This window comes from Mobula hypostoma (assembly GCF_963921235.1).
Source record: "Mobula hypostoma chromosome 11 unlocalized genomic scaffold, sMobHyp1.1 SUPER_11_unloc_1, whole genome shotgun sequence".
NCBI classification, from domain to species: Eukaryota; Metazoa; Chordata; class Chondrichthyes; order Myliobatiformes; family Myliobatidae; genus Mobula; species Mobula hypostoma.
The window spans coordinates 559261-631349 of NW_026948140.1; the positions used below are offsets into that span (position 1 = coordinate 559261).

General features: G+C 45.8%; 1 protein-coding gene across 5 annotated transcripts; it reads right to left on the reverse strand.

Annotated features, from left to right (window-relative positions):
* Nucleotides 1-2660: 2660 nt before the first annotated feature.
* On the reverse strand, nucleotides 2661-58989 carry LOC134341263 (zinc finger protein 239-like). Of its 5 annotated transcripts, none has more exons than XM_063039125.1 (2): nucleotides 58517-58989; nucleotides 2661-6420 (listed from the first exon to the last, which is right to left on the reverse strand). In XM_063039125.1, the coding sequence occupies exon 2, from the start codon at nucleotides 5665-5667 to the stop codon at nucleotides 4924-4926; it is 744 nt and encodes a 247-aa protein (XP_062895195.1). In that variant the 5' UTR covers nucleotides 5668-6420; nucleotides 58517-58989; the 3' UTR covers nucleotides 2661-4923. The 5 variants fall into 5 exon arrangements, 4 of the variants coding, with proteins under 4 accessions (XP_062895195.1, XP_062895192.1, XP_062895191.1 ...); XM_063039122.1 differs by lacking the exon at nucleotides 58517-58989 and adding an exon at nucleotides 34144-34310; XM_063039121.1 differs by lacking the exon at nucleotides 58517-58989 and adding an exon at nucleotides 9204-9233.
* Between the last annotated feature and the right edge of the window lie 13100 nt (nucleotides 58990-72089).

Consider the following 72089-nt stretch of genomic DNA (forward strand, 5'->3'; position numbering starts at 1 on the left):
GGAAACCTTCCTGGACACACCTAACAAACTCCATGCCATCTAAACCCCTCGCTCTAGGGAGATGCCAATCAATATTTGGGAAGTTAAAATCTCTCACAACCAACATGCTATTATTATACCTTTCCAGAATCTGTCTCCCTATCTGCTCCTCGATGTCCCTGTTACTCTTGGGTGGTCCTTCCCGTTACAGCAATGCCCTTGAATGGAAAATCTTACAAAAAGGAGTGGATATGGTCCAGTCCATCACGGGTAAAGCCCTCAGCGCCACTGGTCACATCTACATGAAGCATTGCTACAGGAATACAGCAACGATCATCTGGGATGCCTGCCACCCAGGGCATGCTCTTTTCTCACTACTGCCATCAGAAGGTTCAGGAGCCTCAGGACTCACATTACCAGGGCCAGCAACAGTTATTATCCCCCAAACCTCATACTCTTGAGCCAAAGAAGATCCAGAGATGAGGGTAGTGGGAAGGAGGAGATCCAGAGACAAGGATAGGGGCAAGGTGGAGATCCAGAATTGCGAGTAGGGGGAAGGATATCCAGGGTCGAGGGTAGAGGGAGATCCAAAGATGACAGTAGAGGGGAGGGAATGGGGAAGGAGCTCCAGAGACTACGGGAAGGAGGCAACCCACTGGCAGGGGAGGGAGAGCAATAGGAGACCTGGAGAGATGAATGCGTGGGGAAGAGGGTGACCCAGAGATGGGGTAAGGGTGGTGGTAAGCAGAGGAGGTGGAAAGGGGCGACATAGAAATGGGCTGAGGGAGATGGGGCAGGGGTAACCCAGAGACGGGGTGGGGGGTAATTGAGGATATAGAAGGGGGCAAGGTTGACCTGGTGATGGAAGCTGTGAAGCTGAGGGAAGTGGGTGACCTGATTGAATTTTTTGAGGATGTGACTAAACACATTGATAAAGGTAGAGCAGTAGATGTAATGTATATGGATTTCAGCCATGCAAGGCTTATTGAGAAAGTAAGGAAGCATGGTATCCAAGGGGACATTGTTTTGTGGATCCAGAACTGGCTTGCCCACAGAAGGCAAAGAGTGGTTGTAGACAGGTCATATTCTGCATGGAAGTCAGTGACCAGTGGTCTGCCTCAGGATTCTGTTCTGGGACCCCTACTCTTTGTGATTTTTATAAATGACCTGGATGAAGAAGTGGAGGGATGGGTTAGTAAATTTGCTGATGACACAAAGGTTGGAGGTGTTGATGGTAGTGTGGAGGACTGTCAGAGGTTACAGCTGGACATTGATAGGATGCAAAACTGGGTAGAGAAATGGTAGATTGAGTTCAACCCAGTTAAGTGTGAGGCGGTCAAATGGGATGGCAGAATATAGTATTAATAGTAAGACTCTTGGCAGTGTGGAAGATCGGAGGAATCTTGGGGTCCGAGTCCATAAGACAGTCAAAGCTGCTGCCCTGGTCAGACCCAACTTGGAGTACTGTGCTCAGTTCTGATCACCTCACTACAGGAAGGATGTGGAAACCATAGAGTGAACTCCACCTTTCTTCCTTGGAGCGACAGAGGATGAGAGGTCATTTGATAAAGATGTATAAGATGATGAGAGGCATTGATCACGTGGATAGTCAGAGGTTTTTTCCCAGGGCTGAAAAGGCTAGCACGAGAGGGCACAGTTTTAAGGTGCTTGGAAGTGGGTACAGAGGGGGCCGTCAGGGGTAAGTTTTTTACGCAGAGTGGTGAGTATGTGGAATGGGCTGCCAGCCACAGTGGTGGAGGCGGATACAATAGGATCTTTTAAGAGACTCTTGAACAGTTATACGGAGCTCAGAAAAATAGGGGGCTAATTTCTCAGGTAAGGACGTGTTTGGCACACCTTTGTGGGCCGAAGGGCCTGTATTGTGCTGTAGGTTTTCTATGTTAAAGCTGGAGGGGGTGGGGAGAGAAAGTGTGAGACCCAAACTGAGCAGGGGAATGAGTCACCCAATAGATAGGGGAGGGCAGAAGGGAGTGATATAGTGAAGGAGGAAGTGGGTAAAGAGGCGACAGACATTGGGAGAATGGGAGCAGCCCAGAGATGATGGTTGAGGGAGGCATCCCAGAGACATGTTTGAGAAAACTGAGCAACCCAGACAAGGGACAGAGGAGAGGGGTGTGAAACCACCTAGAGACTGTTGAGAGGGGAGACCCAGAGAAGGGGGCAATCGTGAGATGGGGAGAGCAGATGGGGATTAGGGGAGGCGTGGGGAATAGCAAGACCTAGTGTGAATGATGAAGGGTCTCGACCTGTAATGTCAACAATTTATTCTGAAGAAGTGGTGTCAAGATGCATAATTTCAATTCATCAATACCCATAATAATTTGACAATTCTGAGCAGAAGTTTCAGAGAAATTCAGAGACAAGGTTGGACTGTTGCCCTTGTGCACAAGTTAATTAAGTTTGAAGGAAGAATGAGTGTAACTTATCAGAGACTAGTTGATCAGTGACGTCACTTCATCCAGAGAGTGGTGACCATTCAGAAATCATCACAATAGGGAAAGTTGGAGATGAACAGCAAGGATGAATTTAAAGGAAGCTGAGTGAACAGGGATAGAGAAAAGAAGGGACCAGAGGGCAAGAATGGCCACTCTACAGTACAATGAATGTGTGCACAGGCAGCAAGGACAAGGGACACAAGATTTAAAATAGAACTGATTTATTTATGACATGTCTACAGTATTTAACAACAACCCAATTAAAAGCTAATGTCATCAAAACGAACCCCTCCTGTGTCAAGTGACCAGGGTTCAGCTCCAGGTGTGATGATCAGCAGAAATAACTGCATAATCCGACACCAACATTCACTGTTAAATTTTCAACTGGGCTCACCAAATGTGATGTTAAAAAATTCAACATAGAGTTATTTAAACTACCTCCCCTGTGTGAACATTGGTAAACCACTTTGCAGCCTCAGTGTGAAATCACTATTGCCTCACAAGTTGGGATAACTGAATGAATCCTTTTCCAGTCTGAGCAGATAAATGGCCTTTTTAGTGCAAACTAGAAAACTTCATTTTAGACACAAAACAAATGAACAATTCAAGCTGGGATGAGATATGCCTTATTTTCCAAGGCAACAACTGATATATACTGCTGTTATGCACACTTCAAGCAGTTGAGCGTCTGATCTCTAGTGATGATATGTTGGAATATTCTCAGGACCTAGTGTTCACTTCTTCAATAACTTGAAGATAATTTACAAGGTTTAGCTACAGGTTGCTTCATCCAAATCTGACAGGTGGCCGGGTTCTCCTTACTATGACTGGTGTGGTATCTATCTAGAATGCTATTTAATATCTGCAATGGCACATTCAAAGATCAATGGTATTCAAGTGCTCATGATCTGACATTCACAGAACTCATGAGTTGTATTTGATATTGCTGTACACAAATCCTTTGCCTTTTCTGTCCTGTAAAAGTTTTCAAAAGACATCAATGGGTGAAAGGCTATAAATACCACTGGACTGGACATGCCCAGGCATCATCCCTGAAGAAGATGGGAGAGTTTGTCATTGAAACATCGTTATAATTCACAACTGTGCCCAGCTGGAAGCCAGAGAAGAGTTTATTTATCCAACTAATGGTTCCCTATTCTGCTTTCAGATTTTAGAGGACAGTGGTGTAACGCACTGTAATGTTTCACTGCTAAGGCGAATGAAGTGGCTTCTCTGTAATGTTCACTGCTGAGGTAATGGTTTCTCTATAGCAGTAATGTTTGGGTTATGGCTGGAGATAACAGACTGTGGCATGCATGTTAGCCAATCAGGATTTTGTTGCTCTGTCTTGTGAATCTGGAAGTAGATTTTTTGCTGGCTTTTGCTGGGGAAAGATGAGGAGAGAAGACGCCAATGAAGAGACAGGGTGGACTCGGAGCGAGGCTCCGAAGGGCAGCGATGATCCGAGGTCGATGGTGAACGATTGACTTATCAGTGAGCTCCAACTTTGCGCAACAGACTGCTTAATAAGATTGGGCCCTTTTTTCCTTTTATTTCAAAAAAAACTTCAAAAAAAAATTCTTTTCTCTACTAACCATAAAGTCAAAGTAAGAATTATAAAGTTTAATTGCATATTGTGTACTGTTTGTTATTTCAGGGTACTGATTTGTAACAGGGGACACATCTCGCAGCATCCACCCAAACAAGATTTCTTAAGTTTGGCCGGGCCGGGGGCTATCACCCTATTTATTAAGCCGTTACCCGAAGCCAGAGTTACAGTGGTATATTCTAACAAGCCAGTTGTGTGAGACACAGCGCTTTAAAAGCAGTGAGAATGACCTATAACGTTGAAAGGAGCAGGAATAAGGAGATTAACTACCAATGTCCTTCTTTCTCAGCCCAGAAATTTGAGGCACAAAGAAAACATTACACATAACTGCAATCATCTCATCTTGTGAGGCTAAGGAGAAGGAAAAAGGATCAGCCATGATTGAACAGCGAAGCAGACTCAATGGGCTAAATGGCCTAATTCTGCTCCTTTGTCTTATGGTCTTCTTCAGCCTGCAGAAAGTCATGCAAGAAATTCAAGGGAAACCTATTCACCCACAGAGAGGTGACTGTTTGGATCCCATCACACAGGAAGATCAAGCAGTGAACAGCACGGATGGATTCAAAAGGACTGTTTTGGAATAGAAATACTGGTAGGCACCAGCTGGGCTGAGTTGACTTCACTGGGTGTGTTGTAAATTCACTAAGTACCTGAGACATCGTTTAAAATAGAACTGATTTATTTGACACAGATCCTAAATATTAAACTCCTGTGCCACTAAAGGTGAATATCAGCAGAAGAAGCTCCTCCCATGCCCAGGGTCAGAAATGGTTGAGATAAGCAGCAGCAATAATTGCAGAGCTCAACACCAACAGCCACTTTTGAACTTGCCTCTGCTTTCAGCAACCGCAATGGTGAAATATCCAGCGTGCCACTTATTTAAACTTTTTCCCTAGTGTGAGTTCGCCGATGCGTCACAAGGTTGGATGACTGAGTAAACGCTTTCCCACATTCAGAGCATGTGAACGGCCTCTCCCCAGTGTGAACTCGCTGATGTAACTTCAGTTCAGATGACCGAGGAAATCCCTTCCCACAGTCAGAGCAGGTAAATGGCATTTCGCCAGTGTGAACTGACTGGTGTGCCAGTAGCTGAGATGACCGAGTGAATCCCTTCCCACAGTCTGAGCAGGTGAATGGCCTCTCTTCAGTGTGAACCGACTGGTGTGTCTGTAGGTGGGATGACTGAGTGAATCCCTTCCCACATTCAGAGCAGATGTACGGCCTCTTCCCAGTGTGAACGGACTGGTGTGTCTGAAGGTTGCTTAACTGAGTGAATCCCTTCCCACACACAGAACAGGTGAATGGCCTCTCTCCTGTGTGAACTCGCTGGTGTCTCTGTAGGTTTGATGACCGAGCAAATGCCTTTCCACAGTCTGAGCAGGTGAATGGCCTCTCCCCAGTGTGAATTCGCCGGTGTATCATTAAGTGACATAAATGAGTGAATCCCTTCCCACAATCTGAGCAGGTGAACGGCATCTCCCCAGTGTGAACTGACTGGTATGCCATTAGGTCAGATGATCGAAGCAATCCCTTCCCACTGTCTGAGCTGGTGAACAGCCTCTCTCCAGTGAAACTAACTGATGTGCATGTACGTGGGATGACCAAGTGAATCCCTTCCCACATTCAGAGCAGATCTATGGCCTCTTCCCAGTGCGTCAGCCGATCAGATGACTGAGTGCATCTCCTCCCATACATGGAACAGTTAACGCTCTCCCCCATAACAAATCACTGGTGTGTCTATAGGTGGGATGAGCGAGTGAATCTCTTCCCACATACAGAGCAAATGAACAGCCTCTCACTGCTGTGAATTTTCTAATGTATTTTAAGCTTGAATAACAGAACGAATCACTTCCTGCAGTGAGAGCAAGTGAACTTTTTCACAATGGTGTGAACTTGCTGATGTATCTTCAGGCTGGATGACTGCGTAGATGCCCTCCCATGCACAGAACAGGTAAATGGCCTCTACCCATTCTGAACTCACTGGTGCAGGTCAGCATTACTGCACTGAGACCAGGTGAATGACACCTCCCCGCTATCAATTCCTTGGCAATTCATCAAGTCAGACATCAGACATAGTGAATCCCTCACACAATCAATGCAGTTGAAGAACTGATCTCCAGTGAACAAATGCTGGTCTGTTCTCAGCACCTCCGTTCCAATGGAATTCACTGAGTTACAACAGAAAACTTCATTTCAGATACAAAGCATGTTTCCAGCTGGGATGAGATACTTCTTTATCTCCGAGGATCAACAACAGATATAGTGGTATTACAAAGGAGACATCTGGTCACTCCTTAAATATCTGGACAGGGGCAGCAAAATTAACTTCTTGTTGTGTTTGAGATTCCAGTACACGAATTCTTTGCTGTTTCTAACCTGTAAAAAGATTTACAAAAGTCATCAATGGGTGAAGGACAATAGTTCATATGAGGTAATTTTAGTCTCTATGGTAAGCTCTGATTTGACATTATTACAGCAAGGTTCAACCCAAGTTGGAGAAACTTATCTTCTAACTGGACACAGTGCAGGCACCCAGACTGATTTCAAGTTCTCTGTTTTTGTCTGTATCACAATTCTGCCCACCTTCAATAGGCCCGTCCTCGACTATCGTGATGAGGCCATGCTCATGTTGGAGGAACACCTTATATTCCGTCTGGGTAGCCTCAACCCTGATGACATGAAAATTGATTTCTCGAACTTTTGGTAATGGCCCCATTCCCCCACCCTCTCCTTGACCAGTTCCCATCCTTTTTTCACTCTTATCTCCTTGCCTGCCCATCACCTCCCTCTGGTGCTCCTCCCCCTTTTCTTTCTTCATGGCCTTCTATCCCTACTTATCAGACTCCCCCTTCTCCAGTCTGTATCTCTTTCACCAATCAACTTCCCAGCTATTTACTTCATCCCTCCTCCTCCCGGTTTCACCTATCACCTTGTTTTTCTCTCTGCCCTCCCCAACCTTTTAAATCTACTCTCTTTTTTTCCTCCAGTCCTGCCGAAGAGTCTCCGCCCAAAACATCGACTGTACTTTTTTCCACAGATGTTGCCTCTTCTGCTGAGTTCCTCCAGTATTTTGCGTGTGTTACATAAAGGGGGGGGGGCACTAGTTTTTCTCATTGGAGTGTGGCAATTTTGTGATGTGAGAGCTATAGGTCACTTGTTACCCTGGTCAACGGACACAACCAGTTCCCCCACATCACTAGTTTCCTCTGTCTGGCAGAACTGATCCTCGTATGGGTCCCAGCTATGCCCGCCTTTTTGTTGGATACATGGAACAATTCATGTTTCAAGCCTACACCAGCATCGCTTCACAACTCTTCCTACACTGCATTGTCATAGTCATACTTTATTGTTGCTGCTTCTTACACACATGCTCAGCTTGTCAATTTCATTAACTTTGCCTCCAACTTCCACCTTACCCTCAAATTTACTTGGTCCATTTCTGACACCTCTCTCCCCTTTCTCGATTTCTATGTCTCCATCTCTGGGGCCAATTTATCTGATATCTTTTATAAACCCACTGACTCTCAAAAATATCTTAACACCCTGTCACTTGTAAAAATGCCATTCCCTTTTCCAGTTTGTCTATCTCTGGCAGACCTGCTCACTGGATGAGGCTTTTCATTCCGAAACAACTGAAACGTCATCCTACTTCAAAGAAATGGGCTTCCCTTCCTCCATCATCAACACTGCCCTTACCCGCATCTCTTCCTTTCCGTGCACATCTGCCCTCATCCAATCTTCCTGCTGCCACGCCAGGGACCGAGTTTCTTTTGTCCTGACCTACCACTCCACAAGCCTCTGCTTCCAGCACATAAATCGCCATAACCTCTGCCATCTCCAACCGGATCCCACTACAAAGCACATCTTTCCCTTCCACCGATTCCCCACAGCCATCGCACCCTGAGCAAAACCCTTGTCCAATCATCCCTCCCCACTGATCTCCCTTCTGGCACTTATCCTTGCAAGCGGAACACGTGCCACACCTGTCTCTATACCTCCTCCCTTACTATCATTCGGGAGACCAAACAGTTCTTTCAGGTGAAGCGACACTTTACCTGTGAACCTGTTTGGGTCATCTACTGTACCCAGTGCTCCCGATGTGGCACCCTCTTTATCAGTGAGACCTCACATAGACTGAAAGACCACTTCATCAAGCACTGTTACTTTGTCTGCCTCAAAAGGCAGTATTTCCCAGTGGCCACCTATTTCAATTCTACTTCCCATTCTGACATGTCAGTCCACGGCCCTCTCTACTGTCACAATGAGCATACACTTAGGTTGGAAGAACAACACCTTATGTTCCATCTGGATAGCCTCCAAACCGATGGCACGAACATGGATTTCTTTAACTTCCAGAAACAACCCCCTCCTTCATCATTCCCCATTCTTGTTTCCCTCTCATACCTTCTCTTCTTACCTGCCCATCACCTCCCTCTGGTGCTCCCTCCCCTTCCTTTTCTTCCATGATCTCTGTCCTCTCCTATCAGGTATTCCTTTCTCCAGCCCTTCCTCTTTCACCAATCATATTTCCAGTTCTTTACTTCACGACTCCTCCTCTCCCGTTTCACTTTTCACCTGCCACCTTGTACTTCTTCCTCTCCTCCCCCAACTTTTTATTCTGACTCCCCCCCCCCACCTTTCCAGTCCTGATGAAGGTCTCGAACGAAAACATCCACTATTTACTCTTTTCCATAGATGCCGAGCTCCTCCAGCATTTTGTGTGTATTGTTTGACATTTTCATTGACTGGAAGGTAGACTCTTCATTCACGATTAACTCAGAACTGTAATTTTGTTCCGAGTTCTTAATCCTTGGATTTAGATAGCTGGAGCTCGGCAAAGTTTGGCACATCCATTCCCTCCATCTGCGCTTCCAAACAAGCTGTACAGATTGGCGTGCTGGGTAAAGGGACGAAATGTCACCCATGGCCGCCTCAAAACCCAGAAAACTACCATTTATCCGTCATGGACCCAGTGATGCGCATGCGCCGACAAATGACGCCAACACCTTTGCTCATCAGCAGAAAGCTCTCCGAGGGCCGAGTCGGATCGTAGGGCTGAGAGAGAAGGAAAAAAATCGGGACTGTCCCGGTTTTGCGGGGCCATAGTATTGCGGTGCGGACGCAGACGAAACCCTTCCCTTCCCGGAACCCACACCCACCTGCTACCGACCATCCAGAGCCTTTCGTCCACTAAGCGCATGCGCGATTTCCAAAATTATCTCCGACCTTTACGCCTGCGCGTTTGACCGCTGGGTCGTTAACATTGCTGCAGCAGCAGGTTAATGCAATACATAAATAAATATAGAAAAACTGAATTACAATAAATATGTGTGTGTTTGTGTATGTGTTTTAAATACATAAATTAAGAACTAGGGCAACAACAGATTTTTTTTAAATAGGTAGTGTTCATAGGTTCAATGTCCATTTAGAAATCGGATGGCAGAGGGGAAGAAGCTGTTGTTGAATCGCTGAGTGTGTGCCTTCAGGCTTCCAGACATGTCACCCAGCAAAAACTCATTTCAGGGAGGTCTCAACCGGAAACACAAAATACTCTGCAGATGCTGGGGGCAAAGCAACACTCACAACACGCTGGAGGAACTCAGCAGGTCGGGCAGCATCCATCGAAAAGATTGGTCGACGTTTCGGGCTGGAACCCTTCGTCAGGACTGTAGGGGGAAGGGGCAAAGGCCCTATAAAGAAGGTGGAAGGAGGATGGGAAAGAGAAGACTGGCAGGTGCTAGGTGAAAAACCAGTAAGGGGAAAGATAAAGGGGTGGGAGAGGGGAGGCAGGGAGGTGATAGGCAGGAAAGGTGAAGAAAGAATAGGGGAAAACACAATGGGAAGTAGAAGGAGGCAGAACCATGAGGGAGGTGATAGGCAGCTGGGGGAGGGGGCAGAGTGACATAGGGATAGGGGAAGGGAGGGGGAGGGAATTACCAGAAGTTGGAGAATTCTGTGTTCATGCCAAGTGGCTGGAGACTACCTAGACGGTATATGAGGTGTTGCTCCTCCAACCTGAGTTTAGCCTCATCATGGCAGTAGAGGAGGCCATATATGGATATAACTGAATGGGAGTGGGACAGCAGAGTTGAAGTAGGTGGCTACTGGGAGATCCTGTCTGTTGCTGCGGACGCATCTTTCCCTCTCCGCTTTCCACAGGGATCAGTCCCTCTGCGACTCCCTGATCCACACGTCCCTCCCCACGGATCTCCCACCCAGCACTTATCCCTGTAAGCACGAGTGCTACACCTGCCCCTATACCTCCTCTCTTACCACCATTCAGGGCTCCAAACAGTCCTTCCAGGTGATGGCAACACTTCACTTGTGAGTCTGTTGGGGTCATCTATTGCATCCGGTGCTCCCGGTGCGGCCTCCTCTACATCGGTGAAACCTGACGCAGATTGGGGGACCGCTTCGTCGAGCACCTCCGCTCCGTCTGCCACAACAGACAGGATCTCCCAGTAGCCACCCACTTCAACTCTGCTTCCCACTCTCATTCAGATATGTCCATACATGGCCTCCTCTCCCGATGTGGCCTTCCATATATTGGCGAGACTGAACACCTACGCTCTGTCCGCCAGAGTAAGCAGGATCTCCCAGTAGCCACACATTTTAATTCCACGTCCCATTCCCATTCTGATATGTCTATCCATGGCCTTCTCTACTGTAAAGATGAAGCCACACTCAGGTTGGAGGAACACCACCTTATATTCCGTCTGGATAGCCTCCAACCTGATGGCATGAACATTGACTTCTCTAACTTGCGCTAATGCCCCACCTCCCCCTCGTACCCCATCTGTTATTTATTTATATACACACATTCTTTTTCTCTCCCTCCTTTTTCTCCCTCTGTCCCTCTCACTATACCCCTTGCCCATCCTCTGGGCTTTTGCCCCTCTCCCCCTTTTCTTTTTCGCTAGGCCTCCTGTCCCATGATCCTCTCATATCCCTTTTGCCAATCAACTGTCCAGCTCTTAGCTCCATCCCTCCCCCTCCTGTCTTCTCCTATCATTTTGGATCTCCCCCTCCTCCTCCGACTTTCAAATCTCTTATTAGCTCTTCTTTCAGTTAGTCCTGACGAAGGGTCTCGGCCGGAAAAGTCGACTGTACCTCTTCCTAGAGATGCTGCCTGGCCTGCTGCGTTCACCAGCAACTTTTATGTGTGTTGCTTGAAATTCCAGCATCTGCAGATTTCCTCGTGTTTGCGTTTTTAAAAATACGAACTGGTCTGTTTTGGTTTCCTCTTGTGATATTACTGAGGTGTCCCGTGACTCTGGTTGTCAAGCTGTTGCCCGTCTCCCCTATGTATATAATATGGCATTGTTTGCCCTGGATTGCATATACTACATTCTTTTGTTCGCACCTTATCCTCTGGTCTATCTCAGCCCACTTTCTTGTAGCTCTGTTGTATATGCTTTTTGAAATTCTTATGTATATGCATGCCCTGCAGTTTTCCACCTCGCAGTTTGGCATTGCTCGTACTTTGGTACTGACTAGTATGTCTTTTAAGTTTCTACCCCTTTTGAAGGCTGAAACTGTGGTGTATTGTCCCAGTGTCCCCCCTTCTGCTTTTAGTTCTTCAAAGTGTGTTTTGACTGTCCTGTGGATATCCACTGCCATCCCACTGTATCCAGTTATCAAGGGTAGTTTCTGTGTTGTCCTGTGGTGGGGGATTTGTGATACTTTTTAAAAAGTCAGATTTGATGTGTCTGAGTCCAGAGAAGAGGATAAGAGTGGCTTGGTGGAAGTCCTCTGCCCTGGTGCAAATGTGGTGAAACCAGGTCAGCTGTCCTTTGACAATGCCTCTGAAAGTGTGTTTGGGATGGTGGCTCCCTGTGTGTAGGAGGGCGTGTGTGTCTGTGGTTTTAAAGAATACTTTGGTGCCTAGTTTCTGGCTGTCATTTTCTGGTGCTAGTTTAAATACCGTAGTGTCCAGGAAGTCAATTTTCTCCCTATTTGTTGCGGCCTTAACCTTAATCGATGGATGATGGGTGTTTAGGATTTGAATAAACTCCTCTAATTCTACCTCCGAGTGTGTCCACACTCCCCAGATGTCATCCAGGTATGTGTAGAGACACATGGGATCTTTGGGGCACTTTGGATAAACTGTTTCCTCCCACTTTGTCATGTATATATTGGCATAGGCTGGAAAAAACGTCTTTCCCATTGCTGCGCCCTTGACTTGTAAGTAGAATTCATCATTGAATTCAAAGTCATTTTCAGTCAGGCTGAGGTGAAGGCGTTCTATCAAGGCCTCATCTGGTCTCTGTAGCTGAGGGTTGTTCTGTAGGATATCCCTCACTGCTTCTATACCCCTGTCCCTTTCTATATTGGTGTACAGGCTTTCACTGTCCATGGTGAAGAGTATGGCCTCAGGGGACACTGACATGGGTTAGGATTTCATCCTATTTTGCCTTTTAGGATTACATTGTTTAATTGTGACTTTAGTGTTCAACCTGTTGGTTCACTGCTCTGTGGGTATAAAGTGGTAGAAGCTTGCGGTTAATTTATGTTGGGGTTGGGGCCTAACCACAGTAGTCTGTGCTAGTTTTCCCAGCTTCTTGGATTTACTTTGGCTTTTGAGGACCAGGATGATGAGAGACGTGTCACTTCTGGTTAGGATGCGAGTATGCGGGCAGTGGGCAAAATATCCCTCTCGGGTTTGTGGATCTCGTACTGGAGATGCAGTATCACTTCACCCTGCCACTTTGTTTTTGGCCCACGTTGTCATCCTCTCAGTCCCCAGCTTGCCTTTATTAGGATCTTCCTCCTTGTTAACTCCATTCTGGAGTTTAAGTCAAAATGGTGGAGTTATTGCTTATGGATAGTATTTTGGGGTTGGGAGTTTTTTTAGGGACTAAGTGGGGTGATCTGGGATTGTGCAGTGACTGGGAGAGTCTCCAGTTTCACCACTCCTGTGGCTTCCTCAAGGGAATGTGCTGTAAAAACTCAGGTGCTCTCTGTTTAAACCTGGGTTTGTGTATCTCCCCCATCTGGAATGTTCCACCCTACCCCCCCCCACCCATTCTCGGCATTGCTTTACCAAACCTGTTTGTCGAGTTCCGCTGCAGCCCCTGACTGTTGCTAAAATATCGGCCTGCCCTGTTTGTTTAAACTGTTAAAGGTAAATTGTCCGCTAATCTCACTTCTCCTTTTTATTTCCTGACCTTCTCCATTCCTTGAGCCCCGAATTTTTCATTTCTATTCCTTTAATATCTAGCTAGAGTTAAGATTAGAGTTCATCCTATTTCTCCTTTTAGGATTACATTGTTTAATTGTGACTTTAGTGTTCAATCTTTTGGTTCATTGCTGTATGGGTATAAAGTGGTAGAAGCTTGTGGTTAATTTATGATGGGGTTGGGGCCTAACCACAGTAGTCTGTGCTAGTTTTCCTAGCTTCTTGGATTTACTTTGGCTTTTGAAGGACCAGGGTGATGAGAGACGTGTCACTTCTGGTTAAGATGCGAGTATGCGGGCAGTGGTCAAAATATCCCTCTAGTGTTTGTGGATCCCGAATAGTGAGTTAAAAGTTCTTAACAAAAGCATACAAAGCAAAAAAAACAAGTAATTCATATATGTAGCAAACAGAAAGAAATTCTAAATGGTTTAAAATTTCTACAGTCTTCCAACAGATCCCATAAAATATCTTCTAATATGAAAACCATCCAAACCAGTCTATTTCAAAGGTAAAGGTACTTTTTTAATACCAAAACTTTATGTATTTCTCAATTCTTCCGATCTCATCATTCCTTATAATGCGAAACGATCGAATAATTGTAAGTCTTTTTAACTTCAGGCTTCAGGCTCATCCGGGAGAGAATTAATAAAACACAATGCATCCTCAAAGATACGAACCCCAGAATCTTTAGCGAAAAGCCTTGATTTAGCCGGGTAGAGAAGAGAGGGATACATGTGTTTTTGAAAGGCCGCTCGCATTACGGTCGCGAATCCAGAACATTTCTGAACAACTTCACATGGAAAATCTTGAAAGAAACGAATCTCAGAGCCTTGAAATTTACACAGTCTTTGTTTTCTTGCCAGTTTAATAATACGGTCTTTGTCTCGAATACGAAGGAAACGCACAATGACACGTCTGTTTTTACCTTGTCTCAGTGTTCCAACTCTTATGGGCTATTTCGATGTCGGGGAATTGTGAAAATGCCTCAGGAAAAAGAGATTGAAACATTTTAGCAAAATAGTCCAATATGTCGGCAGATTCTGATTTCTCTTTCAATCCAACAACTCAAATATTATTCCGATGAGAACGATCTTCCAAATCAACAATTCGACGTTGTGCTTTTTCCAAACGAGAAGAAATATCAGCCACATTCCACGTTACTTCTTTAAGATCCAAGCTCAAAGAATCAATTTTTTCCTCCAAAGAAAGAAGATTTTCTTTTAGTTGAGTTAATTCAGCGACGACCGAGCTCATTTGAGTCTCTAATCTATTAACCCATGCTGGCTCTTCAGAAGCTTCGTCAGTCTTTTTTAGATTTACCATTACCTGTGTCGGGATTCCTTTTAGTGCATCTCAAGGTAGCTATAGTTGTAATTATCACTTTGAAAGATCCGAGTGAATAAAATTAAAATTTCAAAGGAAAGGGAGAAATTAAAGGCAGACAGAAAGACACTGTGTCTTACATGTCCACAGGCGGAGAGGGAGACAGGTTACCTTTTTTTATCTGTACCTTTTACTTAGGGCTTGCGTCGATTAATATTGACTTATTCCTGGGCTTTGTAGGTTGGGTGGGTTTTTTTCTTTTTTTATTTCTATTTTTTATTCCCATTATGGAATTCCAGAGCATACGCAAATTGTTATCATTGTTGCTTATTAATGCCATTCAAAATTACCTTATCCTGACATGTGTTTAATTGTTTTCTTTAGATATAAAGTTTTATGATGTTAGTTAAACAGTTAAGTGTTTTAAGTTGGAATGTCCGTAGTTGGAATCATTCTATTAAGCGTAAGAAAACATTTAAAATTATTAATCGATTCCAACCTGATATAATCTTTGCACAGGAGACACATGTCAGGTTATGTGCTAACAATCGATTTTTTAAATTTTGGAAGGCCCCTCAGATTCACGCAAATGCTCAAAGTAAAATTAGGGGTATTTCCATTTTTATTGATTCTAATATTCCCTTTAATCAGGAGGATATTATTTCTGATATTAATGCTAGATTATTGATTGTTAAAGGAACAATTTACAATAAGAAAATGGTTTTGGTTAATATATATGGACCAAATGTTGATAATCCTTGATTTTTTAAAGATATTTTCACTGTATTACCTGATTTAAATGAATATATGTTATTATTGGGTGGAGATTTTAATACTTGCTTAAATCCCTTATCAGATAAATCATCATCTAGACATCAACTCCCTAATCATTCTGCATCACTTATTAATTTATTTTTAATTGATTATGGTTTAATTGAAGTCTGGGGACATATGAATCCTACTGATAGAGAATATTCCTTTTTTTCACATGTTCATAATAAATATTCGAGAATTGACTATTTTATATCTGAACCTCGACTTTTACTTAATGTTCAGAAATGTGAATATGATGCATTTGTTATTTCTGATCATGCTCCTTTAAATTTAATATTTGATTTGAAAGAGGTTGTTTCTACAAAACCACCTTGGCGTTTTCCAGAACATTTGTTACAAAGTTCAGATTTTGTTGAGTTGATTGAAACTCAGATAAAAGAGTTTTTTCTCTTTAATAATACAGGAAACATCTCAAAGTTAGTAATTTGGGATACGTTAAAAGCTTCTTTACTGGTCAGATTATTTCTTATTTAGCTAAATTGAAGAAACAGACAAGAATAGAATTACATAAAATTGCTAAACAAATTAAAGAATTAGATAATATCAATGCAATCTTTCCAAATGTTGATTTGTTTAGAAGAAGAGTGGATTTACAATCACAATATTACAATCACGATGTATCGGAAGGATAGGAAGGTAGGCAGAGGGGCAGGCGTGGCTTTATTGGTAAGAAATGATATTAAATCATTAGAAAGAGGTGATATAGGATCGGAAGGTGCAGAATCTTTAATGGGTTGAGCTAAGAAATTGCAGGGGTAAAAGGACCCTGATGGCAGTTATTTATAGGCCTCCAAACAGCTGCAGGGCTGTGGACTACCAATTACAAAAGGAAATAGAAAAGGCTTGTCAGAAGGGCAGTGTGATGATAATTGTGGGGGATTTTAACATGTGAGCGGATTGGGAAAATCAGGTCGGCACTGGATCTCAAGAGAGAGAATTTGTAGAATGTCTGTGAGATGGGTTTTTAGAACAGCTTGTTGTTGAGCCCACTAGGGGATCAGCTGTACTGGATTGGGTATTGTGTAATGAATCGGAGGTGATTAGAGAGATTGAGATGAAGGAACCCTGAGGAGGCAGTGATCATAACATGATTGAGTTCACTATGAAATTAGAAAAGGAGAAGCTGAAATCCGATGTGTCGGTATTTCAGTGGAGTAAAGGAAATTACAGTGGCATGAGAGAGGAACTGGCCAAAGTTGACTGGAAAGGGACACTGGCGGGAAAGATGCAGAGCAGCAGTGGCAGGAGTTTATGCGAGAAGTGAGGAAGGTGCAAGGCAGGTACATTTCAAAAAAGAAGATATTTTCGAATGGAAAAAGGATGCAACTGTGGTTGACAAGAGAAGTCAAAGCCGAAGTTAAAGCAAAGGAGAGGGCATACAAGGAAGCAAAAATTAGTGGGAAGACAGAGGATTGGGAAGTTTTTAAAAGCTTACAAAAGGAAACTAAGAAGGTCATTAAGAGGGAAAAGATTAACTATGAAAGGAAGCTAGCTAATAATATCAAAGAGGATACTAAAAGCTTTTTCAACTATATAAAGAGTAAAAAGCAGGTGAGAGTAGATGTAGGACTGATAGAAAATGATGCTGGAGAAATTGTAATGGGAGATAAGGAGATGGCGGAGGAACTGAACGAGTATTTTGCATCAGTCTTCACTGAGGAAGATATCAGCAGTATACTAGACACTAGGGTGGTAGGGAAGAGAAGTGAGAGCAGTCACAATTACAACAGAGAAAGCACTCAGAAAGCTGAATAGTCTAAAAGGTAGATAAATCTCCTGGACCAGATGGAATGCACCCTCGTGTTCTGAAGGAAGTAGCTGTGGAGATTGCAATGTCATTAGCGATGATCTTTCAAAAGTCGATAGACTGTGGCATGGTTCTGGAGGACTGGAAGATTGCAAATGTCACTCCGCTATTTAAGAAGGGGGCAAGGAAGCAAAAAGGAAATTATAGACCTGTTAGCTTGACATTGGTAGTTGGGAAGTTGTTGGAGTCGATTGTCAAGGATGAGGTTACAGAGTACCTGGAGGCATATGACAAGATAGGCAGAACTCAGCATGGATTCCTTAAACGAAAATCCTGCCTGACAAACCTATTACAATTTTTTGAGGAAATTACAAGTAGGCTAGACAAGGGAGATGCAGTGGATGTTGTATATTTGGATTTTCAGAAGGCCTTTGACGAGGTGCCATACATGAGGCTACTTAACAAGATAAGAGCCCATGGAATTATGGGAAAGTTACATACGTGGATAGGGCGTTGGCTGATTGGCAGGAAACAGAGTGGGAATAAGAACATAGAACATAGAATAGTACAGCACAGTATAGGCCCTTCGGCCCACAATGTTGTGCCGACCCTCAAACCCTGCCTCCCATATAAGCCCCCACCTTAAATTCCTCCATATACCTATCTAGTAGTCTCTTAAACTTCACAAGTGTATCTGCTTCCACCACTGACTCAGGCAGTGCATTCCATGCACCAACCACTCTCTGAGTAAAAAACCTTCCTCTAATATCCCCCTTAAACTTCCCACCCCTTACCTTAAAGCCATGTCCTCTTGTATTGAGCAGTGGTGCCCTGGGGAAGAGGCGCTGGCTATCCACTCTATCTATTCCTCTTATTATCTTGTACACCTCTATCATGTCTCCTCTCATCCTCCTTCTCTCCAAAGAGTAAAGCCCTAGCTCCCTTAATCTCTGATCATAATGCATACTTTCTAAACCAGGCAGCATCCTGGTAAATCTCCTCTGTACCCTTTCCAATGCTTCCACATCCTTCTTATAGTGAGGTGACCAGAACTGGACACAGTACTCCAAGTGCGGCCTAACCAGAGTTTTATAGAGCTGCATCATTACATCGCGACTCTTAAACTCTATCCCTCGACTTATGAAAGCTAACCCCATAAGCTTTCTTAACTACCCTATCCACCTGTGAGGCAACTTTCAGGGATCTGTGGACATGTACCCCGAGGTCCCTCTGCTCCTCCACACTACCAAGTATCCTGCCATTTACTTTGTACTCTGCCTTGGAGTTTGTCCTTCCAAAGTGTACCACCTCAAACTTCTCCGGGTTGAACTCCATCTGCCACTTCTCAGCCCACTTCTGCATCCTATCAGTGTCTCTCTGCAATCTTTGACAATCCTCTACACTATCTACAACACCACCAACCTTTGTGTCGTCTGCAAACTTGCCAACCCACCCTTCTACCCCCACATCCAGGTCGTTAATAAAAATCATGAAAAGTAAAGGTCCCAGAACAGATCCTTGTGGGACACCACCAGTCACAATCCTCCAGTCTGAATGTACTCCCTCCACCACCACCCTCTGCCTTCTGCAGGCAAGCCAATTCTGAATCCACCTGGCCAAACTTCCCTGGATCCCATGCCTTCTGACTTTCTGAATAAGCCTACCGTGTGGAACCTTGTCAAATGCCTTACTAAAATCCATATAGTTCACATCCACTGCACTATCCTCATCTATATGCCTGGTCACCTCCTCAAAGAACTCTATCAGGCTTGTTAGACATGATCTGCCCTTCACAAAGCCATGCTGACTGTCCCTGATCAGACCATGATTCTCTAAATCCCTATAGATCCTATCTCTAAGAATCTTTTCCAACAGCTTTCCCACCACAGACGTAGGGCTCACTGGTCTATAATTACCCAGACTATCCCTACTACCTTTTTTGAACAAGGGGACAACATTCGCCTCCCTCCAATCCTCTGGTACCATTCCCGTGGACAACGAGGACATAAAGATCCTAGCCAGAGGCTCAGCAATCTCTTCTCTCGCCTCGTGGAGCAGCCTGGGGAATATTCCGTCAGGGCCCTGGGACTTATCTGTCCTAATGTATTTTAACAACTCCAACACCTCCTCTCCCTTAATATCAGCATGCTCCAGAACATCAACCTCACTCATATTGTCCTCGCCATCATCAAGTTCCCTCTCATTGGTGAATACTGAACAGAAGTATTCATTGAGGGCCTCGCTCACTTCCACAGCCTCCAGGCACATCTTCTCACCTTTATTGCTAATCAGTCCTACCTTCACTCCTGTCATCCTTTTTTTCTTCACATAATTGAACAATGCCTTGGGGTTTTCCTTTACCCTACTCGCCAAGGCCTTCTCATGCCCCCTTCTTGCTCTTCTCAGCCCCTTCTTAAGCTCCTTTCTTGCTTCCCTATATTCCTCAATAGACCCAGCTGATCCTTGCTTCCTAAACCTCATGTATGCTGCCTTCTTCCTCCTGACTAGATTTTCCACCTCACTTGTCACCCATGGTTCCTTCACCCTACCATTCTTTATCTTCCTCATGGGACAACTTTATCCCTAACATCCTGCAAAAGATTTCTAAACATCGACCACATGTCCATAGTACATTTCCCTGCAAAAACATCATCCCGATTCACACCCGCAAGTTCTAGCCTTATAGCCTCATAATTTGCCTTTCCCCAATTAAAAATTTTCCTGTCCTCTTTGATTCTATCCTTTTCCATGATAATTATAAAGGCCAAGGAGCGGTGGTCACTGTCCCCCAGATGCTCACCCACTGAGAGATCTGTGACCTGACCCGGTTCATTACCTAGTACTAGATCTAGTATGGCATTCCCCCTGATCGGTCTGTCCACATACTGTGACAGGAATCCGTCCTGGACACACTTAACAAATTCTTCCCCATCTAAACCCTTGGAACTAATCAGGTGCCAATCAATATTAGGGAAGTTAAAGTCACCCATGATAACAACCCTGTTATTTTTGCACCTTTCCAAAATCTGCCTCCCAATCTGCTCCTCTGTATCTCTGCTGCTACCAGGGGGCCTATAGAATATCCGCAGTAGAGTAACTGCTCCCTTCCTGTTCCTGACTTCCACCCATATTGACTCAAAAGAGGATCCTGCTACATTACCCACCCTTTCTGTAGCTGTAATAGTATCCCTGACCAGTAATGCCACCCCTCCTCCCCTTTTTCCACCCTCTCTATCCCTTTTAAAGCACTGAAATCCAGGAATATTGAGAATCCATTCCTGCCCTGGTGCCAGCCAAGTCTCTGTAATGGCCACTACATCATAATTCCATGTATGTATCCAAGCTCTCAGTTCATCACCTTTGTTCCTGATGCTTCTTGCATTGAGGTACACACATTTCAGCCCTTCTACCTTACTGTCTTCACACCGTTTATTCTGCTTCTCTTTCCTCAAAGCCTCTCTGTATGTTAGATCTGGCTTTACTCCATGCACTTCTTTCACTGCTCGATCGCTCTGGGTCCCATCCCCCTCGCAAATTAGTTTAAACCCTCCCGAACCATGCTAGCAAACCTACCTGCAAGGATATTGCTCCCCCTCGCGTTCAGGTGCAACCCATCCAATCTGTACAGGTCCATCTTCCCCAGAAGAGATCCCAATGATCTAAAAATCTAAAACCCTGCTCCCTGCACCAACTCCTCAGCCACGCATTCAACTGCCATCTCCTCCAATTCTTACCATCACTGTCACGTAGCACTGGCAGCAATCCTGAGAATGTCAGGGATCCATTAGTAGAATTTATAATTTATTTTTACTGCAGAAAGATAACCTCTCACTAAAGATTAAACAAAATTGGGAGAGAGAACTTAATATGACTTTTGTTAATGAAGGTTGGTTGCAGGTTCTGAAAATGGTTAATTCTTCTTCGATATGTGCCAATCATTGTTTACTTCAGTTTACAAACGTATGTAAAATTGTTAACTGTTATTATTTAACAAAGGAGAGGCTAACCAAAATATTTCCTAATATAGATAATTATTGTGATAGGTGCAAAAATGAAGTAGCTACTTTGTCACGTATGTTCTGGTCATGTCCCTCATTGAAATCTTTTTGGAAATCTTTATTTTCTACAATTTCTAAAGCTCTGAAAATTAATTTACAACCTAATACATTTACTGTTCTATTTGGAATAGTTCTGCGTCATATTCAGGGTATTTAATTTTCAAACCAACATGTAATTGCATTCATTACATTGTTGGCAAGAAGGGCTATTTTATTGAAGTGGAAAGATACCTCTGCTCCTACACTAGTTCAGTGGTTTTCCCAAGTAATATTATGTCTTAGTTTAGAAAAAATTAGAAGTAGAACTTTTGATCCCCGATTTGATTTTGAGAGAAGGTGAGGCTCTTTTGCTAAATATTATCATTTAATTTTAATTAATTTACATGGTTTCCTTACAATTTTATATTATATAAATGTGATTTGGTGGTTCTTGTTTTCTTTTTCTTATATCTATACGATTGTAAGACGTATTGCTCCGGGAGTTGGTTCCTAATGGGTTTTTTTTCTCTCTTTTTTTTCGTTTTGTAGTTAGTGGGTTTTTTTTAGTTAGTTGGCGTTCTCTTTCTTCCTTCTCTTTCTTTTATAAATTTTTTTCCATTAACATATATAAGTTCTTTTCTTCAGCTTTATTAATTATATATATACTAATTTGTTGAACTTCTGTATTTTATAGCTGTAGAAGATTATATATCAATAAAAAAAATTTTTAAATGTAAATGAGACTGGGTGCTGTGTTCTGTGGGTTGTGCAGTGACTGGGAGAGTCTCCAGTTTCGCCTCTCCTGTGGATTCCTCAAGGGAAAGTGCTGTAAAAACTCAGGTGCTCTCTGTTTAGTGACCTTCTCCATTTCTTGAGCCCCTAATTTTTCATTTCTATTCCTTTAATATCTAGTTAGAGATAAGGTTAGATTTCATCCTATTTCTCCTTTTAGGATTACATTGTTTAATTGTGACTTCAGTGTTCAATCTGTTGGTTCACTGCTCTGTGGGTATAAAGTGGTAGAAGCATGGGGTTAATTTATGTTGGGGTTGGGGCCTAACTGCAGTAGTCTGTGCTAGTTTTCCTAGCTTCTTGGATTTACTTTGGCTTTTGAGGACCAGGATGATGAGAGACGTGTCACTTCTGGTTAGGATGCCCCATGTTGTCATCATCTCATTCCCCGACTTGCCTTTATTAGGATCTTCCTCCTCATTCATCGCCATTCTGGAGTTTAAGTTAAAATGGTGGAGTTATTTCTTATGTAAAGTGTTTTGGGGTTGGGTGTCTTTTTCAGGGACTGGGTGCTGTGATCTGGGGGTTGTGCAGTAGCTCATTGAGGGGTGTTAATGGGGGGGAAGGCCCCGGGGTAGAGTTAAGTAGAGTTAGAGTTAAGGCCCGAGGGTGGAGGATTCACGGCAGAGGGAGGTGAGGTGGGGTGGCAACTGGCAAAATGGTGGTGTTATTGCTTATGGATAGTGTTTTGGGGTTGGGTGCTTTGGAAGATCGGAATGGTAGTCCATGCATGGATGGGCGTAACCACAACTGATATTTTGTATCTGTATTTATTCAAGAGATTGACAAAGAGTCCATAGAAGTGAGGCAAAGTGGCATCAACTTCAGGACCACATACAGATTACAAAGGAGGAGGTATTTGCTCTCATGAGGCAAGTCAGGTAAATCCCCAGGGCCTGACAATATGTTCCCTCACACTCTGTAGAACGCAAGTGCATAAATTGCCCGGGCCCTAGCAGAGATATTTAAATCACCCTTAGCAACACATGAGGTACCATAGGATTGGAGAATCGCCTGTGTTGTTCCACTGATTAAGAAAGGCTTTAAACAAACCAGGAAATTATAGACTGGTGAGTCTGTCATCAGTTGTGGGAAAGTTATTGGAAGGCATTCTAAGGGACCAGATATATGAGTATTTGGATAGACATGGACTGATTAAGGAAAGTCAGCATGGGGTCATGTGTGGTATGTCGCATCTAACTAATCTTATAGAATTTTTTCGAGGAAGCTACCAGAAAAGAGGATAAAGGCAAGGCAGTGAATGTTGTCTTCATGGACTTTAGCAAGGCCTTTATATGATCCTACATGGGATATGAAGAAGGTACAGTTGTTTGGCATTCAATATGAGGTAGTAAACAGAGGTCATGGATTAAGGGTGAAAGGTGAAAGGTTGAAGGGGAACATGGGACAATTGCCTCCGAGAATGCCATAGAGAAACAACCGGTCCTCCACCAGCTTTGACCAGTCCTTGGCACTCATTACTGCCTCCCGCCAGAACAAGCCTCTCTCCTCCTCCTGCTCCTAGAGTAGCTCCCAGCCCTGCCGTTTCCACCGCCCTGGGAGAGGAACCCATGCAGCTGGGACGGAACCACCTTTCTCCCATAGAAAGACCCCAGAGATTGAGAGCGGGTGAGTGTCTATATTGCGGCCAGTCCGGCCACTTCCTTGCTACCTCTCCCCTTCAGCCAAAAGGGAAGGCTCACCAGTAGAAAGGGGGACCCTGGTGAGCCAGACAACATTCCCTTCTGTCCCCCGACCCCAGATGCAGCTTCAAGCCATTTTGTGTTACAACCAACAGTCCCTGCCTCTGTTAGCACGAGTGGACTCCGGCACTGAGGGAAACTTTCTGAATGAAAACTTAGCCTTCCAAGCCAGAATTCCTCGTGAGCCATTGAGTACCTCCCTGGAAGCCCGGGCATTGGATGGTAGACTACTGGCCTGAGTCACACACTGCACAGAACCCCTGCCTCTCCTTCTCTCTGGGTAACATCGGGCACCTTGGAAGAGTGAAGGGAGCTGAACATCCATTCATCGTCTGGATGGACCATAAATACCTGGCATACATCCAAACCGCTAAATGCCTTAATTTCTGCCAAGCCAGTTGGGCATTATTTTTTGGCTGTTTCAAATTCACCCACTCCTATCGTCTGGGGTCCAAGAACGGGAAGCCCGATGCTCTCTCCCATCAATACATCTCCAAGGAGGGCCTTCCCAACACCGATACCATCCTTCCACCATCCTGTGTTGTGGCTGCCCTCACCTGGGAGATCGAATTCATAGTCAAAGAGGCCCAATGGACTCAACCTGACCCAAGCAATGGACCTCCCAATCGTCTCTTCATGCCTGACTCTGTCCAGTCTCAGGTTCTCCAATGGGGACACACTTCTCGTTTCGCCTGCCATCCTGGAATCAATCGAACTCTGCCCTTTACGAAGCGACATTTCTGGTGGCCCACCATGGATGCTGACACTTGCTCCTTCATCTCTGCCTGTTCTGTGTGTGCCCGTGGAAAAGCCCCCCACCGACCACCTGCTGGGTTGCTTCGTCCCCGACCTGCCCTTGGCCACCCTTGGTCCCACATTGCTCTGGATTTCGTTACTGGACTACCCCCTTCACATGGTAACACTGCCGTACCCACCATGGTGGACCATTTCTCCAAAGACATGCACTTCATAGCCCTTCCCAAACTCCACACAGCCCATGAAACAGCCGACCTCCTTGTCCATCACGTCTTCCGCCTTCATGGAATTCCATAGAAACCATAGAAACTACAGCACAGAAGCAGGCTCTTTGGCCCTTCTTGGCTGTGCCGAACCATTTTCTGCCTAGTCCCACTGACCTGCACACAGACCATATCCCTCCATTCACCTCCCATCCATGTACCTGTCCAATTTATTCTTAAGTGTTAAAAAAGAACCCGCATTTACCACCTCGTCTGGCATTGTTTCTGACCGAGGCCCCCAATTCATCTCTCAAGTCTGGAGATCCTTCTGTCAAACCCTTGGAGCCTCAGTAAGTCTGTCTTCTGGTTTCCATCCACAGACTAACGGTCAAACGGAACGTGCAAACCAGGATTTGGAAGCAGCACTGCGCTGCATATCTGCCAACAACCCGTCATCCTGGAGCACCCATCTTACTTGGGTGGAGTACAACTCCCTGGTCAGCACCGCCACCAGAATGTCTCCCTTTGAATGCTCCCTCAGTTATCAACCCCCTCTGTTTCCTGCCCATGAAGACGACATTGCTGTGCCTTCAGTTCAGGCCCATAGCTGCCGGTGCCACAAGGTCTGGAAGGATGCACGCGCGGCCCTGTTCCGCTCAGCTAACCGCAACCAGAAGATTGCCGATCGCCATCGAATTCCTGTGCCCAACTATCGGCCTGGTCAGAGGGTTTGGTTCTCTTCAAAAGACATCCCCCTCAAGAATGAACCCAAGAAACTTGCCCCTCGTTACCTCGGACCATTCGAACTTGAGAGCATCATCAACTCCTCGGTGGTTAAACTCAAACTGCCCAGATCCATGCACATTCATCCTACATTCCACGTCTCCCAACTGAAACCTGTGTCTGTCAGCCCTTTGTTCTCTCCTGCTGAACCTCCTCCACCTGCTTGGATCATTGACGACTAGCCAGTTTACACCGTCTGGTGAATACTGGATGTGCGTTGCCAAGGCAGGGGTCTCCAGTACCTGGTCGATTGGGAGGGATACGGTCCTGAGGAGTGCACCTGGATTCCCCGCTCCTTCATTTTGGACCCTTTCCTCATCCGAGATTTCCATCGAGACAATCCGGCCAAGCCTTGTGGTTCTCCTGGAGGCTCCCGTTGAGGGGTATACTGTCACGGTCCTGACTGTTAATTCCCTATTTTCTCCTAATTCCCTTTGATTGTGCCATGGTTCCGACCATTAATTCCCCATTTTCTTCTAATTCCTTTGATGGCGGCACACCTGGTTTTCATCAAGACCTGCAGCATAAGAACCCCGGCCTTGCACCCACTAGTTACCAGATCGTTGGTTTTGCCAGTGTGGTAGTTAACATTTCCCGGCCGCTTAGGATTGTGTGTTCTAGGTTTTGCTTCAGTACTGAGATTTACCTGTGTAACTCCGTCTCTCCGTGCTAAGAAAAGTTTTGTCTGCCGCTTTCCTTTCTGCGCACCGCGTCAAGATAAATTCTGACTGCCTCCGGCTTTCCTACATTCCCTCCTGTTTGCTGTTCAACGCTCACGCTGGCGTCTGCGTCCTAACTCAATCTCCGTGCCTGTGTCCTGCGTTTGGGTTCACCTCATTTGTTGCAACACTGTAATGCTCTGTAAGGTTTCACTGCTAATGTAATTGTTTCTCTGTAGTAGCAGTGTTTGGGTTATAACTAGAGATAATGGGGGCTTTGGAATGTGTTGTTTCTTTCTTGTGTGCCTGAGAGAAGGGATTTGCGGACTTTTGTTGGTGAGACTAATGCGAGGGGGAAAACGTAAGTGGAGAGAGTCGGTAGACTGCTGGACGGAGTGGACTTGGAGCGAGGGTCCATGAGTCAACGACGCTCGGAGGTGGTCAATAGAGAATGGAAGGACGGAACCCTGAGCTCAATGTGCACTTTAGACTGATTCATTGAAATGGGCCCTTTTTCTTTTTGTTTTCTTTACTAACCCTATAGTCAGATTAAGAATTATAAAGCTGAATTGTTTGATTGCATACAGGGTACTGCCTGATATTTTGCGGTTCAGATTTGTAACTGGGCAACACATCATGTAGCATCCGCACAAACGAGATTTCCCAGTTTGGCTGTCTTCCCCTAGACAAATGCGCGTTGGCTGAATCTAAGGATTACACTTCTATATTATGTATTGTATTGAACTGCTGCTGCTAAGTTAACAATTTCATGACACATGCTGATGATAATAAACCTGATTCCGATTCTGATTCATCAGCACTGGGGAAAAAAAGATGAGGAGTCAGAGTAAGGAAGTGGGGGGAGGGGAGGAAGAACACAAGATACCTCTACAGATTTGTTCCTCTAAATCCCTAGGACTATTGGGTGCTCTGTAATTAGCCCCATTAATGTGGTCATACTTTTCTTATTACTCAGTTCCAACCATAATGGCTCACTAGATGAGTTCTCCAGTCTCTCCTGACTGAGAACTGATGTTAAAAACACAAACAACAGGAATTCTGCAGATGCTGGAAATTCAAGCAACACACATAAAAGTTGCTGGTGAATGTAGCAGGCCAGGCAGCATCTCTAGGAAGAGGTGCAGTCGACGCTTCAGGCCGAGACCCTTCGTCAGGACTTACTGAAGGAAGAGTAAGTAAGGGATTTGAAAGTTGGAGGGGGAGGGGGAAGATCCAAAATGATAGGAGAAGACAGGAGGGGGAGGGATGGAGCCAAGAGCTGGATAGGTGATAGGTAAAAGGGATACGAGAGGATCATGGGACCTCTCCTTCTTTAATCCCTCCAAGTCTATCATGTTAAAAACAATGGAGCCCCAGAATATTGAGTGGCCAGTCTTGCCCCTCTGGCAAGCAAGTCTCACTAATGGCTAAAATATCATTATTCTATGTGTGATCCATGCCCTGAGCTCATCTGCCTTTTCTACGATACTTCTTGCATTGACTAATACATAGCCCAGGATATCAGTCACATCATACTCAACCTTTTGGTCCTATATTTTGTATAAGGTCTTAACAACATCTGACTTTGCAGCCACTCCACCATCTGTTCTGGCACCCTGGTTCCCATCCCTCTCCTAATGATCCAAAAATCTTACACCCTCCCTCCTACATCAACTCCTTGGTCACATGTATGTCTACAGGACCAGTGTTTTGTTCCGGATGCCAGATGTGGGATTTCGGGCAGACTACCAGTCTCCCTGATGGCCACATCTGCACCATGCATCGAGATGCAGCTCAGGAACTGTGTTCAGGAACTGGAGCTGCAGCTCAATGACTTTGGCTTGTTAGGGACAGTTAGAGGTGATAGACAGGAGCTGCAGGGAGGTAGTCAACCCCAAAGGTACAGATGACAGATAAATGGGTGACTGCCTGGAGAGGAAAGGGAATTGTCAGATAGTGGACAGCAACCCTGTGGCTGTCCCCCTCAACAATAAGTACTCCATTTGGACTACTGTTGGGGGGGGAGGTGGGGATCTACCTAGGGGGAAGCAACAAAGGCCGTGCCTCTGGCACTGAGTCTATCCCCATGGCTCAGAAGGACAGGAAACTGAAGAGGATGAAAGCAGTAATAGGGGATCCTATAGTTAGGGGGACAGATAGGTGACTCTGTGGATGCGAAAAAGAAACATGGATGGTAGTTTGCCTCCCAGTTGTCAGGGTCCTCAATGTTGCGTCCACAATATCTTGAAAAGGGAGGGTCCGCCGCCAGAAGTTGTGGTACAAATTGGTACCAATAGCATAGGTAGAAAAGGGGAGCAGGTCCTGAAAACAGAATACAGGGAGCTAGAAAGGCATTGAGAAGCAGGACCTCATTGGTAGTAATCTTGGGATTTCTGCCTGTCTCACGTGACAGTGAGGATAAGAATGGAATGAGGTGGCAGATAAATGCATGGATGAAGAATTGGAGCAGGGGGCAGGGATTCAGACCTCCTCTGGAGCAGGTGTGATCTGTACAAAAGTGACAGGTTGCACTTGAAAGTGAGGACCACCACTATTCTTGTGGAATTTACTAGAGCTATTGGAAGTGTACAACCCCCAGATCACAGCACCCAGTCCCTAAAAAACCTCCAACCCCAGAAGCAATAACTCCACCATTTTGCCAGTTGTCACCCCACCTTGCTTCGCCATGAATCCTCCACCCCCATTACTTAGCTCTACCCCCGGGAAATCCCCCCCCATAACACCCCTCAATGACTACTGCCCCACCCCAAGATCACAGCACTCAGTCCCCGAAACCCCCCTCCCGACCCCAAAACACTATCCATAAGCAATGACTCCATCATTTTAACTTAAACTCCAGAATGGAGGTTAACGAGGAGGAAGATTCTAATAAAGCGAAGTCGGGGACTGAGATGATGACAACGTGGGCCAAAAACAATGTGGCAGGGTGAAGTGATACTGCACCAGTACGAGATCCACAAACACAAGAGGGATACTTTGCCCATTGGAGAAGTGAGATTGGCAGACAATTTACCTTTAACAGTTTAAACAAACAAGGCAGGCTGGTATCCCAGCAAAAGTCAGAGGCTGCAGCGGAACTGGTCAAACGGGTTTGGTCAAGCAATGCCGAGAATGGATGGGGTGGGTACAGTGGAACATTCCACGGGGGGGGGGGGGTGGCACAGAAACCTACCTTTAAACAGAGAGCACCTGAGTTTTTACCGCACATTCCCTTGAGGAAGCCACAGGAGAGGCGAAACTGGAGACTCTCCCAGTTACTGCACAACCCACAGATCACAGCACCCAGTCCCTAAAAAAAACCCCAACCCCAAAAACACTATCCATAAGCAATGACTCCATCATTTTAATTTAAACTCCAGAATGGAGGTTAACGAGGAGGAAGATTCTAATAAAGCGAAGTCGGGGACTGAGATGATGACAACGTGGGCCAAAAACAATGTGGCAGGGTGAAGTGATACTGCACCAGTACGAGATCCACAAACACAAGAGGGATACTTTGCCCACTGGAGAAGTGAGATTAGCAGACAATTTACCTTTAACAGTTTAAACAAACAAGGCAGGCTGGTATCCCAGCAAAAGTCAGAGGCTGCAGCGGAACTGGTCAAACGGGTTTGGTCAAGCAATGCCGAGAATGGATGGGGTGGGTACAGTGGAACATTCCACGGGGGGGGGGTGGCACAGAAACCTACCTTTAAACAGAGAGCACCTGAGTTTTTACCGCACATTCCCTTGAGGAAGCCACAGGAGAGGCGAAACTGGAGACTCTCCCAGTTACTGCACAACCCACAGATCACAGCACCCAGTCCCTAAAAAAAACCCCAACCCCAAAAACACTATCCATAAGCAATAACTCCACCATTTTGCCAGTTGCCACCCCACCCTACCTCCCTTTGCCGTGAATCCCCCACCCCCAACACTTAAACCTACCCCCGGGCCTTTCCCCCCACAACACTCCTCAGTGAGCTATTGCCCCACCCCAAGATCACAGCACACAGTCCCTAAAAAAAAACAACCCCAAAACACATGGGCAATAACTCAAACACGAGGAATTCTGCAGACGCTGGAAATTCAAGCTACACACATCAAAGTTGCTGGTGAACTCAGCAGGCCAGGCAGCATCTCTAGGAGGAGGTACAGTCGATGTTTTGGGCCGAGACCCTTCGTCAGGACTAACTGAAGGAAGAGTGAGTAAGGGATTTGAAGCAACACTCACAACATGCTGGAGGAACTCAGCAGGTCAGCATCCGTGGAAAAGATCAGTCGACGTTTCGGGCCGGGACACTTCGCCGGGACTGGGTTTGAAAGTGGGAGGGGAAGGGGGAAATCCAAAATGATAGGACAAGACAGGAGGGGGAGGGATGAAGCCAAGTGCTGGACAGGTGATTGGCAAAAGGGATATGAGAGGATCATGGGACAGGAGGCCCAGGGAGAAGGAAAAGGGGGAGGGGGGAAAACCCAGAGAATGGGCAAGGGGTATAGTCAGAGTGACAGAGGGAGAAAAAGGAGAGTGAGAGAAAGAATGTGTGTATATAAATAAATAACGGATGGGGTACGAGGGGGAGGTGGGGCATTAGCGCAAGTTAGAGAAGTCAATGTTCATGCCATCAGGTTGGAGGCTACCCAGACGGAATATAAGGTGTTGTTCCTCCAACCTGACTGTTGCTTCATCTTTACAGTAGAGGAGGCCGTGAATAGACATATCAGAATGGGAATGGGACGTGGAATTAAAATGTGTGGCCACTGGGAGATCCTGCTTTCTCTGGCGGACAGAGCGTAGCTGTTCAGCAAAATGATCTCCCAGTCTGCGTCAGGTCTCGCCAATATATAGAAGGCCACATTGGGAGTACCGGTCGCAGTATATCACCCCAGCCGACTCACAGGTGAAGTGTCGCCTCAGCTGGAAGGACTGTCTGGGGCCCTGAATGGTGGTAAGGGAGGAAGTGTAAGGGCATGTGTAGCACTTGTTCTGCCTTCAAGGATAAGTGCCAGAGGGAGATCAGTGGGGAGGGATGGGGGAAATGAATGGACAAGGGAGTTGTGTAGGGAGTGATCCCTGCGGAAAGCCGGGGGGGGGGGGGGAGGGAAAGATGTGCTTAGTGGTGGGATCCCGTTGGAGGTAGTGTAAGTTACGGAGAATAATATGTTGGACCCGGAGGCTGGTGGGGTGGTAGGTGAGGACCAGGGGAACCCTATTCCTAGTGGGGTGGCGGGAGGATGGGGTGAGAGCAGATGTGCATGAAATGGGGGAGATTCGTTTGAGAGCAGAGTTGATGGTGGAGGAAGGGAAGCCCCTTTCTTTAAAAAAGGACATCTCCCTCATCCTGGAATGAAAAGCCTCATCCTGAGAGCAGATGCGGCGGAGACGGAGGAATTGTGAGAAGGGGATGGCATTTTTGCAAGAGACAGGGTGAGAAGAGGAATAGCCCAGATAGCTGTGAGAGTCAGTCGGCTTATAGTAGACATCAGTAGATAAGCTGTCTGCAGAGATAGAGACAGAAAGATCTAGAAGGGGGAGGGAGCTGTCGGAAATGGACCAGGTAAACTTGAGGGCAGGGTGAAAGTTAGAGGTAAAGTTAATGAAGTCAACGAGCTCAGCATGCGTGCAGGAAGCAGCGCCAATGCAGTGGTCGATGTAGTGAAGGAAAAGTGGGGACAGGTACTAGAATAGGTTTGGAACATAGATTGTTTCACAAAGCCAACAAAAAGGCTAGCATAGCTCGGACCCATACGGGTGTCCATAGCTACACCTTTAGTTTGGAGGAAGTGGGAGGAGTCAAAGGAGAAATCATTAAGAGTAAGGACTAATTCTGTTAGACGGAGCAGAGTGATAGTAGAGGGGAACTGATTAGGTCTGGAATCCAAAAAGAAGCAGAGAGCTTTGAGACTTTCCTGATGAGGGATGGAAGTATATAGGGACTGGACATCCATGGTGAAAATAAAGCAGTGGGAGCCAGGGAACTTAAAATCATCCAAAACTTTAAGAGCGTGAGAAATGTCAGAAGTGACCCGATGCAGACTGGGAGATCGTTTTGCTGAACACCTACGCTCTGTCCGCCAGAGAAAGCAGGATCTCCCAGTGGCCACACATTTTAATTCCACATCCCATTCCCATTCTGATATGTCTATCCACGGCCTCCTGTACGGTAAAGAGGAAGCCACACTCAGGTTGGAGGAACAACACCTTATCTTCCGTTTGGGTTGCCTTCAACCTGATGGCATGAACATTGACTTCTCTAACTTCCACTAGTGCCCCACCTCCCATTCGTACCCCATCCATTATTTATTTATATACACACATTCTTTCTCTCAATCGATCTTTTCTCCCTCTGTCCCTCGGACTATACCCCTTGCCCATTCTTGGGGTTTTTTCCCCCTCTCACCCTTTGCCTTCTCCCTGGGCCTCCTATCCCATGATCCTCTCATATCCCTTTTGCCAATCACCTGTCCAGCTCTTGGCTCCATCCCTCCCCCTCCTGTCTTCTCCTATCATTTTGGATCTCCCCCTCCCCTTCCCACTTTCAAATCTCTTACTAGCGCTTCCTTCAGTTAGTCCTGATGAAGGGTCTCGGCCCGAAACGTCGACTGTACCTCTTCCTAGAGATGCTGCCTGGCCTGCTGTGTTCACCAGCAACCTTGACGTCTGTGGGCAATAACTCCACCATCCAGAACGAGGGGTCCCAGTTTGAGGATAGAGGGGAAGCCTTTTAGGACCTAGATTAGGAAAAACTTCTTCACATAGAGAGTGGTGAATCTGTGGAATTCTCTGCCACAGGAAACAGTTGAGGCCAGTTCATTGGCTATATTTAAGAGGGAGTTAGATACGGCCCTTGTGGCTCAAGGCATCAGGGGGTATGGAGGGAAGGCTGGTACAGGGTTCAGAGTTGGATGATCAGCAATGATCATACTGAATGGCGGTGCAGGCTCGAAGGGCCAAATGGCCTACTGCTGCACCTATTTTCTATGTTTTAACTTGAACTCCAGAATGGCAGTTAACGAGGAGGAAGGCCAAATAAAGACAAGTCAGTAACTGAGATGATGAGAATGTGGGCCAAAAGCAAGTTGGCAGGGTGAAGTGATACTGCATCTCCAGTACGAGATCCACTAACACTAGAGGGATATTTTCCCTACTGACTGCATACTCGTATCCTAACCAGAAGTGACACATCCCTCATCATCCTGGTCCTCAAAAGCCAAAGTAAATCCATGAAGCTAGGAAAACGAGCACAGTTTACTGTGGTTAGGCCCCAACCCACACATCAATTAACCACAAGCTGCTACCACTTTCTACCCACAGAGCAGTGAACCAACAGGTTGAACACTAAAGTCACAATTAAAAATGTAATCGTAAACGGAGAAATTGGATGAAATCTAATCTTAACTCTAGCTAGATATTAAAGGAATAGAAATAAAAAATTAGGGGCTCAAGGAATGGAGAAGATCAGGAAATAAATAGGAAAGTGAGATTAGCGGACCATTTACCTTTAACATTTTAAACACACAAGGCAGGCCTGTATCCCAGTAACAGTCAGGGGCTGCAGCGGAACTGGACAAACAGGTTTGGTAAAGCAATGCCGAGAATGGGTGGGGTGGGGGATAGGGTGGAACATTCCAGAGAGGGGAGACACAGAAACCCACATTTAAACAGAGCAACACAAATATAAAATGCTGGTGAATGCAGCAGGTCAGGCAGCATCTATAAGAAGAGGTACAGTCGACGTTTCGGGCTGAGACCCTTCGTCAGGACTAGAGAGCACCTGAGTTTTTACAGCACATTTCCTTGAAGAAGCCACAGGAGAGGCGAAACTGTAGACTCTCCCAGTCACTGCACAACCCACAGATCACAGCACCCAATCCATAAAAAAAACCCCAACCCCAAAACACTATCCATAAGCAATAACATAACCATTTTGCCAGTTGCCACCCCACCCCACAACCCTTTGCTGTGAATCCTCCACTCCCATTACTTAATTCTACCCTCGGGCCTTCCCCCGTCCCATAACACCCCTCAGTTAGCGACAGCACAACCCCCAGGTCGCAGCACCCAGTCCCTGAAAAAGACTTACATAAGAAATAACTCCACCATTTTAACTTAAACTCCAGAACGGAGGTTAACGAGGAGGAAGATCCTGGTAAAGGGAAGTCGGGAACTGAGATGATGACAACGTGGGCCAAAAACAAAGTGGTAGGGTGCAGTGATACTGCATCTTCAGTACGAGATCCACAAGAGGAATACTTTGCCAACTGGAGAAGTGAGATTAGCGGACAATTTACCTTTAACGGTTTAAACACACAAGGCAGGCCGGTATCCCAGCAACAGTCAGGGGCTGCAGCAGAACTCGACAAACAGGTTTGGTAAAGCAATGCCGAGAATGTGTGTGTGTTGGGGGGGGGAATAGGGTGGAACATTCCAGAGGGGGGAGACAGACAAACCCACGTTTAAACAGTGAGCACCTGAGTTTTTACCGCACATTCCCTTGAGGAAGCCACTGGAGAGGCAGAACTGGAGACTCTCCCAGTCACTCAACAACACCCAGTCCCTAAAAAAACCCCAACCCCAAAAACACTATCCATAAGCAATAACTCCATCACTTTGTCAGTTGCCACCCCACCCCACCTCCCTTTGCCGTGAATCCTCCACCCCCATTACTTAACTCTATGCCCGGACCTTCGCCCCCCCCCCAATAACACCCCTCAATAAGCTACTGCACAACCCCCAGATCAGAGCATCCAGCCCCTGAAAAAGACTCCCAACCCCAAAACACTCTACATAAGAAATAACTCCACCATTTTAACTTAAACTCTGGAACGCAGGTTAACGAGGAGGAGGATCCTAATAAAGGGAAGTCAGTAACTGAGGTGATGAGAATGTGGTGGCAGGGTGAAGTGATACTGCATCTCCAGTACGAGATCCACAAACACTAGAGGGATATTTTGCCCATTGCCTGCATACTCGCATCCTAAGCAGAAGTGACACGTCCCTCATCATCCTGGTCCTTAAAAGCCAAAGTAAATCCTTCTTCTTCTTTTAAATCTTTTTATTGAGTAAGTATACAAAAAAGGTAAGCCATATAAACATTAATACAATGTTAAAGTATAATAAAATTCCAAAAGGTAACAATACCAAAAGGAAAATACTACAAACAATGTAATTTAAGCATAAGAAACCAAGATAACATAATAGTATACTAAATTTTATATATATCAATGGAAAAAAAAAGAAAAAAAAACCCCCCAAAAAAAAACCCACCGTGCAGCTAACTAAAAGCAAGGCAAAGCAATGGGCTAACTTGAAACCAAACAGAGTTAAACTTAAAATCACGTCCTCAATCCCGACCTCCATTAAAAACAGTGAAAAAAAAAACAAGAAGGGTAAATATTACATTAAATGAAAATATCGAATAAAAGGTCCCCAAATCTGTTCAAATTTAAATGAAGAATCATAAAGGTTACTTCTAATTTTCTCCAAATTCAAACATAAAATCGTCTGAGAAAACCAAAAAAAGGTAGTTGGAGCATTAAGCTCTTTCCAATGTTGTAAAATACATCTTTTCGCCATTAAAGTAAGAAATGCAATCATTCTACGGGCTGAAGGGGAAAGATTACTAGAAATTTTAGGTAGTCCAAAGATAGCAGTAATAGGGTGAGGAGAGATATCTATATTTAATACCTTAGAAATAATATTGAAAATATCTCTCCAAAAAGTTTCCAAAGTAGGGCAAGACCAAAACATATGAGTTAAAGAGGCTATCTGCCCCGAACATCTATCACAGAAAGGATTAATATGCGAGTAAAAACGCGCTAACTTATCTTTGGACATATGTGCTCTATGAACCACTTTAAATTGAATTAGGGAATGTTTAGCACAAATAGAGGAAGTATCAAAGTAAATCCAAGAAGCTAGGAGAACTATCACAGACTACTGCGGTTAGGCCCCAACCTGAACATAAATTAACCACAAGCTTCGACCACTTTCTACCCACAGAGCAGTAAACCAACAGGTTGAACACTAAAATCACAATTAAACAATGTAATCCTAAATGGAGAAATAGGATGAAATCTAATCTTAACTCTAACTAAATATTAAAGGAATAGAAATGAAAAATTAGGGGCTCAAGGAATGGAGAAGGTCACTAAACAGAGAGCACCTGAGTTTTTACAGCACTTTCCCTTGAGGAAGCCACAGGAGAGGCGAAACTGGAGACTCTCCCAGTCACTGCACAACCCACAGATCACATCAACCAGTCTCTGAAAAAAACCCCAACCCCAAAACACTATCCATAAGCAATAACACAACCATTTTAACTTAAACACCAGAACGGAGGTTAACGAGGAGGAAGATCCTGGAAAAGGGAAGTCGCGGACTGAGATGATGACAACGTGGGCCAAAAACAATGTGGCAAGGTGAGGTGATACTGCATCTCCAGTACGAGATCCACAAACACAAGAGGGATACTTTGCCCACTGGAGAAGTGAGATTAGTGGACAATTTACCTTTAACAGTTTAAACAAACAAGGCAGGCCGGTATCCCAGCAAAAGTCAGGGGCTGCAGCGGAACTGGTCAAACGGGTTTGGTCAAGCAATGCCGAGAATGGATGGGGTGGGTACAGTGGAACATTCCACGGGGGGGGGTGACACAGAAACCTACCTTTAAACAGAGAGCACCTGAGTTTTTACCGCACATTCCCTTGAGGAAGCCACAGGAGAGGCGAAACTGGGGGACTCTTCCAGTTACTGCACAACCCACAGATCACAGCACCCAGTCCCTAAAAAAAACCCCAACCCCAAAAACACTATCCATAAGCAATAACACAACCATTTTGCCAGTTGCCATCCCACCCTACCTCCCTTTGCCGTGAATCCTCCACCCCCAACTCTTAACTGTACCCCCGGGCCTTTCCCCCCACAACACTCCTCAGTGAGCTATTGCCCCACCCCAAGATCACAGTACACAGTCCCTAAAAAAAAAATCAACCCCAAAACACATAGGCAATAACTCAAACACGAGGAATTCTGCAGATGCTGGAAATTCAAGCTACACACATCAAAATTGCTGGTGAATGCAGCAGGCCAGGCGGCATCTCTAGGAAGAGGTACAGTCGACGTTTCGAGCCGAGCCCCTTCATCAGGACAAACTGAAGGAAGAGCTAGTAAGAGATTTGAAGCAACACTCACAACACGCTGGAGGAACTCAGCAGGTCAGCATCCGTGGAAAAGATCAGTCGATGTTTCAGGCCGGGACACTTCGTCAGGACTGGGTTTGAAAGTGGGAGGGGGAGAGGGAAATCCAAAATGATAGGACAAGACAGGAGGGGGAGGGATGAAGCCAAGAGCTGGACAGGTGATTGGCAAAAGTGATATGAGAGGATCATGGGACAGGAGGCCCAGGGAGAAGGAGAAGGGGGAGGGGCGAAAAACCCCGAGGATGGGCAAGGGGTATAATCAGAGGGACAGAGGGAGAAAAGAGAGAGAGAGAGAAAGAATGTGTGTATATAAACAAATAATGGATGAGGTACGAGGGGGAGGTGGGGCTTTAGCGGAAGTTAGAGAAGTCAATGTTCATGCCATCAGGTTGGAGGCTACCCAGACGGAATATAAGGTGTTGTTCCTCCAACCTGACTGTGGCTTCATCTTTACAGTAGAGGATGCCGTGAACAGACATATCAGAATGGGAATAGGACGGGGAATTAAAATGTGTGGCCACTGGGAGATCCTGCTTTCTCTGGCGGACAGAGCGTAGCTGTTCAGCAAAATGATCTCCCAGTCTGCGTCAGGTCTCACCAATATATAGAAGGCCACATCAGGAGCACCGGATGCAGTATATCACCCCAGCCGGCTCAAAGGTGAAGTGTCACCTCAGCTGGAAGGACTGTCTGGGGCCCTGAATCACCTGTCCAGCTCTTGGCTCCATCCCTCCCCCTCCCATCTTCTCCTATCATTTTGGATCTCCCCCTCCCCCACACACTTTCAAACCCAGTCCTGACGAAGCGTTCTGGCCCGAAACGTCAACCGATCTTTTCCACGGATGCTGCCCGACCTGCTGAGTTCCTCCAGCGTGTTGTGAGTGTTGCTTCAAATCTCTTACTAGCTCTTCCTTCAGTTTGTCCTGATGAAGGGGCTTGGCTCGAAACGTTGACTGTACCTCTTCCTAGAGATGCCGCCTGGCCTGCTGCGTTCACCAGCAATTTTGATGTGTGTAGCTTGAATTTCCAGCATCTGCAGAATTCCTCGTGTTTGAGTTATTGCCTATGTGTTTTGGGGTTGTTTTTTTTTAGGGACTGTGTGCTGTGATCTTGGGGTGCGGCAATAGCTCACTGAGGAGTGTTGTGGGGGGAAGGACTGGGGGTAGAGTTAAGTGTTGGGGGTGGAGGATTCACGGCAAAGGGAGGTAGGGCGGGGTGGCAACTGGCAAAATGGTTGTGTTATTGCTTATGGATAGTGTTTTTGGGGTTGGGGTTTTTTTTAGGGACTGGGTGCTGTGATCTGTGGGTTGTGCAGTAACTGGGAGAGTCTCCAGTTTCGCCTCTCCTGTGGCTTCCTCAAGGGAATGTGCGGTAAAAACTCAGGTGCTCTCTGTTTAAAGGTAGGTTTCTGTGTCACCCCCCCCCCCGTGGAATGTTCCACCGTACCCACCCCACCCATTCTCGGCACTGCTTGACCAAACCCGTTTGACCAGTTCTGCTGCAGCCCCTGACTTTTGCTGGGATACCGGCCTGCCTTGTTTGTTTAAACTGTTAAAGGTAAATTGTCCGCTAATCTCACTTCTCCAGTGGGCAAAGTATCCTTCTTGTGTTTGTGGATCTCGTACTGGAGATGCAGTATCACTTCACCCTGCCACTTTGTTTTTGGCCCACATTGTCATCATCTCAGTCCGCGACTTCCCTTTTCCAGGATCTTCCTCCTCGTTAACCTCCGTTCTGGAGTTTCTGTTAAAATGGTGGAGTTATTGTTTATGGATAGTGTTTTGGAGTTGGAGGTCCCTTTTTGGGACTGGGTACAGTGAACTGGGGGTTGTGCAGTAGCCCATTGAGGTGTATTATTGCGGGGGAGTGCCCGGGGGTAGAGTTAAGTAATGGGGGTGGAGGATTCATGTCGAAGGGAGGGGTGTGGGGTGGCAACCCGCAAAATGGTTATGTTATTGCTTATGGATAGTGTTTTGGGGTTGGGGTTTTTTTAGGGATGGGTGCTGTGATCTGGGGGTTTTAAAGGTGAATGTGAGAGTCTCCAATTTCACCTCTCCTGTGGCTTCCTCAAGGGAATGTGCTGTAAAAACTCAGGTGCTCTCTAGTCCTGACAAAGGGTCCCAGCCCGAAACGTCAACTGTACCTCTTCTTATAGATGCTGCCTGGCCTGCTGCATTCACCAGCAATTTATATTTGTGTTGCTCTGTTTAAACATGGGTTTCTGTGTCTCCCCTCTCTGGAATGATCCACCCTATCCCCACCCCACCCATTCTCGGCATTGCTTTACCAAACCTGTTTGTCCAGTTCCGCTGCAGCCCCTGACTGTTACTGGGATACAGGCCTGCCTTGTGTGTTTAAAATGTTAAAGGTAAATGGTCCGCTAATCTCACTTTCCTATTTATTTCCTGATCTTCTCCATTCCTTGAGCCCCTAATTTTTCATTTCTATTCCTTTAATATCTAGCTAGAGTTAAGATTAGATTTCATCCTATTTCTCCGTTTACGATTACATTTTTAATTGTGACTTTAGTGTTCAACCTGTTGGTTCATTGCTCTGTGGGTATAAAGTGGTAGCAGCTTGTGGTTAATTGATGTTCGGGTTGGGGCCTAACCACAGTAAACTGTGCTCGTTTTCCTAGCTTCTTGGATTTACTTTGGCTTTTGAGGACCATGATGATGAGGGATGTGTCACTTCTGGTTAGGATACGAGTATGCAGTCAGTGGGGAAAATATCCCTCTAGTGTTTGTGGATCTCGTACTGGAGATGCAGTATCACTTCACCCTGCCAACTTGCTTTTGGCCCACATTCTCATCATCTCAGTTACCGACTTGTCTTTATTTGGCCTTCCTCCTCGTTAACTGCCATTCTGGAGTTTAAGTTAAAACATAGAAAATAGGTGCAGGAGTAGGCCATTCGGCCCTTCGAGCCGGCACCGCCATTCAGTATGATCATGGCTGATCATCCAACTCTGAACCCTGTACCAGCCTTCCCTCCATACCCCCTGATCCCTTTAGCCACAAGGGTCATATCTAACTCCCTCTAAAATATAGCCAATGAACTGGCCTCAACTGTTTCCTGTGGCAGAGAATTCCACAGATTCACCACTCTCTGTGTGAAGAAGTTTTTCCTAATCTCGGTCCTAAAAGGCTTCCCCTATATCCTCAAACTGTGACCCCTCATTCTGGATGGTGGAGTTATTGCCTACACACGTCAAGGTTGCTGGTGAATGCAGCAGGCCAGGCAGCATCTCTAGGAAGAGGTTCAGTTGACGTTTCGGGCCGAGACCCTTCGTCAGGACTAACTGAAGGAAGAGTGAGTAAGGGATTTGAAAGTGGGAGGGGGAGGGGGAGATCCAAAATGATAGGAGAAGACAGGAGGGGGAGGGATGGAGCCAAGAGCTGGACAGGTGATTGGCAAAAGGGATATGAGAGGATCACGGGACAGGAGGCCCAGGGAGAAGGAAAAGGGGGAGGGGGGAAACCCCAAGAATGGGCAAGGGGTATAGTCAGAGGGACAGAGGGAGAAAAGAGAGAGAGTGAGAAAGAATGTGTGTATATAAATAAATAACGGATGGGTTACGAGTGGGAGGTGGGGCATTCGCGGAAGTTAGAGAAGTCAATGTTCATGCCATCAGGTTGGAGGCAACCCAGACGGAATATAAGGTGTTGTTCCTCCAACCTGAGTGTGGCTTCATCTTTACAGTAGAGGAGGCCGTGGATAGACATATCAGAATGGAAATGGAATGTGGAATTAAAATGCGTGACCATTGGGAGATCCTGCTTTCTCTGGTGGACAGAGCGTAGCTGTTCAGAAAAATGATCTCCCAGTCTGCATCAGGTCTCGCCAATATATAGAAGGCCACATCGGGAGCACCGGACGCAGTATATCACCCCAGACGACTCACAGGTGAAGTGTCGCCTCAGCTGGAAGGACTGTCTGGGGCCCTGAATGGTGGAAAGGGAGGAAGTGTAAGGGCATGTGTAGCACTTGTTCCGCTTACAAGGATAAGTGCCAGGAGGGAGAACAGTGGAGAGGGATGGGGGGAACGAATGGACAAGGGAGTCGCGTAGGGAGCGATCCCTGTGGAAAGCGGGGATGGGGGACGGAAAGATGTGCTTAGTGGTGCGATCCCATTGGAGGTGGCGGAAGTTACGGAGAATAATATGTTGGACCCGGAGGCTGGTGGGGTGGTAGGTGAGGACCAGGGGAACCCTATTCCTAGTGGGGTGGCGGGAGGATGGAGTGAGAGCAGATGTGCGTGAAATGAGGGAGATGCGTTTGAGAGCAGAGTTGATGGTGGAGGAAGGGTAGCCCCTTTCTTTAAAAAAGGAGGACATCTCCCTCATCCTGGAATGAAAAGATTCATCCTGAGAGCAGATGCGGCAGAGACGGAGGAATTGCGAGAAGGGGATGGCATTTTTGCAAGAGACAGGGTGAGAAGAGGAATAGCGTAGATAGCTGTGAGAGTCAGTAGGCTTATAGTAGACATCAGTAGATAAGCTGTCTCCAGAGATAGAGACAGAAAGATCTAGAAAGGGGAGGGCGGTGTCAGAAATAGACCAGGTAAACTAGAGGGCAGGGTGAAAGTTAGAGGTAAATTTAATGAAGTCAACGAGCTCAGCATGCGTGCAGGAAGCAGCGCCAATGCAGTCGTCGATGCAGCGAAGGAAAACTGGGGGACAGGTACCAGAATAGGTTTGGAACATAGATTGTTTCACAAAGCCAACAAAAAGGCTAGCATAGCTCGGACCCATACGGATGTCCATAGCTACACCTTTAGTTTGGAGGAAGTGGGAGGAGCCAAAGGAGAAATCATTAAGAGTAAGGACTAATTCCGCTAGACGGAGCAGAGTGGTGGTAGAGGGGAACTGATTAGGTCTGGAATCCAAAAAGAAGCGGAGAACTTTGAGACCTTCTTGATGGGGGATGGAAGTATATTGGGACTGGACATCCATGGTGAAAATAAAGCAGTGGGGGCCAGGGAACTTAAAATCATCGAAAAGTTTAAGAGCGTGTGAAGTGTCAGAAGCAACCTGATGCAGACTGGGAGATCGTTTTGCTGAACACTCACACTCTGTCCGCCAGAGAAAGCAGGATTTCCCATTGTCTATACATTTTAATTCCACATCCCATTCCCATTCTGATATGTCTATCCACAGCCTCCTCTACTGTAAAGATGAAGCCACACTCAGGTTGGAGGAACAACACCCTATCTTCCGTTTGGGTTGCCTCCAACCTGATGGCATGAACATTGACTTCTCTAATTTCTGCTAATGCCCCACCTCCCACTCGTACCCCATCCGTTATTTATTTATATACACACATTCTTTCTCTCAATCGATCTTTTCTCCCTCTGTCCCTCTGACTATACCCCTTGCCATCCTCGGGGCTTTTTCCCCCCTCCCTCTTTTCCTTCTCCCTGGGTCTCCTGTCCCATGATCCTCTCTTATCCCTTTTGCCAATCACCCGTCCAGATCTTGGCTCCATCCCTCCCCCTCCTGTCTTCTCCTATCATTTTGGATCTCCCCCTCCCACTTTAAAATCTCTTACTAGTGCTTCCTTCAGTTAGTCCTGATGAAGGGTCTGGGCCCAAAACGTCGACTGTACCTCTTCCTAGAGATGCTGCCTGGCCTGCTGTGTTCACCAGCAACCTTGACGTGTGTAGGCAATAACTCCACCATCCAGAACGAGGGGTCACAGTACCAGAACGAGGGCTCATAGTTTGAGGATAAAGGGGAAGCCTTTTAGGACCGAGATTAGGAAAAACTTCTTCACACAGAGAGTGGTGAATCTGTGGAATTCTCTGCCACAGGAAACAGTTGAGGCCAGTTCATTGGCTATATTTTAGAGGGAGTTAGATATGACCCTTGTGGCTAAAGGGATCAGGGGGTATGGAGGGAAGGCTGGTACTGGGTTCAGAATTGGATGATCAGCCATGATCATACTGAATGGCGGTGCCACCTCGAAGGGCCGAATAGCCTACTGCTGCACCTATTTTCTATGTTTTAACTTAAACTCCAGAATGGCAGTTAACGAGGAGGAAGGCCAAATAAAGACAAGTCGGTAACTGAGATGATGAGAATGTGGGCCAAAAGCAAATTGGCAGGGTGAAGTGATACTGCATCTCCAGTACGAGATCCACAAAGACTAGATGGATATTTTGCCCACTGGAGAAGTGAGATTAGCAGGCAATTTACCTTTAACAGTTTAAACAAACAAGGCAGCCCGATTTCCCAGCAAAAGTCTCCAGTACGAGATCCACAAACACTGGAGGGATATTTTCCCCACTGACTGCATACTCGTATCCTAGCCAGAAGTGACACGTCTCTCATCATCCTGGTCCTCAAAAGCCAAAGTAAATCCAAGAAGCTAGGAAAACGAGCACAGTTTACTGTGGTTAGGCCCCAACCCGAACATCAATTAACCACAAGCTGCTACCACTTTATACCCACAGAGCAGTGAACCAACAGGTTGAACACTAAAGTCACAATTAAAAATGTAATCGTAAATGGAGAAATAGGATGAAATCTAATTTTAACTCTAGCTAGATATTAAAGGAATAGAAATGAAAAATTAGGGGCTCAAGGAATGGAGAAGATCAGGAAATAAATAGGAAAGTGAGATTAGCGGACCATTTACCTTTAACATTTTAAACACACAAGGCAGGCCTGTATCCCAGCAACAGTCAGGGACTGCAGCGGAACTGGACAAACAGGTTTGGTAAAGCAATGCCGAGAATGGGTGAGGAGGGTAGGGTGGAACATTCCAGAGGGGGGAGACAGACAAACCCATGTTTAACAGAGAGCATCTGAGTTTTTCCAGCACATTCCCTTGAGGAAGCCACAGGAGTCGCGAAACTGGAGACTCTCCCAGTCACTGCACAACCCCCAGATCACAGCACCCAGTCCCTAAAAATACCGCCAACTCCAGAACACTATCCATAAGCAATAACTCCACCATTTTAACTTAAACTCCAGAATGGAGGTCAACAAGGAGGAAGATGCCTTTAAAGGCAAGTCGGGGACTGAGATGTGGGCCAAAAATAAAGTAGCAGGGTGAAGTGATACTGCATCTCCAGTACGAGATCCACAAAGACTAGATGGACATTTTGCCCACTGGAGAAGTGAGATTAGCAGGCAATTTACCTTTAACAGTTTAAACAAACAAGGCAGCCCGATTTTCAGCAAAAGTCAGGGGCTGCTGCGGAACTGGACAAACAGGTTTGGTAAAGCAATGTCGAGAATGGGTGGGGTGGGGGATATGGTGGAACATTCCAGAGAGGGGAGACACAGAAACCCACGTTTAAACAGAGCAACACAAATATAAATTGTTGGTGAATGCAGAAGGCCAGGCAGCATCTATAAGATGAGGTACAGTTGACGTTTCAGGCTGAGACCCTTCGTCAGGACTAGAGAGCACCTGAGTTTAAACAGAGAGCACCTGAGTTTTTATAGCACATTCCCTTGAGGAAGCCACAGGAGAGGCAAAATTGGAGACTCTCGCAGTCTCTTTTAAAACCCCCAGATCACAGCACTCAGTCCCTAAAAAAATCCCAACCCCAAAACACTATCCATAAGCAATAAATCCACCATTTTGCAGGTTGCCACCCCACACCCCTCCCTTCGCCGTGAATCCTCCACCCCCATTACTTAACTCTACCCCTGGGCACTCCCCCCCATAACACACCTCAATGGGCTACTGCACAACCCCCAGATCACTGTACCCAGTCCTAAAAAAGGACCTCCAACTCCAAAACACTATCCATAAACAATAACTCCACCATTTTAACTTAAACTCCAGAATGGAGGTTAATGAGGAGGAAGATCCTGGTAAAGGGAAGTCGGGAACTGAGATGATGACAACGTGGGCCAAAAACAAAGTGGTAGGGTGCAGTGATACTGCATCTTCAGTACGAGATCCACAAGAGGAATATTTTGCCCACTGGAGAAGTGAGATTAGCAGACAATTTACCTTTAACGGTTTAAACACACAAGGCAGGCCGGTATCCCAGCAACAGTCAGGGACTGCAGCGGAACTCGACAAACAGGTTTGGTAAAGCAATGCTGAGAATGTGTGTGTGTGCGGGGCGGGACAGGGTGGAACATTCCAGAGGGGGGAGACAGACAAACTCACGTTTAAACAGAGAGCACCTGAGTTTTTACCGCACATTCCCTTGAGGAAGCCACTGGAGAGGCAGAACTGGAGACTCTCCCAGTCACTCAACAACACCCAGTCCCTAAAAAAACCCCAACCCCAAAAACACTATCCATAAGCAATAACTCCATCATTTTGTCAGTTGCCACCCCACCTCCCTTTGCCATGAATCCTCCACCCCCATTACTTAACTCTATCCCCAAACCTTCCCCCCAATAACACCCCTCAATAAGCTACTGTACAAACCCCAGATCAGAGCACCCAGTCCCTGAAAAAAATCCCAACCCCAAAATATTATCCATAAGCAATAACTCCACCATTTTAACTTAAACTCCAGAACGAGGGTGAACGAGGAGGAAGCTCCTAATAAAGGCAAGCTGGGGACCGAGATGATGACAACGTGGGCCAAAAACAAAGTGGCAGGGTGAAGTGGTACTGCATCTCCAGTACGAGATCCACAAACACTGGAGGGATATTTTGCACACTGACCACATACTCGCATCCTAACCAGAAGTGACACATCTCTCATCATCCTGGTCCTCAAAAGCCAAAGTAAATCCAAGAAGCTAAGAAAACTAGCACAGACTACTGCGATTAGGCCCCAACCTGAACATAAATTAACCACATGCATCTACCACTTTATAGCCACAGAGCAGTGAACCAACAAGTTAAACACTAAAGTCACAATTAAACAATGTAATCCTGAAAGGAGAAATAGGATGAAGTCTAATCTTAACTCTAACTAGATATTAAAGGAATACAAATGAAAAAAATCGTGGCTGAAGGAATGGAGAAGGTTACTAAACAGGGAGTACCTGAGATTTTACAGCACATTCCCTTGAGGAAGCCACTGGAGATGCGAAAATGGAGACTCTCCCAGTCACTGCACAACCCCCAGATCACAGCAGTCAGTCCCTAAAAAAACTCCCAACTATCCATAAGCAATAACTCCACCATTTTAACTTAAACACCAGAATGGAGGTTAACGAGGAGGAAGATCCTAATAAAGGCAAGTCGGGGACTGAGATGATGACAATGTGGGCCAAAAACAAAGTGGCAGGATGAAGTGATACTGCATCTCCAGTACGAGATCCACAAACACTAGATGGATATTTTGCCCACTAGTGAAGTGAGATTAGCGGACAATTTACCTCTAACAATTTAAACAACCAAGGCAGGCCTGTATCCCAGCAACAGTCAGGGGCTGCAGCGGAACTCGACAAACAGGTTTGGTAAAGCAATGATGAGAATGTGTTGTGGGGGTAGGGTGGAACATTCCAGAGGGGGGAGACACACAAACCCATGTTTAAACAGAGAACCCCTGAGTTTTTACAGCATATTCCCTTGAAGAAGCCACAGGAGAGGCGAAACTGGAGATGCTCCCAGTCACTGCACAACCCCCAGATCACAGCACTCAGTCCCTAAAAAAACTTCATCCTTAACAATTGACTCTAACATTTTAGAAAACATGGAAAACATACAGCACAATATAGGCCCATCAGCCCACAAAACTGTGCCGAACATGTCCCTACCTTAGAACGACAAAGGCTTTACTCATAGTCTTCTATTTTTCTAAGCTCCATGTAGCCATCCAGGAGTCTCTTAAAAGACCCTATCATTTCCACCTCCACTGCCGCCACTGGCAGCCCATTCCACGTACTCACCTCTCTCTGTGTAAAAAACTTACCCCTGATATCTCCTCTGTACCTGCTTCCGAGCACCTCTCTTGCTAGCCATTTGAGTCCTGGGGAAAAGCCTCTGACTATCCACATGATCAATGTCTCTTATTATCTTATACATCTCTATCAAGTCACCTCTCATCCTCCATCGCTCCAAGGAGAAAAGTTTCACTCAACCTATTCTCATTAGACATGCTCCCCAATCCAGGCAACATCCTTGCAAATATCCTCTGCACCCTGTCTATGGTTTCCACGTCCTTCCTACAGTGAGGTGACCAGAAATGAGCACAGTACTCCAAGTGTGGTCTGACCAGGGTCCTATATAGCTGCAACATTACCTCTCAGCTCTTAAAACTCAATCTTATGGTTGATGAAAGCCAATGCACCGTATGCCTTCTTAACCACAGAGTCAACCTGCGCAGCTGCTTTGAGTCTCTTATGGACTTGGACCCCAAGATCCCTCTGATCCTCCACACTGCCAAGAGTCTTACCATTAATACTATATTCTGCCATCATATTTGACCTACCAAAATGAACCACCTCACACTTATCTGGGTCGAACTCCATCTGCCACTTCTCAACCCAGTTTTGCATCCTATCAATGTCCCACTGTAACCTCTGACAGCCCTCCACACTATCCACAGCACCCCCAAGCTTAGTGGCATCAGCAAATTCACTAACCCATCCCTCCACTTCCACATCCAGGTAATTTATAAAAATCACAAAGAGTAGGGGTCCTAGAACAGATCCCTGAGGCACACCACTGGTCACTGACCTCCATGCAGAATATGATCTGTCTACAACCCCTCTTTGCCTTCTGTGGGCAAGCCAGTTCTGGATCCACAAAGCAATATCCCCTTGTATCCCATGCCTCCTTACTTTCTCATTAAGCCTTGCATAGGGTACCTTATCAAATGCCTTGCTAAAATCCATATACAGTACATTTACAGCTCTACCTTCATCAAAGTGCTTAGTCACATCCTCAAAAAATTCAATCAGGCTCGTAAAGTATGACCTGCCTTTGACAAAGCTATGCTGACTATTCCTAATCAAATTTTGCCTCTCCAAATATCCATAAATCCTGCCTCTCACGATCTTCTCCATCAACTTACCAACCACTGAGGTAGGACTCACTGGCCTATAATTTACTGGGATATCTCTACTCCCTTTCTTGAATAAGGGAACAACATCCACAACCCTCCAATCCTCCGGAATCTCTCCTGTCCTCACTGATGATGCAAAGATCATTTTCATTTTTAAATCTTTTTATTAGTTATTATTGAAAATTGACAACAAAAATACATTAAAATAATCAAGTCAATATATCAATATGTATAATAAGAGTCAAACTATTAACCAAGCTAAACAGTATATCAGTAATAAATAAAAAAAACAAAATGTTAAAGCTATTTTTTTGAAAAAAGAATGAAAAAAGAATCCCTACTAATTAAAACAACAACCCCCAACCAGCTAACAAACAAAAAAAAACAAGAAAAAAAAACCTATTTGGAGAATAAACCCAGAGCTATACGCTATACAAGCCTCTATAAAAAAAAGACATCAATCTGCCAACCAAATCCATTTACCCAAGAATCAGAAAGGAACCATCTTAATAGAGGGAGTGCATTCAGATTGGAGGATTGTGACTAGTGGTGTCCCACAAGGATCTGTTCTGGGACCTCTACTTTTTGTGATTTTTGTTAACGACCTGGATGTGGGGGTAGAAAGGTGGGTTGGCAAGTTTGCAGATGACACAAAGGTTGGTGGTGTTGTAGATAGTGTAGAGGATTGTCAAAGATTGCAGAGAAACATTGATAGGATGCAGAAGTGGGCTGCGAATTGGCAGATGGAGTTCAATCTGGAGAAGTGTGAGGTGGTACACTTTGGAAGAACAAACTCCAAGGCAGGCTACAAAGTAAATGGCAGGATACTTGGTAGTGTGGAGGAGCAGAGGGATCTGGGGGTACACGTCCACAGATCCCTGAAAGTTCCCTCACAGGTAGATAGAGTAGTTAAGAAAGCTTATGAGGTGTTAGCTTTCATAAGTCGAGGGATAGAGTTTAAGAGTCGTGAGGTAATGATGCAGCTCTATAAAACTCTGGTTAGGCCCCACTGGGAGTACTGTGTCCAGTTCTGGTTGCCTCGCTATAGGAAGGATGTGGAAGTATTGGAAAGGGTACAGAGGAGATTTACCAGGATGCTGCCTGGTTTAGAGAGTATGCATTATGATCAGAGATTAAGGGAGCTAGGGCTTTACTCTTTGGAGAGAAGGAGGATGAGAGGAGACATGATAGAGGTGTACAAGATAATAAGAGGAATAGATAGAGTGGACAGCCAGCACCTCTTCCCCAGGGCACCACTGCTCAATACAAGAGGACATGGCTTTAAGGTAATGGGTGAGAAGTTCAAGGGGGATATTAGAGGAAGGTTTTTCACTCAGAGTGGTTTGTGCGTGGAATGCACTGCCTGAGTCAGTGGTGGAGGCAGACACACTTGTGAAGTTTAAGAGACTACTAGACAGGTATATGGAGGAATTTAAGGTGGGGGATTATATGGGAGGCAGGGTTTGAGGGTCAGAACAACATTGTGGGCCGAAGTGCCTGTATTGTGCTGTACTATTCTATGTTCTACGTTAATCAACTCAAATCAAATGATAGTAGCAGGCAAAAAAGCCCCACCTCTTCTCATAGAAACATAGAAACATAGAAACATAGAAAATAGGTGCAGGAGTAGGCCATTCGGCCCTTCGAGCCTGCACCGCCATTTATTATGATCATGGCTGATCATCCAACTCAGAACCCAGCCTTCCCTCCATACCCCCTGACCCCTGTAGCCACAAGGGCCATATCTAACTTCCTTTTAAACATAGCTAATGAACTGGCCTCAACAGTTTGCTGTGGCAGAGAATTCCACAGATTCACCACTCTCTGTGTGAAGAAGTTTTTCCTAACCTCGGTCCTAAAAGGCTTCCCCTCTATCCTCAAACTGTGACCCCTCGTTCTAGACCTCCCCAACATCGGGAACAATCTTCCTGCATCTAGCCTGTCCAATCCCTTTAGGATCTTATACGTTTCAATCAGATCCCCCCTCAATCTTCTATCTTCTAAGTCAAAGTCAAATCTCAAAAATTGACTTCTCAAAGTCAAATCGAGGATCAAAAGTTCGACTTCTGATTTTTTCACTATTGTATCAAAGTGGGAGCAGAAGCGCTCTTTCCATTTTAATAAAATAGCCCTTCTAGCCAATAATGTTACAAATGCAATTACATATTGGTCTGATATAGAAATACCATGAATATATTGAGGAATTATACCTAACAAAACTGTCAATTTATTAGGTTGTAAATTAATTTTTAAAACTTTAGAAATTCTAGAGAAAATAGATTTCCAAAACTGTTTCAGTACAGAACACCAAGAAACCATAGAAAAACTACAGCACAGAAACAGGCCTTTTGGCCCTTCTTGGCTGTGCCGAACCATTTTCTGCCTAGTCCCACTGACCTGCACACAGACCATATCCCTCCATACACCTCCCATCCATGTATCTGTCCAATTTATTCTTAAATGTTAAAAAAGAAACCGCATTTACCACCTCGTCTGGCAGCTCATTCCATACTCCCACCACTCTCTGTGTGAAGAAGCCCCCCCTAATGTTCCCTTTAAACTTTTCTCCCCTCACCTTTAACCCATGTCCTCTGGTTTTTTTCTCCCCTTGCCTCAGTGGAAAAAGCCTGCTTGCATTCACTCTATACCCATCATAATTTTATATACCTCTATCAAATCTCCCCTCATTCTTCTACACTCCAGGGAATAAAGTCCTAACCTATTCAACCTTTCTCTGTAACTGAGTTTCTCAAGTCCCGGCAACATCCTTGTAAACCTTCTCTGCACTCTTTCAATCTTATTTATATCCTTCCTGTAATTTGGTGACCAAAACTGAACACAATACTCCAGATTCGGCCTCACCAATGCCTTATACAACCTCATCATAACACTCCAGCTCTTATACTCAATACTTTGATTAATTAGGACCTATGTACTAAAAGCTCTCTTTATGACCCTATCTACCTGTGACGCCACTTTTAGGGAATTTTGTATCTGTATTCCCAGATCCCTCTGTTCTACTGCACTCCTCAGTGCCTTACCATTAACCCTGTGTATTCTACCTTGGTTTGTCCTTCCAATGTGCAATACCTCACACTTGTCTGTATTAAACTCCATCTGCCATTTTTCAGCCCATTTTTCCAGCTGGTCCAAGTCCCTCTGCAGGCTCTGAAAACCTTCCTCAGTGTCTACTGCACCTCCAATCTTTGTATCATCAGCAAATTTGCTGATCCAATTTACCACATTACCATCCAGATCATTGATATAGATGACAAATAACAATGGACCCAGCACTGATCCCTGTGGCACACCACTAGTCACAGGCCTCCACTCGGAGAAGCAATTCTCTACTACCACTCTTTGGCTTCTTCCATTGAGCCAATGTCTAATCCAATTTACCACCTCTCCATGTATACCTAGCGACTGAATTTTCCTAACTAACCTCCCATGCGGGACCTTGTCAAAGGCCTTACTGAAGTCCATGTAGACAATATCCACTGCCTTCCCTTCATCCATTTTCCTGGTAACCTCCTCGAAAAACTCCAATAGATTGGTCAAACATGACCTACCATGCACAAAGCCATGTTGACTCTCCCTAATAAGTCCCTGTCTATCCAAATGCTTGTAGGTTCTGTCTCTTAGTACTCCCTCCAATAACTTACCTACGACCGACGTTAAACTTACCGGCCTATAATTTCCCAGATTACTTTTCGATCCTTTTTTAAACAACGGAACAACATGAGCCACTCTCCAATTCTCCGGCACCTCACCTGTAGACAGCGACATTTTTGAATATTTCTGCCAGGGCCCCTGCAATTTCAACACTAGTCTCCTTCAAGGTCCAAGGGAACACCCTGTCAGATCCCGGGGATTTATCCACTTTAATTTTCCTCAAGACAGCAAGCACCTCCGCCTTTTCATGACCAAAACATATGTGTCAATGTAGCTATCTCAGTTTTACATCTATCACACTGACTATTAACATTTGGAAATGTTTTAGACAGTCTCTCCTTTGTCAAATAATAACGATGTACAATTTTAAATTAAATCAAAGAATGACTGGCGCAAATCGAAGAAGAGTTAACCAACTTCAAAATTTGCAACCAATCCTCTGTTATCAAGGTCATGATAAGTCCTCTTTCCCTAATGCAAAGATCATTGCTGGAGTCCAGCAATCTCCTCCCTCACTTCCCACAGTAGCCTGGGGTACATCCGATCCGGTCCCAGTGACTTATCCAACTTGATGCTTTCCAAAAGCTCCAGCACATCCTCTTTCTTAATATCTATATTCTCAAGGTTTTTCAGTCTACTGCAAGTCATCCCTACAATCGCCAAGATCCTTTTCCATAGTGAATACTGAAGCAAAGTATTCATGAAGTACCTCCACGATTTCCTCCGGTTCCATACACACATTTCAATTGTCACACTTGATTGGTTCTATTCTCTTACGTCTTATCCTCTTGCTCTTCACATACTAGTAGAATGCCTTGGGGTTTTTCTTAATCCTGTCGGCCAAGGCATTCCCATGGCCCCTTCTGGCTCTCCTAATTTCATTCTTAAGCTCCCTCCTGCTAGCCTAATAATCTTCTAGATTCATATCATTACCTAGTTTTTTGAACCTTTCGTAAGCTCTTCTTCTTGATTAGATTTTCGTCGAGCACCTCCGCTCTATCTGTCATAACAGACAGGATCTCCCAGTAGCCACCCACCAATTCTGCTTCCCATTCCCATTCAGATATGTCCATACATGGCCTCCTGTACTGCCATGATGAGGCTAAACTCAGATTGGAGGAGCAACACCTCATATACCGTCTAGGTAGTCTCCAGCCCTTTGGTATGAACATAGAATTCTCCAACTTCCGGTAATTCCCTCCCCCTCCCTTCCCCTATCCCTATTTCACTCTGCCCCCTCCCCCAGCTGCCTATCACCTCCCTCATGGTTCCGCTTCCTTCTACGACCCATTGTGTTTCCCCTATTCCTTCTTCACCTTTCCTGCCTATCACCTCTCTGCTCCCCCTCCCCCACCCCTTTATCTTTCCCCTTACTGGTCTTTCACCTGGAACCTACCAGCCTTCTCCTTCCCACCCTCCCTCCACCTTCTTTATAGGGCCTCTGCCCCTTCCCTCTTCAGTCCTGACGAAGGGTTCCAGCCCAAAATGTTGACCGATCTTTTCCACGGATGCTGCCCGACCTGCTGAGTTCCTCCAGTATGTTGTGAGTTGTTTATTCCAAAGGAAAGGATAACCTTCTTAGTTTCCAGTTGTGGTTCTAACTTTGTCAGGATAGCAGTGGCATGGGTGAATTTGGCTCCCGGAAAGCTGTCCAACTGAACATCCTTATTAGGGCATCTTTTGATCCTGTAAATGTTCGAGTCCCCTATAACTAGTATAGGTTTAAGGGGCCTTAGTTCCCAAGTTACATTTTTCTGTTTAGAGTGAGGATGCCTCGTTATTTGACCCTCCTGGTTGTTGCAAATAGAGGTTACCTGTCCTCTTGTTTCTCCCATGTCCTCCGACTCTCAGGCTGTGTGGTTCCCTGGGGTGGAAGACTTGCTCGGTCTTCGTGTACTGGCTCCCCTTGTCTGTATGCCCATCCGCACTGGTGTGGGGTGGGGTGCTGATTCCTCAGAGTCTAGGGTCGGAGAGGCCGTGGGGGCGGCGGGCTGGGGCTCCCCTGCTCCTAGGTTGGATTGCGTCTTCTCCGAGGGGCTCATGGGTGGGGAGGGGCTCACCTGGCGTCTTCTCTGTTCCTGTGATTGGGGCAGTGGGGCCGCATCGGCGTCGAGTGGGTTAACTAGCTCCGGCGCCCTCCCGTGGACGGCGCCGGAACTCCCACTGCACGTGCTGTTCTCAGGACCTGTTGGTCTGAGACAGTCCCGCAGCAGAACTACCGGACTCAAGTTCGTTTTACTCGTCGCCGACGGACGGGGTACAGCTTGAGCGGTTAGGGTTAGGGTTAGGGTTAGGGTTAGGATGCGGGCAGTGGGCAAAATATCCTTCTAGTGTTTGTGGATCTCGTACTGGAGATGCAGTATCACTTTACCCTGCCACTTTGTTTTTTGCCCACGTCAGCATCATCTCGCTCCCCACCTTTCCTTTACTGGGATCTTCCTCCTCTTCAACCTTCATTCTGGAGTTTAAGTTACAATAGTGGAGATATTGGCTATGGATAGTGTTTCGGATTTGGGGTCTTTTTTATAGGGATTGTGTGCTGTGAACTGGGGGTTGTGCGGTAGCTAATTGACGGGTGTTGTGGGGAGGGACATGCCCGGGGGTAGAGTTAGGTAATGGAGGTTGAGGATTCACGGTGAAGGGAGGTGAGGTGGGGGTGTCCCCTGCAGTTGGGGGGAGGGCTGAAATAGGAGCCTAGCTGCTGGTGATATTGGGCGAGTTTGGCTCCTTGATGGGGTAAGGGCTTGGGTTTATGGGGGTGTGTAGCAGGGTTGGAGATGTTAGATTTAGGGGTAGGGCAAAGGACTATTATATAAGCCCTTTAGTGTGGTGTGATTTGGGTTATTTGGGGTGCTGTCCGGTTCAGTTGGCGTGCGCAGTCCCTTGGAAATTAGGATTAGGGTTAGTGTCAGGGCTGGGGTTAGGATGCGAGTATGCGGGCAGTGGGAATTTGGCCCCCTGCTGGGGTGAGGGTTTGGGTTTATGGGGGTGTGTAGCACGGTTGGAGGTGTTAGGTTTAGTGGTATGGCAAAGGACTATTATTGAAGCCCTTTAGTGTGGAGTGGTTTGGGTTATTTGGGGTGCTGTCCAGTTTAGTTGGGGTGCACAGTCCATTGGAAATTAGGGTTAGGATTAGTGTCAGGGCTGGGGTTAGGATGCAAGTATGCGGGCAGTGGGAATTTGGCCCCTTGCTGGGGTGAGGGTTTGGGTTTATGGGGGTGTGTAGCACGGTTGGAGGTGTTAGGTTTAGTGGTAGGGCAAAGGACTATTATGTAAGCCCTTTAGTGTGGTGTGGTTTGGGTTATTTGGGGTGCTGTCTGGTTTAGTTGGGGTGCCCGGTCCATTGGAAATTAGGGTTAGGGTTTAGTTGGGGTGTGTGGTCCTCCGGATGTTAGGATTAGGTTGGGGGGGTAGGGTTGAGGGGGGCCCGCTGGGCAGTGGGAGGTATAACTGGTGATGTGGGGTGAGTTTGCCCCTCTGGCGAGAAGAGGATCTGTGTTTATGGGGTGTGAAGATATCAGGTTTCAGGGCAGGGTCATGTGCTGGGGATGTATTCTTCCCCATGGGGGAAGCGGGGAAGTTGGGGCAAGTGCTGTGTCTGGATTAAACCGGTCGTTATGTGTCTGTTCTTCCTAGTGGTTATCTCCTGTAGCGTTATAATTCCTAGTTTTACTCCTCTCTACTTGGGGAATTAGGTTCCGTTCTGGGGCCTAGTTGTTAGGCTCTATTTCCAAAGTAAGACGAACCTTTCCTATTTAATGGTCCCCTGTCTTAATTTGTTTCAGGGTGGGTGACTGAAGGGGATCTTCCCCTTCTTCCCTACTCTAATTTTCTCAATTTTTTTAAAATTACAGGGTGCAGTGTTGGCCCTTCGGTGAGTACATTTTATGTTGCTGGCCTGGTTTTTTAGCCCTCGTTCAGGCCGTTTGGGGAATGCGTCTGTAGTCTTTCAATCCATCTCCTCTCTGTTCTTTTTCTTTGGAGGTTTGACCAGTTTATGTTGGTTTCCAGGCCCAGGATTGCTAAGGAGTACATTCCATGCTCCAGGAAGTGCCTACTAACTGGTCTGTTTTGGTTTCCTCTTGTGATATTACTGAGGTGTCCTGTGAGTGTGGTTCTCAGGCTGTTGCCTGTCTCCCCTATGTATATGATATGGCATTGTTTTGCATATACTACATTCCGTTGTTCACAAGTTATCCCCTGCTCTATCTCAGCCCACTTTCCTGTAGCTCTGTTGTGTATGCTTTTTGAAATTCTGATGTATATGCACGCCCTGCAGTTTCCCACCTCGCAGTTTGGCGCTGTTCGTACTTTGGTACTGACTAGTATGTCTTTTAAGTTTCTACCCCTTTTGAAGGCTGAAACTATGGTGTATTGTCCCAGTGTCCCCCCTTCCTCCTTTAGATTTTCAAAGTGTGTTTTGACTGTCTTGTGGATATTCACTGCCATCCCACTGTATCCTGTTATCAAGGGTAGTTTCTGTGTTGTGTTGTCCCGTGGTCGGGGATTTGTGATACTTTTTAAAAAGTCAGATTTGATGTGTCTGAGTCTCCGTCTGCTGTAGCCCCTGTGTCTAAGTGCAGAGAAGAGGATAAGAGTGGCTTGGTGGAAGTCCTCTGCCCTGGTGCAAATGTGATGAAACCGGGTCAGCTGTCCTTTGACAATGCCTCTGAAGGTGTGTTTGGGATGGTGGCTCCCGGTGTGTAGGAGGGTGTGTGTGTCTGTGGTTTTAAAGAATACTTTGGTGGCTAGTTTCTGGCTGCCATTTTTTGGTGCTTGTTTAAATACCGTAGTGTCCAGGAAGTCAATTTTCTCCCTATCTGTTGCGGCCTTAACCTTAATGGATGGATGATGAGTGTTTAGGATTTGAATAAATTCCTCTAATTCTACCTCTGAGTGTGTCCACACTCCCCAGATGTCATCTAGGTATCTATAGAGACACATGGGTTTCTTGGGGCACTTTGGATAAACAGTTTCCTCCCATTTTGCCATGTGTATATTGGCATAGGCTGGAGCAAACTTCTTTCCCATCGCTGTGCCCTTGACTTGTAAGTAGAATTCATTATTGAATTCAAAGTCATTTTTAGTTAGGCTGAGGGGAAGGAGTTCTAACAAGGCCTCGTCTGGTCTCTCTAGCTGAGGGTTCTCCCGAAGGATATCCCTCACTGCCTCTATACCCCTGTCCGTTTCTACATTGGTGTACAGGCTTTCAATGTCCATGGTGAAGAGTATGGCCTCAGGGGGCACTGACATGGAATTGACTATCCCGACAAAGTGGTACGTGTCCTTGATGTAGCTGGAGTGTTTCTGCGATAGTGGGTTAAGGAAGGCATCAATGTATTCTGCTATCCTGTATGACTCACTGCCGCAGTCCGACACGATGGGTCTGCCGGGTGGTATTTCTCCCGGAACAGTCCATGAGTCTGGGTTCTTGTGTATTTTGGGGAGGATATAGAACTTTCTTGCTTGTGGCTGTATCCCTGTCAGGTACTCCACCTGCTTCTTCCCGAGGTATCTAGTTCTTTCTAGTTCTCGCAGAATGTTCCTGATTTCTGTGTGTGTTTCCCAGTATATGGGTTCCTTTAGTTTAGTGTAGTGCTCCATGTTATTTAATTGCCTGCGTGCCTCAAATAGATATTGCTGTTTATCCATGATCACTATGCTGCTCCCTTTACCTGCTGGTTTGATAACAATATCCATATTTTCTCTCAACTCCTTCCGGGCTGCTCTCTCCTTCCTAGTTAGATTGGGTTTATCCTGTACCTTTGTCTCCCTCTCCATTATCTCATCCAGTGTGCTCTCAAATGGCAGGACCGCTTCTGACCTGTACCTCCTCTTGGACATCCAGTCTGAGGGTGGGGTGAAAGGGGTCTTTCTATGTTCTGTCTCCCCAAAAAAGTCAACCAGTACCACTCTCCTGTAGAACTTATCCATGCCCCCCTCAGTCTGCTCCTTATGGAGTTCTGGAGTCAGTACAAAAGTGAGGCCCCTGTTCAGAACTTTTTGCTGGGTTTCTGTAGGGATGAATGTATGGGAGAGGTTCACGACTGTCTCTCCCAGTCGTGGACCCTGCCTCTCTCGGCTTTGTCTCCACTCTAGTTTAAAGACTGCATCCACCTCTTGACTATGGTCAGGGATGTGTTCTCTGTCCAATGGATGTGGTCTGTGTCTACCTTAAACTGCCTCGTCGGGATTGCAGGGATATAATTCTTAGTTTTAATAACCTCATTTAGTTGGCCCAGGGTTGCTTGTTCTGCCTCTGTCAAACAGTGGCTAAAGTTCAGCTCTGGCACCCGGATACTGGCATTGGGAAATTTTATATGGGCCATTCTTAATAATTGCTGAAGCTGTTTAGTCGCTGTTGCTGGTTGATGTGACCTATTGTTTATTCCAAAGGAAAGGATAACCTTCTTAGTTTCCAGTTGTGGTTCTAGCTTTGTCAGGATAGCAGTGGCATGGGTGAATTTGGCTCGCTGAAAGCTGTCCAATTGAACATCCTTATTAGGGCATCTTTTGATCCTGTAAATGTTCGAGTCCCCTATAACTAGTATAGGTTTAAGGGGCCTTAGTTCCCAAGTTACATTTTTCTGTTTAGAGTGAGGATGCCTGGTTATTTGACCCTCCTGGTTGTTGCAAATAGAGGTTACCTGTCCTCTTGTTTGTCCCATGTCCTCCGACTCTCAGGCTGTGTGGTTCCCTGGAGTGGAAGACTTGCTCGGTCTTCGTGTACTGGCTCCCCTTGTCTGTGTGCCCATCCGCACTGGTGTGGGGTGGGGTGCTGATCCCTCGGAGTCTTGAGTCGGGGAGGCCATGGGGGCGGCGGGCTGGGGCTCCCCTGCTCCTAGGTTGGATTGCATCTTCTCCGAGGGGCTCATGGGTGGGGAGGGGCTCACCTGGCGTCTTCTCTGTTCCTGTAACTGGGGCAGTGGGGCCGCATCGGCGTCGAGTGGGTTAACTTGCTCCAGCGCCCTTCCGTGCACAGTGCCGGAACTCCCACTGTAAGTGTCGGCGCTGGGAGGACTAACTAGCTCCAGCGCCCTCTCGTTGACGGTGCCGGAACTCCCACTACACGTGTTGTTCTCAGGACCTGTTGGTCTGAGACAGTCCCGCAGCACAATTACCGGACTCAAGTTCGCTTTACTCGTCGCCGATGGACGGGGTGCAGCCTAAGCGGTCTTTTTCCGGGGCTCGGGTGTGATACGGGTCCGGTCACGTTTGACCCAGAAGCCGTCCCTGGAGGTGGAGGGTCTGTTCCCCTCTTCCTCTTGGGATGCGGTTTCCATTGTCCGTGGGTTCATTGTGGCCGCATCCGAATTGTGGGGCCCCTCGTGGGCCCGGTCTGCCGCGGCCTGCCGTTCTGGCACAGGTCTTGAGACCAGATCAAAAATATGCTTTTGGACGTCCTCCAATTTGATTTGAAATTTTTCCTTTAAATTTCGTTTGTTCCAGATTGCGGCTTTGCTGATTGCTTCTGGTAAGCGATCAGTCAGATCCGATTCACTAAATTTTAGTTCCAATTCTTGCAGGCTGTTTTGGTAATGATCAATGAAAATGTGACGTGTTTGTTTACCCCAAGCGTCCGCATTGGCAGCAATTTTGCGAAGCGTTTCTTGGGAGTGGTTCCCCGGCTTTGTGAATTTGGTCAGTCTGTATGCCTGGGTGGTGATCCCCTTCGGTGGCCTGATCATTTGTTCCAAAACTCTTAGGTGGTGCAGAGTCTGGATTATTTTATATATTAATCTAACCGTGGTGGAAAACGAATCCCTGGGAAACCCGGGGTTTCTGCCGGTACCACGGTAGTCTGATGCGCCATGTGCTGGCAGGCCCCCGGTCCTCTCTCTCGAATTTCTCATCCACATCGTTAAAGTAAGACAATAATCAGAAAACTACAGATGAAGTCCACTTAATTAATGTCCTTAGCGCTTGTTCTTCGTTTTGGGTTCCGTGATTTCGACTCCTGCGAATTGCCTTTAACGAAGCGTATTGCCTTCCATAAAGCGTATTTCCCGACTGGGAGAGTCACCAGTTTCGCCTGTCTCTTTGGCTTCCTCATGGGGAATTCTGTAAAGACTGAGGTGGTCTTCCTTTAAAATGTTCCACTCCACTCCCCGCAGCCCCCCCCACCCAAAACCGCCCACCTCCCACCTCTGTATTGTTTAACCAAACATGTTTGTCCATTCCTGCTGCAGCACCTGGCTGTTGCCGGCCCGCCCTATTTGTTAAGACTCTTAAAGGTAAATTATCCACTAATCGCGCTGCTCCTTTATATTATTTGACCCTCCCCATTCTTTTCGCCCCTAATTTTTTATTTCTATTCCTTTAATACCTAGTTAGAGTTGAGATTAAATTGCATCCTATTTCTCCTTTTAGAATTACGTTGTTTAATTGTGACTTAAGTGTTCAAACTGTGAATTTACTGTTCTGTGGGTAAAACGTGGCGGAAGCTTGTGCCAAATGTATGTTGGGGTTGGGGTTTAAACTCAGTAGTCTGTGCCAGTTTTCCTAGCTTCTTCGATTTACTTTGGCTTTTGAGGACCAGGATGATGAGAGACGTGTCACTTCTGGTTAGGATGCGAGTATGCGGGCAGTGGGCAAAATATCCCTGTAGTGTTTGTGGACTTGCTCGGTTCTCGTGTGCTGGCTCCCCTTGTCTGTGTGCCCATCCGCACTGGTGTGGGGTGGGGTGCTGATCCCTCAGAGTCTTGGGTCGGGGAGGCCATGGGGGCGGCGGGCTGGGGCTCCCCTGCTCCTAGGTTGGATTGCGTCTTCTCCGAGCGGCTCATGGGTGGGGAGGGGCTCACCTGGCGTCTTCTCTGTTCCTGTGGCTGGGGCAGTGGGGACACATCGGCGTCGAGTGGACGGGGCCGGAACTCCCACTGCGGGAACTCCCTCTCGTGGACGGTGGCGGAACTCCCACTGCGCGTGTCTGCGCTGGGAGGACTAACTAGCTCCAGCGCCCTCTCGTGGACGGTGCCGGAACTCCCACTGCGGGAACTCCCTCTCGTGGACGGTGCCGGAACTCCCACTGCACGTGCTGTTCTCAGGACCTGTTGGTCTGAGACAGTCCCGCAGCACAATTACCGGACTCAAGTTCGTTTTACTCGTCGCCGATGGACGGGGTGCAGCCTGAGCGGTTAGGGGTTAGGATGCGAGTATGCGGGCAGTAGGCAAAATATCCCTCTAGTGTTTGTGGATCTCGTACTGGAGATGCAGTATCACTTTACCCTGCCACTTTGTTTTTTGCCCACGTCATTATCATCTCGGTCCCCAACTTTCCTTTACTGGGATCTTCCTCCTCTTCAACCTCCATTCTGGAATTTAAGTTACAATAGTGGAGTTATTGTCTATGGATAGTGTTTTGTATTTTGGGTCTCCTTTATAGGGACTGTGTGCTGTGATCTGGGGGTTGTGCGGTAGCTAATTGAGGGGTGTTGTGGGGAGGGACATGCCCGGGGGTAGAGTTAGGTAATGGGGGTTGAGGATTCACGGCGAAGGGAGGTGGGGTGGGGTGGCAATTGGCATTGCGGGGATGGGTGTGTCCCCTGCAGTAGCCGGGAGGGCTGAAATGGGAGCCTAGCTACTGTTGATATTGGGCGAGTTTGGCCCCTTGATGGGGTAAGGGCTTGGGTTTATGGGGGTGTGTAGCAGGGTTGGAGATATTAGGTTTAGGGGTAGGGTAATGCACTGTTATATAAGCCCTTTAGTGTGGTGTGGTTTGGGTTCTTTGGGGTGCTGTCCGGTTTAGTTGGGTTGCGCGATCCCTTGGAAATTAGGGTTATGGTTTAGTTGGGGTGTGTGGTCCTCCGGATGTTAGGATTAGGTTGAGGGGGTTAGGGTTGAGGGGGGCCCGCTGGGCGGCGGGAGGTATAACTGGTGATGTGGGGTGAGTTTGCCCCTCTGGCGAGAAGAGGTTTTGTGTTTATGGGGTGTGAAGATGTTAGGTTTCAGGGCAGGGTCATGTGCTGGGGATGTATTCTTCCACATAGGGGAAGCTGGGAAGTTGGGGCAAGTGCTGTGTCTGGATTAAACCGGTCGTTACGCGTCTGTTCTTCCTAGTGGTTAACTCCTGTAGCGTTCTAATTTCTAGTTTTACTCCTCTCTACTTGGGGAATTAGGTTCCGTTCTGGGGCCCAGTTGTTAGGCTCTATTTCCAAAGTAAGACGAACCTTTCCTATTTAATGGTCCCCTGTCTTAATTTGTTTCAGGGTGGGTGACTGAAGGGGATCTTCCCCTTGTTCCCTACTCTAATTTTCTCAATTTTTAAAAAAATTACGGGGTGTAGTGTTGGCCCTTCGGTGAGTACATTTTATGTTGCTGGCCTGGTTTTTTAGGCCTCGTTTAGGCCGTTTGGGGAATGCGTCTGTCGTCTTTCAATCCATCTCCTCTCTGCTCTTTTTCTTTGGAGGTTTGACCAGTTTATGTTGGTTTCCAGGCCCAGGATTGCTAAGGAGTACATTCCATGCTCCAGGAAGTGCCTACTAACTGGTTTGTTTTGGTTTCCTCCTGTGATATTACTGAGGTGTCCTGTGAGTCTTGTTCTCAGGCTGTTGCCTGTCTCCCCTATGTATATGATATGGCATTGTTTACACTGGATTGCATATACTACATTCTTTTGTTCGCAAGTTATCCTCTGCTCTATCTCAGCCCACTTCCCTGTAGCTCTGTTGCGTATGCTTTTTGAAATTCTGATGTATATGCACGCCCTGCAGTTTCCCACCTCGCAGTTTGGCACTGTTCGTACTTTGGTACTGCTTGGTATGCCTTTTAAGTATCTACGCCTTTTGAAGGCTGAAACTATGGTGTATTGTCCCAGTGTCCCCCCCCTTCCTCCTTTAGATTTTCAAAGTGTGTTTTGACTGTCTTGTGGATATTCACTGCCATCCCACTGTCTCCTGTTATCAAGGGTAGTTTCTGTGTTGTGTTGTCCCGTGGTCGGGGATTTGTGATACTTTTTAAAAAGTCAGATTTGATGTGTCTAAGTCTCCGTCTGCTGTAGCCCCTGTTTCTAAGTGCAGAGAAGAGGATAAGAGTGGCTTGGTGGAAGTCCTCTGCCCTGGTGCAAATGCGGTGAAACCGGGTCAGCTGTTCTTTGACAATGCCTCTAAAGGTGCGTTTAGGATAGTGGCTCCCTGTGTGTAGGAGGGTGTGCCTGTCTGTGGTTTTAAAGAATACTTTGGTGGCTAGTTTCTGGCTGCCATTCTGGTGCTTGTTTAAATACCGTAGTGTCCAGGAATCAATTTTCTCCCTATCTGTTGCTGCCTTAACCTTGATGGATGGATGGTGAGTGTTTAGGATTTGAATAAATTCCTCTAATTCTACCTCCGAGTGTGTCCACACTCCCCAGATATCATCCAGCTATCTATAGAGACACATGGGTTTCTTGGGGCACTTTGGATAAATAGTTTCCTCCCATTTTGCCATGTATATATTGGCAGAGGCTGGAGCAAGCTTCTTTCCCATCGCTGTGCCCTTGACTTGTAAGTAGAATTCATTATTGAATTCAAAGTCATTTTTAGTTAGACTGAGGTGAAGGAGTTCTATCAAGGCCTCTTCTGGTCTCTCTAGCTGAGGGTTCTCCCGAAGGATATCCCTCACTGCCTCTATACCCCTGTCCGTTTCTATATTGGTGTACAGGCTTTCAATGTCCATGGTGAAGAGTATGGCCTCAGGGGGCACTGACATGGAATTGACTATCCCGACAAAGTGGTACGTATCCTTGATGTAGCTGGAGTGTTTCTGCGATAGTGGGTTAAGGAAGGCATGAATGTATTCTGCTATCCTGTATGACTCACTGCCGCAGTCCGACACGATGGGCCTGCCGGGTGGTATTTCTCCCGGAACAGTCCATGAGTCTGGGTTCTTGTGTATTTTGGGGAGGATATAGAACTTGCTTGCTCGTGCCTGTATCCCTGTCAGGTACTCCACCTGCTTCTTCCCGAGGTATCTAGTCCTTTCTAGTTCTTGCAGAATGTTCCTGATTTCTGTGTGTGTTTCCCAGTATATGGGTTCCTTTAGTTTAGTGTAGTGCTCCGTGTTGTTTAATTGCCTGTGTGCCTCAAATAGATATTGCTATTTGTCCATGATCACTATGCTGCTGGTTTGATAACAATGTCCATATTTTCCCTCAACTCCTTCAGGGTTGCTCTCTCCTTCCTAGTTAGATTGGGTTTATCCTGTACCTCTCTCTCCCTCTCCATTATCTCATCCAGTGTGCTCTCAAATTGTAGGACTGCTTCTGACCTGTACCTCCTCTTGGGCATCCAGTCTGAGGGTGGGGTGAAAGGGGTCTTTCTACGTTCTGTCTCCCCAAAAAAGTCAACCAGTACCACTCTCCTGTAGAACTTATCCATGTCCCCCTCAATCTGCTCCTTATGCAGCTTTGCAGTCGGTACAAAAGTGAGGCCCCTGTTCAGAACCTTGTGCTGGGTTTCTGTAGGGATGAATGTATGGGAGAGGTTCACGACGGTCTCTCCCAGTCGTGGACCCTGCCTCTCTCGGCTTTGTCTCCACTCTAGTTTAAAGACTGCATCCACCTCTTGACTATGGTCAGGGCTGTGTTCTCTGTCCAATTGATGTGGTCTGTGTCTGCCTTAAACTGCCTCGCCGGGATTGCAGGAATATAATTCTTAGTTTTAATAACCTTGTCTAGTTGGCCCAGGGTTGCTTGTTCTGCCTCTGTCAAACAGTGGCTAAAGTTCAGCTCTGGGAAATTTTATATGGGCCATTCTTAATAGTCGCTGAAGCTGTTTAGTCGCTGTTGCTGGTTGATGTGACCTATTGTTTATTCCAAAGGAAAGGATAGCCTTCTTAGTTTCCAGTTGTGGTTCTAGCTTTGTCAGGATAGCAGTGGCATGGGTGAATTTGGCTCACGGAAAGCTGTCCAATTGAACATCCTTATTAGGGAATCTTTTGATCCTGGAAATGTTAGAGTCCCCTATAATTAGTATAGGTTTAAGGGGCCTTAGTTCCCAAGTTACATTTTTCTGTTTAGAGTGAGGATGCCTGGTTATTTGACCCTCCTGGTTGCTGCAAATAGGGGTTACCTGTCATCTTGTTTGTCCCATGCCCTCCGAATCTTGGGCTGTGTGGTTCCCTGGAGTGGAAGACTTGCTCGGTCCTCGTGTACTGGCTCCCCTTGTGTGTGTGCCCATCTGCACTGGTGTGGGGTGGGGTGCTGATTCCTCAGAGTCTTGGGTCGGGGAGGCCATGGGAGCAGCGGGCTGGGGCTCCCCTGCTCCTAGGTTGGATTGCGGCTTCTCCGAGGGGCTCACCTGGCGTCTTCTCTGTTCCTGTGGCTGGGGCACTGGGGCCATATCGGCGTCGAGTGGGTTAACTAGTTCCAGCGCCCTCCCGTGGACAGTGCCGGAACTCCCACTGTAAGTGTCGGCGCCGGGAGGACTAACTACCTCCACCGCCCTCCTGTGGACGGTGCCCGAACTCCCACTGCACGTATTGTTCTCGGGACCCGTTGGTCTGAGACAGTCCCGCAGCACAAATATCGGACTCAAGTTCGTTTTACTCGTCGCCGACGGACGGGGTGCAGCCTGAGCCGTCTTTTTCCGGGGCTCGGGTGTGATACGGGTCCGGTCACGGCTGACACATAAGCCGTCTCTGGAGGTGGAGTGTCTGTTCCCCTCTCCCCCTTGGGATGCGGTTTCCATTGTCCGTGGGGTCATTGTGACCGCATTAGGGTTAGGGTTGGGATGCGAGTATGCGGGTAGTGGGCAAAATATCCCTCTAGTGTTTTGTGGAGCTCGTACTGGATATGCAGTATCACTTTACCCTGCCACTTTGTGTTTGGCCCACGTCATCATCATCTGGGTCCCCAACTTTCCTTTACTGGGATCTTCCTCCTTTTCAACCTCCATTCTGTTACAATAGTGGAGTTATTGCCTATGGATAGTGTTTTGGATTTGTGGTCTTTTTTATAGGGACTGTGTGCTGTGAACTGGGGGTTGTGCGGTAGCTAATTGAGGGGTGTTGTGGGGAGGAACATGCCCGGGGGTAGAGTTAGGTAATGGGGGTTGAGGATTCACGGCGAAGGGAGGTGGGGTGGGGTGGCAATTGGCATTGCTGGGGTGGGGGTGTCCCCTGCAGTAGGGGGGAGGGCTGAAATAGGAGCCCAGCTGAGCTGGAGAGTTTCTGCGATAGTGGGTTAAGGATGGCATCCATGTACTCTGCTATCCTGTATGACTCACTGCTGCAGTCCGACACGATGGGCCAGCCGGGTGGTATTTCTCCCGGAACGGTCCGTGAGTCTGGGCTCTTGTGTAGTTTGGGGAGGGTATAGAACTTTCTTACTCGTGGCCGTATCCTTGTCAGGTACTCCACTTGCTTCTTCCCGAGGTATCTAGTCCTCTCTAGTTCTCGCAAAATTTCCTAATCTGTGTGTGTGTTTCCCAGTATATAGGTTCCCTTAGTTTAATGTAGTGTTACGTGTTGTTTAATTGTCTGTGTGCCTCTCCTATTCAAGAATTGATCATTTCTTTATTGATTCTCGTCTTATTTCTTCAGTGATTAAATGTGATTATGACTCTATAACCATTTCGGATCATGCTCCACTTAAGCTTTCTATTAAAATTCTGGTCAATATACAAAATAATAGACAATGGCATTTTAAATTAACTTTATGAATGAACAGATTGATTTTTTTTTACAATTAATTATACGGAGGATATTTCTGTGAACATTCTTTGAGATACTTATAGTGGCTTATATAGTGGCTTAAAAAGCTTATATTCGTGGTCAGATTATCTCGTATTCTGCTGCTTTGAGGAAGAAGTTGAAGCAGGAGGAGTTGGTAATTGTGGACAAGATTAAGGAAATTGATAAGAAATATGTTATAGCTCCTTCTGAGGGGTTATATAAACAAAGAACTGAACTTCAAATGGAACACAGTTTATTACTTTCGTCCTCGATCGTCCAATTAAAGAAAACAAGAAGTGAATTTTATGTACACAGTGACGAAATTGGTAAACTGTTGGCTAATCAACTGAAGTCTAATTATGCTAAATCTCAAATTAATCAGATTTATAATCAAAATGACCGACTGATACTTGATCATGTGGGGATTAATCAAACCTTCTGTGATTTTTATTCTTCTTTATATCAATCAGAGTCTCCTCAAGATTCTAAATATATGAATGATTTTTTAGATAATCTAGATTTCCCTGAGATTTCGCAGGATATGTCTTCTATGTTAGATACTCCCATTACCACGGATGAGATTAAGAATGTTATTTTCTCTATGAATTTGGGGAAAGCTCCTGGCCCTGATGGGTTTACCGTAGAATTTTATAAATGTTTCGCTCCTTCATTAATCCCTTGGTTCTGTAGGGTTTTTGAGGCTTCATTAAAACTTGGTAAACTTCCTGAATATTTCAATAGAGCGTCAATTTCTTTAATAGTAAAGAAGGATAAAGATCCTGCTCAATGTGCATCTTATAGACCAATATCTTTATTAAATGTTGATTCTACAGTTTTTTCTAAGTTATTAGCAAATAGGTTAGAAAAAGTACTTCCTTCTATTATTTCGGAAGACCAAACGGGTTTTATTAAAGGTCGTTACTCTTTTTATAATATTCGCACACTGTTAAATATTGTTTATACTCCCTCACAAAATGTTTCTGAGTGTGTTATCTCTTTAGATGCTGAGAAAGCTTTCGATAGAGTAGAATGGCCTTATTTATTAAGGTGCTTGAAATGTTTAATTTTAGTTCGAAATTTATATCCTGGATTAAACTGTTATATCATTCTCCTGTGGCCTCGGTCCGTACTAACTCTTTAAGTTCACCTTTTTTCCCTCTTTTTCGAGGTACTCGACAAGGTTGTCTTCTTAGTCCTCTATTATTTGATATTGCATTAGAACCTCTTGCAATTGCCATTCGAGAATCTCCAAATATTACTGGGATAACTCGGGGCTTAAAGTCCCATAAAATATCACTCTATGCTGATGACTTACTTCTATATATTTCTAACCCCCAAAAATCCATCCCGGCTGTTTTAGAGTTATTAGCACAATTTAGTTTCTTTTCTGGTTATAAATTAAATCTTAGTAAGAGTGAACTTTTCCCGATTAATAAACAACTTCCCTTATATAATAACTTTCCATTTAAATTGACTAATAATTATTTTTCATATCTTGGGATTAAAATTACTTGTAAATACAAAGATTTATTTAAGATTAACTGTTTACCATTAATAGACCATATTATTCAACTTTCATCTAAATGGTTTCCTTTATATTTAACTTTGATTGGTCGTATTAATGCAGTTAAGATGTTTTTTTTGCCAAAATTTTTATATATATTTCAAGCATTACCAATCTTTGTTCCAAAATCTTTTTTTGACAAAGTTGACTCTAAAATTTCTTCATTTATTTGGCAAAATAAAAACCCGAGACTGGGTAAAATACATTTACAGAAAGCTAAGAGAGATGGAGGCTTAGCATTACCTAATTTTAGATTTTATTATTGGGCAATTAATATTCGACATATGAAATTCTGGTTACTTGACCAGGATGTTCAGGGTTATACACTTGGCTCTATTTTAGGTTCCTCTCTTCCTTTTGATTTGAAACGCCTTAAACAGGTGTCTAACCCGATAGTTAAATATACCTTACGTATTTGGTTTCAATTCAGAAAGTTTTTTGATCTTAATCAATTTGGGTTAGCGATTCCTATTTTAGGTAACATTTTTTCCTCCCTCTTTTACGGATCGTGCTTTTCAAATTTGGAAGACTAAGGGTATTTCACGGTTTTTGGATTTATTTTTAGATGGTTCCCTTATGTCTTTTGAACAATTATCTAATAAATATAACTTATCAAGAATACATTTTTTTAGATATCTACAAGTTAGAAATTTCCTAAGTACTATACTTTCTTCCTTTCCAATGCTTCCTCCTACATACATTTTAGATACTATAATTAACCTTAATCCATGTCAGAAAGGTGCATCGGCTATGATTTATAGTATTATTATGAAATTTAGGAAAGCTCCATTTGATAAGATTAGGGTAGATTGGGAACAGGAATTGGGGTTTATCATTTCTGTGGATGACTGGGGGCAGATTTTACAATTAGTCAATACTTCCTCTATCTGTGCTAAACATTCCCTAATTCAGTTTAAAGTTGTTCATAGAGCACATATGTCCAAAGATAAATTAGCGCGCTTTTATTCTCATATTAATCCTTTTTGTGATAGATGTCCGGGCCAGATAGCCTCTTTAACTCATGTGTTTTGGTCTTGCCCTACTCTGGAAACTTTTTGGAGAGACATTTTTAATATTATCTCCAAGGTATTGAATATAGATATCTCTCCTCACCCTATTACTGTTATCTTTGGACTACCTAAAATTTCCAGTAATCTTTCCCCTTCAGCCCATAGAATGATTGCATTTCTTACTTTAATGGCGAAAAGATGTATCTTACAACATTGGAAAGAGCTTAATGCTCCATCTACCTTTTTTTGGTTTTCTCAGACGATATTATGCTTGAATTTGGAGAAAATTAGAAGCAATCTTTATGACTCCTCATTTAAATTTGAACAGACCTGGAGATCTTTTATTCAATATTTTCATTTAATGTAATATATACCCTTCTTGTTTTTTTTACTGTTTTTTATGGAGGTCGGGATTGAGGACGTGATTTTAAGTTTTTTAACTCTGTTTGGTTTCAAGTTAGCCCATTGCTTTGCTTTGCTTTTAGTTAGTTGCACGGTGGGTTTTTTTTGGGGTTTTTGTTTTCCTTTTCTCTATTGATATATATATAAAAATTCGTATACTATTATGTTACCTTGGTATGTTATGTTTAAATTACATTGTAGTATTTTTTTTGTATTAATATCTTCTGTAATTTTATTATATTCTAACAGTGTATTAGTGCCTATATGGCTTACCTTTTTGTATACTTATTCAATAAAAAGATTTAAAAAGAAAGTAATTGTCTGCGTGCCTCAAATAGGTATTGCTGTTTGTCCATGATAACTATGCTGCTCCCGTTATCTGCTAGTTTGATAACAATATCCATATTTTCTCTCAGTTCTTTCAGGGCTGCTCTCTCCTTCCTGGTTAGATTGGGTTTATCCTGTGCTTCTCTGTCCCTCTCTATTATCTCATCCATTGTGTTCTCAAATTGCAAGACCGCTTCTGACCTGTACCTCCTCTTGGGCATCCAGTCTGAGGGAGGGGTGAAAGAAGTCTTCCTACATTCTGACTCCCCCAAAAAGTCGACCAGTACCAATCTCCTATAGAACTTATCCATGTCCCCCTCCATCTGCTCCTTATGGAGCTTTGCAGTCGGTACAAAAGTGAGGCCCCTGTTCGGAACATTGTGCTGGGTTTCTGTAGGGATGAATGTACGAGAGAGGTTCACGATGGTCTCTCCCAGTCGTGGACCCTGCCTCTCTCGGCTTTGTCTCCACTCTAGTTTAAAGACTGCATCCACCTCTTTACTATGGTCAGGGCTGTGTTCTCTGTCCAATGGATGTGGTCTGTGTCTACCTTAAACTGCCTCGCCGGGAATGCAGGGATATAATTCTTAGTTCTAATAACCTCGTTCAGTTGGCCCAGGGTTGCTTGTTCTGCCTCTGTCAAACAGTGGCTAAAGTTCAGCTCTGGGAAATTTTATATGGGCCATTCTTAATAATTGCTGAAGCTGTTTATTCGCTATTGCTAGTTGATGTGACCTATTGTTTATTCCAAAGGAAAGGATAAACTTCTTAGTTTCCAGTTGTGGTTCTAACTTTGTCAGGATAGCAGGGGCATGGGTGAATTTGGCTCACTGAAAGCTGTCCAATTGAACATCCTCATTAGGGCATCTTTTGATCCTGGAAATGTTAGAGTCACCTATAATTAGTATGGGTTTAAGGGTCCTTAGTTTCCAAGTTACATTTTTCTGTTTAGAGTGAGGATGCCTGGTTATTTGATCCTCCTGGTTGCTGCAAATAGGGGTTACCTGTCGTTTGTCCCATGTCCTCCGACTCTCGGGCTGTGTGGTTCCCTGGGGTGGAAGACTTGCTCGGTCCTCGTGTACTGGCTGCCCTTGTCTGTGTGCCCATCCGCATTGGTGTGGGTTGGGGTGCTGATTCCTCGGAGTCTTGGGTCGGGGAGGCCATGGGGGCGGCGGGCTGAGGCTCCCCTGCTCCTAGGTTGGACTGTGTCTTCTCCGAGGGGCTCATGGGTGGGGAGGGGCTCACCTGGCGCCTTCTCTGTTCCTCTGCCTGGGGCAGTGGGGCCACATCGGCGTTGAGTGGGGTAACTACTTCCAGCGCCCTCTCGTTGACGGTGCCGGAACTCCCACTACACGTGTTGTTCTCAGGACCTGTTGGTCTGAGACAGTCCCGCAGCACAATTACCGGACTCAAGTTCGCTTTACTCGTCGCCGACGGACGGGGTGCAGCCTAAGCGGTCTTTTTCCGGGGCTCGGGTGTGATACGGGTCCGGTCACGGCTGACACAGAAGCCGTCTCTGGAGGTGGAGTGTCTGTTCCCCTCTCCCCCTTGGGATGCGGTTTCCATTGTCCGTGGGGTCATTGTGACCGCATTAGGGTTAGGGTTAGGATGCGAGTATGCGGGTAGTGGGCAAAATATCCCTCTGGTGTTTGTGGATCTCGTACTGGAGATGCAGTATCACTCTACCCTGCCACTTTGTGTTTGGCCCACGTCATCATCATCTCGGTCCCCAACTTTCCTTTACTGGCATCTTCCTCCCCTTCAAACTCCATTCTGGAGTTTAAGTTACAATAGTGGAGATATTGGCTATGGATAGTGTTTTGGATTTGGGGGCTTTTTAATAGGGACTGTGTGCTGTGATCTGCGGGTTGTGCGGTAGCTAATTGAGGGGTGTTGTGGGGAGGGACATGCCCTGGAGTAGAGTTAGGTAATGGGGGTTGAGGATTCACGGCGAAGGGAGGTGGGGTGGGGTGGCAATTGGCATTGCAGGGGTGGGGGTGTGCCTTGCAGTAGTGGGGAGGGCTAAAATAGGAGCCTAGTTGCTGGTGATATTGGGCAAATTTGGCCCCTTGATGGGGTAATGGTTTGGGTTTTGGGGTGTGTAGCAGGGTTGGAGATGTTAGGTTTAGGGGTAGGGTAAAGGACTGTTATATAAGCCCTTTAGTGTGGTGTGGTTTGGGTTATTTGGGGTGCTGTCCAGTTTAGTTGGGGTGCGCGGTCCATTGGAAATTAGGGTTAGGGTTAGGGTCGGGCTGGGGTTAGGATGCGAGT

What these genes read in the sequence shown, in the direction of transcription:
- LOC134341263 (XM_063039125.1), bottom strand. Translation starts at nt 5,667, where the DNA reads ATGTGGGAAGGGATTCACTTGGTCATCCCACGTACATGCACATCAGTT.